The sequence below is a fragment of the Papaver somniferum genome, chromosome 9, assembly GCF_003573695.1.
Source record: "Papaver somniferum cultivar HN1 chromosome 9, ASM357369v1, whole genome shotgun sequence".
In the NCBI taxonomy this organism is placed as follows: Eukaryota; Viridiplantae; Streptophyta; class Magnoliopsida; order Ranunculales; family Papaveraceae; genus Papaver; species Papaver somniferum.
This window is the reverse complement of record NC_039366.1, coordinates 3,617,267-3,680,153: the sequence shown is the minus strand read 5'-3', so window position 1 is coordinate 3,680,153 and position 62,887 is coordinate 3,617,267. Positions and strand designations below refer to the sequence as shown.

The window sequence follows — 62,887 nt, the reverse complement described above, 5'->3', positions numbered from 1 at the left end:
CATGTATCATGGCAATTGGACTGTTTTTGCATCATATACCTCATGGGCCTCCAAATCTCATGATACTGAAAGTCTTTTACTCATCCGAAAAGTCCACTAAAGGAGGGGCAAAATAGTAAACTTGTACGAACCCTAAAGTTTCTATTGTATCGCTCTATAAAACCTTCGCTAGTCACTCTCATTCCAATCTCAGTAGTTCTATGGCTCCTCTCTACCTCCAAAATTTCAACCATCTACCCTGTTCTTCCATAAAGTTTAATCTCTTTGATTTCTTATTTTTGTGAAGATCTGATATGGGTGCTATTTTTTGAATTTCATGCCCGAATATTTCTTGGGGGATATGATCCACGAACAACTAATCTCGGAGAAGAGGCAATTGTGTGGTCGTATATCATGTCTTGCCATGAAATGTAGGCTTGATTCATTTATTTTGAAGTTAATGCACTTCGGCTAATAGTGCATTCGGTTTCAATAACTCATCATGGATTGCATCATTATTTTCTTCTTGACCTCATTTAGTAGTTTTTAGGTCTCACTGTCTAATTTCAATTGCAAGAATTTTGTTTTCAAATTGATTTTCGTTACATTTTTCTGTTTTTTTTTTTTTTAATTTTATGTATTTATTATATGCTTGTGATTCTTGGGCAGTGATTAGAAAGAGAGAGGGCTCTAGTGGGGCACCATAAAATTTAATCTCTCTGATTTCTTGATTAATAGATGAAGATAATATGAATTAGGTGCCATCTTTTGAATCATAGTAGTAAACCCCCCAAGTAATTTTGGTACTCACTTTAGCAGTGTATGTAGATCTATGATTCAAATGTATTAGGTATCTTTTGATTATCTATTCTTCTCTTTTAATTATGGATTTTAGATTGATTTGATTTTCCCACAGTGATTGAGTCAAAATTACACTTGATATGAGCCTATTTATACCTATACAGATTGTACTAAATTTTTGTTATTGCATGTGTTGGATTTATTGATTGTGAAGGCTATGTATTCCTTTGCAGTTGTGTATACCAATGATGCATAAATTGAAAACCAGTTGGTGATTAGTTTTATCAATTGGTAGCGGCCAGACAACCGTAGGGATGTGGTATCCACAGATAACGGGTTTAATTTAGTCCCGATTTGTCTACTAACTCCATCTCACATTTTTTGAATGCATTTCATTACTATTAGGTTGTTTTTTTTTTAATATGTGTTGGTTTAGTTCTTTGATAAATTTTTGGATTATTAATTTGCAAAAGGAAAACTTTAAATTGAAACTGTACTGGTATCCCAGGGCTTGTCTTTTGCAGAACAACCCGCCGAACATGTCCTCAATCAGTTTAGAATTTCTAATTGCAAAAGGCTAGACTTGCAGTCCAGCTGGTCACACGAGGTAACCTGCGGTATGTCCAGCATTGTTGTTTAGATTGTTAATTTTACCAATCTTGCTTGACGATGGGTTAGACCCCACAGTGTTCCTAGTAAGACGTGTGGGAATCAAGGTCCATATTCTTGGAGTTATGGTGTTATCCAGTTGGAGTTTTCAAGAGTATTGGGTACCTTTGATTGATTTAAGCTTGACATGGAATGCACTAAAAACCTACCCCTGCTAATCTTATGGTGGGCAGACTCCCCGCCCTACGATTAATAAGGGTGGATTTTTAAGCCCATGGATCCTATTCTTAGGTCTGGAAAATTCAATTCTGAATGCCCGAAATGTGTTTCATATTGTATGAAAAAAGAGCAGCTAGCATGAGTTCATATCTTCACTTGGAGCATTGAAAAACTGCTGCTGCTACAACAATGTAGTGGGTCATAATCATTTTCCATACACATCAATATAAATTGCACGAGAGAATTCAAAATAGATTTTCATTTGAATTGACATTTTGACATTCAATTAGTGTAGTTGTTTTTGATGTTTGATACAAGCTAGTTAAACAACAAGAAGAAACATTTCAAAAAACCAGCTCCCCTAATGTGAACAGTGGGTCTAGCATCCTATGTGAGTTGGTCTTTTTATGTTTATTTTTGTTCTGTTAGAGTTTATTGTATTTGATACGTGTGTTCTCGACAAGTGTTACTTAAAGTAATTTAAAACAAACTTTTTTAGTGTACTGAGCAAATGCCCAATGTTAAAACCGCTCATTCACGTGTTGGCTCCTAAAAATCGGCCTCTGCAAATTTGGTGGCCCACCATGTGAGTGGACGGTTTTAATGTTGTCTATTTGCTCGTTCTCGGTATGTTTAGCAGAACTGCCACTAAAATTAAAATCACTAGTTTTTACACATCTAATCTTCTTCTCAAGTGATTTTATTTTCCCACAGTAAGTAAATTCAAATTATGCTTAATATACCCCTGTAATGTTTAGTAAATGTTGTTACTACAGTGGTATTGCGTGTATTGGGTTTATTGAGTGTGAAGCCATGTATTCCTTTGCACTTGCGTATACCAATGATGCAGAAATTGAAAACCAGTTGAGATTAGTTTCAATTGGTAGCAGCCAGACAACCGTAGGGATGTGGTATCCACAGATAACGGGTTTAATTCAATCCCGATTTGTCTACTAACTCCATCTCATATTTATGTTGAATGCATTGATGAAGTTTTATAGTTTCTTTTATGTCTGTTCCAAGTTTTATAGATTTTTTATGTCTGTTCCGTTGATGGATATATACGTTTGTGGATTAGGAAAATGATAGATGACCACGGTGATGTAACCCATCCACAGTTTGTCTTGACTGAGATAGGTAAGGGTCTCAAGGGCTAATATCCTCCTTAAGCTTAGCAAGGTCTGATTTCTGATTTGTATACTGTTGATTTCTTTTCATGTTTCATGGACAAACTGAAAGGTCCCTGGATTTTAGACTAAGGATTCTTAATGCACCGGTTATTTCCCAAGACACAGTTCAGCTTCTGCTAATCTTTGTTTGTGCGGGATTAGCCCTCGTACAGTGTAGAATTCTGTTTGCAAATTTCTGTGAGCCACTCTCCTAGGTCATGTGGAATAATCCGCGGTACTGTCTAGCATGATTGTTCGCATTATTAATTTTTCCTATTATCCTGCTAGAGTCACTCACAGTTGGTTGGATTCCACAGTGTTCCGAGTGTGATGGTTGGAACCCGCAATCCAAAACACGGACCCTTGGTTATATCACGTGCGCATTGTGCGATGACTCTACACGTGTTATGTGAGATCTTGTAAGGAAAACAGTTGTGAGGGATGCCCTTCTAGCATTGAGATTGTAAAAGGCTGAAGTATGTCCCTATTCTCTAACTTGGGATAATATCCTGGATTTCTCCCCCTGTATTTTCGTATTTGAAGATGCTACATCGGCTGAGATTTTTCCACAGAAATCTGGTATTTGAGAATTGTGGAGATGACTAATGCCCTTTACTATCCCAATGTTAGAGTGGCTTCCCAAACCTTTGTTGGACCTCCCTTTGAGATTTTCACGGGATTTACTACGGTTATATTATTTGAGTAGCATGAACTGAGTTAAGGTTATATTATTTGACTAGCATGAACTGAGTTAAGTGTTACAGGAGGAGTTTAAATAGTTCTAAAACTTATATACTTACTCTGGGAAGTCTTTAGAGATGTTAGAACCACTAGTATGCAACCTTGTGCTACTGAGAATCAAGAAATGTGAAGCAGATGAGGAATCCCAGGTGACCCATATTAATCCCCTTGTTTTCTCAGAATTAGTATTTTTTTTCCAAACTGCTTTTCTAGTCGATTCATCCAGTTATACACACTTGTACTCATGCTAATTTACACTGTTGCTTCTCATATTTCACTCAACTCTAAAGTTCATATGTGATTATATGGTTGTTCGACTGACTAGTTCGCTTGGAATCCACTGTTTGACATCTTTATACATGGTGTTAGTTTATGCTTTAGGTAATAAGAGTAACATGGAAAGGTTCGCTTTACACACTTACCACTCTTGACATTTAGAAAATTGATTTTGATGACATGCTTGTTGGGTTGCTTGTAGGTATTCTTTTACTCTCTTTAATTTGGATAAACTTTTTTCCCCTCATTGTGATAAATTGCTAGACTTTCATCACATGCTTGTTGGTTAGATTGTAGGTATGCTTATACTCATAATTTACATTCGTGTTCCCATTGGTGGTAAAATGCTTGCTGATTCGCTTTTAGTACAAGCTTGTTAGTTACTGTCATTGAACTCTTTGAACTTCTGTGTTATTTTGGATTGGCTACTTACTTCATTTAGCACCATGGTTGTACTTTCTTGGAACTGTCAGGGCAGTGGTTCTAAACCAACTGAACCTCACCCGAGTAAGTTGTGCCTAGCACATAAACCTGACATTGTCTTCATCTGCAGGACTTTCAGGGGCGTTGGGATTGGCTTGGGGAGACAATTTAAAGGTGGAAATCATTCATCGTTCTAGGAGAATGATTCACACAATTATTATGGTCTCTTTGGGTACACTTGTAAACTGATATTTTATGATGAGTTAATGGAATCTTACCCAGATTACTCCACCTCACTTGGCTACTAAAACTTTTGGACCTGACAAATACTTCAAAATGGGAGCTCCACTATCCTTTTGTATAACAGTTAGTTTTATGCAGGAGATCAATATGAAGGTTCGGAATAGTTATAATGCAATTCAGCTCTTGCAAATCTCCCAAGTTTAAGTACTTGTTGGCTAATATTATGGCAATTGGAGGCACCACCTACGTCATGGGCCTCTCAATCTAATGAAACCCAGTCGTGTTACCCATCAAGTGTTACCCATCAAAGTCCACTACTGGAGCAAAGGTGAGGGGCAAAAATGTAAACTTGCACGAACCCTAAATTTCCATAGATTGTGTCACTAACGCAACAATAAAGCTTCGCGAGTCCATCCATTCCTTACTCAGTTGTTTACTGCGCCTTCTCTCTACCTTCAAAACCTCGAAGATCTAATCATGCATTTCTTTCATTCTTCGGCGATTTTAGCCAACACCTTTGCATATTTTCTAACTTGTTTTTTTGTTTCTTTGGTTTTTGGCCTACCTTTTCCCTTGCCTTTATCCGGTTCTTGCACATTCTCCGAGTATGCGGAAAAACGATTGGCAGCATGTCATCCCAAAAGATTTGCCTTTCGAGTTTGTTCATGTTCCGGTACATTTCGATAACCGCTCTTCCCATTTCATTATCACCAAACTCTTCATCGACATCGCCCTTTGGAGAAGGGACAAAACTTAATTGTTGCCAATGTGGATCAATATCGCTTAAAGGGATTATGCCATGTTCATAGTTAGCTATCATGTGGCGACAAGGGAGTCTCATAGACTTCATCATGTTGCAAACACACCTCGTTCGGCTTGGTTCCCCATATGTCAATCAAATTCATCTCAACCATTAACTTCTTGATGCAAGCATGTGAAACATTATAGTGGAGTCCCTTAAACAACCGAAGGTCCACCATTTTCTTGATGTTACCACCTTTGTCTACAATCTTTGTGTACTTCATGATGCGGCTTTTTTGGAACTTCTCTTTAATTCTCTCAATATCGCGTTTGAAATAACTCTCCATTGCGTTAAACACAACCACAAAATTATCGACACATCCAAAGAGAATTTTCTTCAACCAATGGTGAGCCGATTCTACCAAACTTGTCGCTTGATTCCCAAAGTGTTTATAGTGTTGGTAAAAGCATAAACGAAGCGCTCTTTGTGCGGTTCCAACCATTGATCCACCACATACGTTATTATATCCTCCGGATATTCGGGGCTAGACCAATGTTCTCTAAATTCGTCAAGATTTAGATAATACTCTTCTTCGCTGAGAGACCAAGTCAATGCCTCACATTCCCCGGAAAAGGCAACCCATTTAGCGTGATTTATGGTGTATTGTTTATCGAATTCCTCTTTTGCATCCGCTTGTTCATCTTCCGGTAGCTTACTAATCTCTTCCAATCCTATCCTCTTAGGTGGACAAAGTTGAGGCTTGCGCCTATTCATCACATTGCACCATATGTAAAATGTACAAAGCATATTATGTGCTAATGGGAAGACTTTCTCTATTGCGTTCATCAATGCTACGTCATTGTCCGTCACGATAACCCCGGGGATCTCATCATCTCGGTAGATCGCCTTCACTTGTTGTAGCGCCCAAGTGTAACTTGGTTCTTGCATGTCCTTTAGAAAACAAAAGCAACGGTAAACGGTGACTTCGTCGACGTACGACCAACAATGTTCAACAATGAAATCGCGTATTTGTTTGTCTTGTAAGTGCAATCCATTATAAGAACTTCATGAAATGATTGAGCCAATTGAACACTCTTCGGATGGGCAATGAAGAGATGAGTTATTTCTTCTTCCGGACCTACCTTCCTTTGAACCGCGTAGCCTTTCTCTTGAGCCAAAAAAAATAATTGTTGCATTACTTTTCTATCCTTCCATTCATTCCTTTTAATCGTCTCAATTGCATTGTAAATGGTGTACAAAGATGATACGTTACCCGGGTTATCTTGCTTTAATAAGCGAAGCATTGTGGAAGGTGGAATACAAAATTTCCTATACTCGGATATTTTTTTCCATTTCTCGAGGAGTGAGCCTTGCGGACATTGCATGCCCTTCAAGATCATCCAGACGAGGGTGGTTATGACGACCTACCACCTTATCCATAGCTAGAAACCATTTCGTCGTTAATTTGCTCTTGCTAAATACTAGCATGAACGGACATTTGATTTTCTTTGAGAACGTTGTGTTCTTCCTCGTCGTCTTTCCTTTATACTCAAAACCTTTCCTTTTGTGACTAACATCGAGATCTCCACTTCTCTCACAAACCATTTCAAAACGAGTGTTGCTTTCTTTTCCATTCAAAACCAAGACACAATTGACTCTCTTGGCATGTTCTCTAGCCCAATTCTTCGCATCAATAGGTAAGTCAAATACCAACTCATTAGCATAGTGATGAGATGTATCTTCGAACAACATACCAATCGGAGAAGGTTGATCATGCATTGGTATAGGTTGGGATTCCATCTACAAGAAATGTAACAACATCAATGCAATCACAAATAAGTTCGGTCACATAATAATTTTATCGGGAAAACCGAACTCATTGTTCGGTTGGTTAAGCAAGTTGCAAAGCAACCGAACAAATAAAAGGAACACAGTTCGGTAACATGTGAATTTTATCGCAACAATCGAACTAATAAAAGGAACATAGTTCGGTTACTTTGTATTTTATGTAAATAAACGAACTAGACACTGGAACTTCAGATTTTTTTTGTTTGTTAAGTTCTGTTGGTTATGTTGTTAGGTTCAAGTTTGCGAAACAACCGAACTTATTAAACATAGTTCGGTTAGATAGTTGGTACATGCAGTTTGCGAACCAACCGAACTGCATACACTTAGTTAAACTTTATTTTTACGTAAAGTTCGGTTAGTTGCGAACCAACCGAACATAACACTGCATCTCAGAACTTCCATTAATATGGAGTTCGGTAACCTGCGTATTTGGATAAAGTAACCGAACTACATCTTCAAATGAGTTCGGTTACTTATTCATCTCACAAGGAAACCGAACTACACCTTCAAAATAGTTCGGTTACATGTTCTTCATATAATGTAACCGAACTGTGCAAAATCCAGTTCAAAAAATTACATTTTTAGGAAAGTTTTTACCAATTCAACATACATTATCTAAGTTTGGAGCATACCTGTTCACCCAAATACTCTTCCTATGGTTGTGGTTGATAAAATCCATCATTTTCATCTTGAGTTTCAATTTGGGGAAGAATACAATTATCATCTAAGAAATAAGCCAAATCCGGATCATTTTGAAGATTAACAAATATTCTAGGAAAGGATGGAGATGAAGAATCAGATGAGTTTTCATCACTAGAATACTCAAAGGGGGTGAATTTGAATTTTTTTTTATTTTCCATGTTTTTCTCCTTCATCTTCTCTAACTCTACTCTCACAATAATTCTACTCAACTAATAATAAACCCATCTTTTAATTTTATCTCACGAATTATTTTTAACTAAATCATTTCACTAATCATAATCTAAAATTAATTAAGATGGTAGATTGGGTATTAAATAAATAACTAGATATGGGGTGACCTAGAATTACTTCTAATGTCTTTACCCAAAATAAAACCGTGGTCCTCAAAAAATCGTTCTAATTTTAAGGTGGGATTCCCATCCAATGATTAACAGGGGCAGGTTTTTGGGTCCGTGACCCATACCTGAATTACGTCTCTTCCTAAGATTAGTATCTGAATACCTGAATTAGTATTTCATTTTTGTGGTCAAAGTGCAGCTAGCATTTGGAATTCATATGTTAACCAGGGGCATTGTAAAACTTTTAACCAGAACAGTATAGTGAGTTGTAATCAATTGCATAAGAAATTGCATCATTATTTAGTAATCTTGGTTGTTGCCTGGCCGGTACTGTTGTACCTTTGATTGGGTAGCTAGGTAGTGTTGTCCACAGTCTGAAACTCTGAATGGATGCATTATATCCTGATGGTACAACTATAATGCAATTCAGCTCTTGCAAATCTCCCAAGTTTAAGTACTTGTTGGCTAATATTATGGCAATTGGAGGCACCACCTACGTCATGGGCCTCTCAATCTAATGAAACCCAGTCGTCTTACCCATCAAAGTCCACTACTGGAGCAAAGGTGAGGGGAAAAATGTAAACTTGCACGAACCCTAAATTTTCATAGATTGTGTCACTAACGCAACAATAAAGCTTCGTGAGTCCATCCATTCCTTACTCAGTTGTTACTGCGCCTTCTCTCAACCTTCAAAACCAAGAAGATCTAATCATGCATTTCTTTTATTCTTCGGCGATTTTAGCCAACACCTTTGTATATTCTCTAACTTGTTTTTTTGTTTCTTTGGTTTTTGGCCTACCTTTTCCCTTGCCTTTGGTTCTTGCACATTCTCCGAGTATGCGGAAAAACTATTGGCCGCATGTCATCCCAAAAGATTTGCCTTTTGAGTTTGTTCATGTTCCGGTACATTTCGATAACCGCTCTTCCCATTTCATTGTCACCAAACTCTTCATCGACATCGCCCTTTGGAGGAGGGACAAAACTTAATTGTTGCCAATGTGGATCAATATCGCTTAAAGGGATTATGCCATGTTCATACTTAGCTATCATGTGGCGACAAGGGAGTCCCATAGACTTCACCATGTTGCAAACGCACACCTCGTTCGGCTTGGTTCCCCATATTTCAATCAAATTCATCTCAACCATTAACCTCTTGATGCAAGCATGTGAAACATTATAGTGGAGTCCCTTAAACAACCGAAGGTCCGCCATTTTCTTGATGTTACCACCTTTGTCTACAATCTTTGTGTACTTCATGATGCGGCTTTTTTGGAACTTCTCTTTAATTCTCTCATTATCGCGTTTGAAGTAACTCTCCATTGCGTTAAACACAACCACAGAATTATCGACACATCCAAAGAGATTTTTCTTTAACCGGTGGTGAACCGATTCTACCAAACTTGTCGCTTGATTCCCAAAGTGTTTATAGTCGTTGGTAAAAGCATAAACGAATCGCTCTTTGTGCGGTTCCAACCATTGCTCCACCACATACGTTATTATATCCTCCGGATATTCGGGGCTAGACCAATGTTCTCTCAATTCGGCAAGATTTAGATAATACTCTTCTTCGGTGAGAGACCAAGTCAATGCGTGACATTCCCCGGAGAAGGCAACCCATTTAGCGTGATTTATGGCGTATTGTTTATCAAATTTCTCTTTTGAATCCGCTTGTTCATCTTCCGGTAGCTTACTAATCTCTTCCAATCCTTTTCTCTTAGGTGGACAAAGTTGAGGCTTGCTCCTATTCATCACATTGCACCATATATAAAATGTACAAAGCATATTATGTGCTAATGGGAAGACTTTATCTATTGCGTTCATCAATGCTACGTCATTGTCCGTCACGATAACCCCGGGGATCTCATCATCTCGGTAGATCGCCTTCACTTGTTGTAGCGCCCAAGTGTAACTTGGTTCTTGCATGTCCTTTAGAAAACAAAAAGCAACGGTAAACGGTGACTTCGTCGACGTACGACCAACAATGTTCAACAATGACATCTCGTATTTGTTTGTCTTGTAAGTGCAATCCATTATAAGAACTTCATGGAATGATTGAGCCAATTGAACACTCTTCGGATGGGCAATGAAGAGATGAGTTATTTCTTCTTCCGGACCTACCTTCTTTTGAACCGCGTAGCCTTTCTCTTGAGCCAAAAAAAATAATTGTTGCATTACTTTTCTATCCTTCCATTCATTCCTTTTAATCGTCTCAATTGCATTGTAAATGGTGTACAAAGATGATACGTTACCCGGGTTATCTTGCTTTAATAAGCGAAGCATTGTGGAAGGTGGAATACAAAATTTCCTATACTCGGCTATTTTTTTCCATTTCTCGAGGAGTGATCCTTGCGGACATTGCATGCCCTTCAAGATCATCCAGACGAGGGTGGTTATGACGACCTACCACCTTATCCATAGCTAGAAACCATTTCGTCGTTAATTTGCTCTTGCTAAATACTAGCATGAACGGACATTTGATTTTCTTTGAGCGCGTTGTGTTCTTCCTCGTCGTCTTTCCTTTATACTCAAAACCCTTCCTTTTGTGACTAACATCGAGTTCTCCACTTCTCTCACAAACCATTTCAAAACGAGTGTTGCTTTCTTTTCCATTCAAAACCAAGACACAATTGACTCTCTTGGCATGTTCTCTAGCCCAATTCTTCGCATCAATAGGTAAGTCAAATACCAACTCATTATCATAGTGATGAGATGTATCTTCGAACAACATACCAATCGGAGAAGGTTGATCATGCATTGGTATAGGTTGGGATTCCATCTACAAGAAATGTAACAACATCAATGCAATCACAAATAATTTCGGTCACATAATAATTTTATCGGGAAAACCGAACTCATTGTTCGGTTGGTTAAGCAAGTTGCAAAGCAACCGAACAAATAAAAGGAACACAGTTCGGTAACATGTGAATTTTATCGCAACAATCGAACTAATAAAAGGAACATAGTTCGGTTACTTTGTATTTTATGTAAATAAACGAACTAGACACTGGAACTTCAGATTTTCTTTGTTTGTTAAGTTCGGTTGGTTATGTTGTTAGGTTCAAGTTTGCGAAACAACCGAACTTATTAAACATAGTTCGGTTAGATAGTTGGTACATGCAGTTTGCGAACCAACCGAACTGTATACACTTAGTTAAACTTTATTTTTACGTAAAGTTCGGTTAGTTGCGAACCAACCGAACATAACACTGCATCTCAGAACTTCCATTAATATGGAGTTCGGTAACCTGCATGTTTGGATTAAGTAACCGAACTACATCTTCAAATGAGTTCAGTTACTTATTCATCTCACAAGGCAACCGAACTACACCTTCAAAATAGTTCGGTTACATGTTCTTCATATAATGTAACCGAACTGTGCAAAATCCAGTTCAAAAAATTACATTTTTAGGAAAGTTTTTACCAATTCAACATACATTATCTAAGTTTGGAGCATACCTGTTCACCCAAATACTCTTCCTCTGGTTGTGGTTGATAAAATCCATCATTTTCATCTTGAGTTTCATTTTGGGGAATAATACAATTACCATCTAAGAAATAATCCAAATCCGGATCATTTTGAAGATTAACAAATATTCTAGGAGAGGATGGAGATGAAGAATCAGATGAGTTTTCATCACTAGAATACTCAAAGGGGGTGAATTGATATTTTTTTTTATTTTCCATGTTTTTCTCCTTCATCTTCTCTAACTCAACTCTCACAATAATTCTACTCAACTAATAATAAACCCATCTTTTAATTTTATCTCACGAATTATTTTTAACTAAATCATTTCACTAATCATAATCTAAAATTAATTAAGAGGGTAGATTGGGTATTAAATAAATAACTAGATATGGGGTGACCTAGAATTACTTCTAATGTCTTTACCCAAAATAAAACCGTGGTCCCCAAAAAATCGTTCTAATTTTAAGGTGGGATTCCCATCCAATGATTAACAGGGGAAGGTTTTTGGGTCCGTGACCCATGCCTGAATTACGTCTCTTCCTAAGATTAGTATCTGAATACCTGAATTAGTACTTCATTTTTGTGGTCAAAGTGCAGCTAGCATTTGGAATTCATATGTTAACCAGGGGCATTGTAAAACTTTTAACCAAAACAGTATAGTGAGTTGTAATCAATTGCATAAGAAAGTGCATCATTATTTAGTAATCTTGGTTGTTGCCTGGCCGGTACTGTTGAACCTTTGATTGGGTAGCTAGGTAGTGTTGTGCACAGTCTGAAACTATGAATGGATGCATTACATCCTGATGGTACAACTATAATGCAATTCAGCTCTTGCAAATCTCCCAAGTTTAAGTACTTGTTGGCTAATATTATGGCAATTGGAGGCACCACCTACGTCATGGGCCTCTCAATCTAATGAAACCCAGTCGTCTTACCCATCAAAGTCCACTACTGGAGCAAAGGTGGGGGGAAAAAATGTAAACTTGCACGAACCCTAAATTTTCATAGATTGTGTCACTAACGCAACAATAAAGCTTTGTGAGTCCATCCATTCCTTACTCAGTTGTTACAGCGCCTTCTCTCAACCTTCAAAACCTCAAAGATCTAATCATGCATTTCTTTCATTCTTCGGCGATTTTAGCCAACACCTTTGTATATTCTCTAACTTGTTTTTTTGTTTCTTTGGTTTTTGGCCTACCTTTTCCCTTGCCTTTATCTGGTTCTTGCACATTCTCCGAGTATGCGGAAAAACGATTGGCCGCATGTCATCCCAAACTTAATTGTTGCCAATGTGGATCAATATTTCTTAAAGGAATTATGCCATGTTCATACTTAGATATCATGTGGCGACAAGGGAGTCCCATAGACTTCATCATGTTGCAAACACACACCTCGTTCGGCTTGGTTCCCCATATGTCAATCAAATTCATCTCAACCATTAACCTCTTGATGCAAGCATGTGAAACATTATAGTGGAGTCCCTAAAACAACCGAAGGTCCGCCATTTTCTTGATGTTACCACCTTTGTCTACAATCTTTGTGTACTTCATGATGCGGATTTTTTGGAACTTCTCTTTAATTCTCTCAATATCGCGTTTGAAGTAACTCTCCATTACGTTAAACACAACCACAAAATTACCGACACATCCAAAGAGATTTTTCTTCAACCGGTGGTGAGCCGATTCTACCAAACTTGTCGCTTGATTCCCAAAGTGTTTATAGTTGTTGGTAAAAGAATAAACGGAGCGCTCTTTGTGCGGTTCCAACCATTGCTCCACCACATACGTTATTATATCCTCCGGATATTCGGGGCTAGACCAATGTTCTCTAAATTCGGCAAGATTTAGATAATACTCTTCTTCGGTGAGAGACCAAGTCAATGCCTCACATTCCCCGGAGAAGGCAACCCATTTAGTGTGATTTATGGCGTATTGTTTATCGAATTCCTCTTTTGCATCCGCTTGTTCATCTTCCGGTAGCTTACTAATCTCTTCCAATCCTTTCCTCTTAGGTGGACAAAGTTGAGGCTTGCGCCTATTCATCAAATTGTACCATATATAAAATGTACAAAGCATATTATGTGCTAATGGGAAGACTTTCTCTATTGCGTTCATCAATGCTACGTCATTGTCCGTCATGATAACCCCGGGGATCTCATCATCTCGGTAGATCGCCTTCACTTGTTGTAGCGCCCAAGTGTAACTTGGTTCTTGCTCGTCCTTTAGAAAACAAAAAGCAACGGTAAACGGTGACTTCGTCGACGTACGACCAACAATGTTCAACAATGACATCTCGTATTTTTTTGTCTTGTAAGTGCAATCCATTATAAGAAATTCATGGAATGATTGAGCCAATTGAACAGATGGGCAATGAAGAGATGAGTTATTTCTTCTTCCAGACCTACCTTCTTTTGAACCGCGTAGCCTTTCTCTTGAGCCAAAAAAAATAATTGTTGCATTACTTTTCTATCCTTCCATTCATTCCTTTTAATTGTGTCAATTGCATTGTAAATGGTGTACAAAGATGATACGTTACCCGGATTATCTTGCTTTAATAAGCGAAGCATTGTGGAAGGTGGAATACACAATTTCCTATACTCGGCTATTTTTTTTCCATTTCTTGAGGAGTGAGCCTTGCGGCCATTGCATGCCCTTCAAGATCATCCGGAAGAGGGTGGTTATGACGACCTACCACCTTATCCATAGATAGAAACCATTTCTTCGTTAATTTGGTCTTGCTAAATAATACTTACTTCATTTAGGACCATGGTTGTACTTTCTTGGAAAATCTTCTTTGATGTTACTGTTAGGTTCTCAGCTTCAGTTCAGGTTACTTCACATGAATTTCTTTGGCAGTTGGCATTGATACATGAACAGTTGGTTCGTCTTAGAGCTATAGGAAACCGAGATCCTCATATTTCTAAGATGGCAGAAATGATGTTTAAAAAGTACAACGCATATTGGGGGGATTATGAAGATATGAACTCTGTGATGTATTTTGCTAAGTTGCTTGATCCTCGAGAGAAAGAATCTGGTTTGAAATTTGATCTTGAATGTTTGTATGAGCAAGATGATTTTAGGGTTACGACTGTTTTGAAAGCTGTGAAACAAGATATGGGAAAACTTTATGATGAGTACAACAACATGTATTCAAATGTCAATGCAGAGGAAGGTGACATCATTACTTACTGTTGATCATCATTAGTTCATTACTAATATTTCTTATTTATTTATTTTTATCATTATTACTTACTATTGATTGTTCTCATGTCTTAGGTACTGGCTCAACATCTGCTGCTGGTGTTGATGACATGGTTGTTTGTGTGCAAGAAGAGAACATTGAGGATATGCTTGAGTCGAGGAAGAAAAGGCGAAGAATGAATGTTCACAATACTCATCCAAAGTCAGAGCTTGAAAGGTATTTGCTTGATGACTGTGAAGCATCTACCAAGGAGTTTGATATTCTAGCATGGTGGCAGGCTAATAGTACCAATTATAAGGTATTTGCTTAATCAACTCTTTTAATAAATTTCTTAAACTAGCATGGTGGCAGGCTAATAGTACCATGATCTTGGTGATGCTTCATTTTCTTAAACTCTTTTAATAAATTTCTCCACTTGTCAGTACACATACTTGGTGATCTCAAATTTATCAATAATCTTGTTTCTTCAGAAACCCATGTTTCTGCTCTTTTCTTTGGAGGTCTCATTTCATGATCAGACACACTACTGTCAGCTAAAACCATTTGTTGTTGTGGTTGTTTAAGGTACTATCACTAATGGCAAAGGATATTTTAGCAATACCAGTGTCCTCCGTTGCTTCGGAATCTGCATTCAGTATTGGAAAACGCATTCTTACTCCATGGAGAAGCTCGCTATCTGCCAGGACAGTTGAAGCACTTCTCTGTACGCAAAGCTGGTTGCAGAAACCTATCTCTCTTGATTTCCTATGTGACTACGTACCTGATGACAATTCCAACATTGAAGATGGTAATGGAATCCCTTCTCTTTTGACTTGAAATTTGAATGAGTGTATCTTCTTTTATCTGTTAGTTTCTCACCTGCTGTAACAACAACAACAGCAATCATAATTCATATTCAGCCAAGTGTTTGTATTCTTCTTTGCATTCTTGTTGTTTTTCTTCTTATCTGTTAGTTTCTCTTATCTTATTTCTTCTTGTTTTTCTTGTTGCAGAAATTTTGGGGAAGGATGAAGATTAAGGAGATTGGCTTGAGAGATGGATGGACTGCAGTCTTTTAGCTTTGGTTAACTTGAGAAATGAAGATCAAATGGATGACTGCAGTCTTTTTATATTATTGGCAACATCGTTTTCTTTTAACTTTCGTTTCATCAGACTTTGGTTATCTTTTAGACTTAAGACTTTGGCTAACTTGTTTGTGAACTTCAACTTTGGTTATCTGTAGACTATGGTTATATTATCAAGATTTAAGTATGGCATGTAGTATCAGTTTATTAAGAATTTCAGAATATATTTATATACAGGTGTAGGGTATAGGTGAAAACCGAACCGAACCGTAACTGAACAGTATCGGTGCGGTTAAAAACCGAACCGAATACTGAACAATTCGGCTACGGTTTCAATTGTGATAACCGCACCGAACACGGTTAGTTGAACGGTTTTACCTATAACCGAACCGAACCGTGTGCAGCCCTACTTGGAACTGTCAGGGCAGTGGTTCTAAACCAACTGAACTTCACCTGAGTAAGTTGTGCCTAGCACATAAACCTGACATTGACTTCATCTGCAGGACTTTCAGGGGCGTTGGGATTGGCTTGGGGAGACAATTTAAAGGTGGAAATCATTCATCGTTCTAGGAGAATGATTCACACAATTATTATGGTCTCTTTGGGTACACTTGTAAACTGATATTTTATGATGAGTTAATGGAATCTTACCCAGATTACTCCACCTCACTTGGCTACTAAAACTTTTGGACCTGACAAATACTTCAAAATGGGATCTCCACTATCCTTTTGTATAACAGTTAGTTTTTTTGCAGGAGATCAATATGAAGGTTCGGAATAGTTATAATGCAATCCAGCTATTGCGAATCCCCCAAGTTTAAGTACTTGTTGGCTAATATTATGGCAAGGGATAATTAGGCGCAGACCCAAAAAAATAATATTCTCATTGTCAGGCCCACAATTAATTTTAGGTACCGTGACACCCAAAATTATCCAAACTTTTTAAGAATCAATACATAACTCGTTATGCATAACATTTTTTCAGGAATAACTCGTTATGCATACTATTTTTTCAGGGGTATAATTGTAAAGCAAACTTGGATATAACATATCTAAAAATCCGCGTCTTGGAATTTAACAAATTTTATATCGTTGGAAATCTTTTTAAGAAAGCTATGCAACGAGTACAAACAACAATATCAAATTTTTGTTTTTCACGAAAAAGTCGGAGGTGATCATCATTTTAGGAAAATTTTTCGAAAACTGTCTACATAACCATTATGCAACCACCAAAAAAGATGCATAACACATTCTGCAGACGCATAACGAATTATGCAACCATTTTCTCGACTGCATAACAAATTATGCATCTATAACAAGTTATGTAACCATTGTTTTGGTTGATTTTAGTGCGTACATAAAAAATGGATGAATAATGCAGTATGCATCCATATTTACGGATGCATATCAGGTTATGCATCTATTTTCTCGATGCGTAAAAGATTGTGCAACAATTTTCTCGACGCATAATGCATTATGCAGTCATATTTTCGGATACATAACAGGTTATGCATCTATTTTCACGACTGCATAACATGTTATGTAGATATTATTGTAGGTGCATGACAAGTTATGCAGCCTTATTTTTTGTTGGTTTCAATACTAAGAAAAAAGTAGTTGCATAACGTGTTATGCAACCGTTTTCTGGACTGCATAACAAGTTATGCAAAAACAAAAAAAAAAGCTGCAAAACGTGTTATGCAACCAATTTCGATAATGCATAACAAGTTAACAAGTTATGTAACAAATTTTATAGATGCATAACCTGTTATACATCAACCTACATCTTTCTCGAGTATCTTTACACACATATTTACCATCGAACATATTTTCCAAACTAACGGAAACATAGTACCTAGCTGCAGGCTTCTCGATGATCAACATCATCACTTTCCTGTCTCCCTCTTCATCACACTAACACAATCAGGTAATCCCATGCCTTCTAACCCCACTGGAATTGTTGTAACTTTATCTCTTCCATCAATTACTCGAACACCAGCAGAAATAACTGATGAGTGCCAAATAATGTATATATTTATCCCTTTTTGTTGGCATTTAACTCATCTTTTGTGCATTAATTCTACATTTTACCCCATATTCTGTATTTTCATTGTTTTCAAGAATAAATATTTTTATTAATTAATTTTGCATTTTTAGGGTAATAAATAAAGTCTGGATGACTTGCGGAGCAAAAAGAGCAGAAAAGTAGTGAAAAGCCGGGAGAAATCACGCAAGGAAGCCGCGAAGAATGGCGCGCACAACCTCATTTTCTACACACAAAAACGCCTTCGTTCTCAGCCATCAGATCAGTTCTCAGAAGCATCCGACGGTCGCTCCTTCATAGAGCATCAAAATCTGAAGTCTCTGCCAAGCACCACAGCGCTGAAATTCCAAGCCTTCAGATTAGATGGTAGTTGAATCCAACGGTTGCTCCCTTGCTGTTCATCAAAGTTTGATATCTCCGCCTTACACTATAGCACCTAACCTAATCTAGCACCGTTCGTTTCGTTGTATCCCTTCATCCGACGGTCGCCCCTCGCTTGCCTCCGCATCACCGTCTGATCTACCTACCAGCTCCACATCTCACGGCTTAGTCACAAAACATCAAAATTTGATGAAGCCGCCACACACTGGAGCACCGAACCCTATACACCCTAAACAAACGCATCCCTTCTCCCAAAATCAACTGAGCTCCTTCTTCCCCGACATTTGCAGAGCCACCTCTCTGCCACCACCTTCCCCGACCATTTCCAGCCACCACCTCACCTCTGCAACACCATCACTTCTTCACCAACATCATCAGTGCCTCCCCAGTCCGTTCCTTTATCTCTCTAGCCATCTATTTTAGTGACTTCTCACCATTCTAAACCCTAGGTTGGAAATCACTAAAATAGATGAGGCTCTAGACATCAATCGAACACAGGAGAGGGAGCAGGAAGATCAGAGGAGGAATGGGTCGAAGATAAGAGAGTCAATTCCTCGATTTTGGGTAATGAAAGTTAAACCCTAATTTTTGGGATTTGGGGGAAACCCTAATTTTAATGTTTGGGTATAAATTGAGGGTTGGGTATCACTGTTAGAGGTGTTCTTGGACTAGCCAAGTTACCAATTAGGTTTAATTTTAGTTTGTAAAATTTTAATTTCAATTTCAATTCATGCACTGTTCATGTTCTGTTAAGGTTTAATTTCAGTTGTTTTAATCTCCTGTTGATGTTCCTGTTTGTTGTGCATGTTCCTATGATGTTTGTGATGTTTGTTCCTCCATTGTTCATCTGTTGCTTCAACTCACTGTTAAGTAATGGAATGTTAGATTAAAACTTTGATGCATTGTGTTGATTGAGTAGTGGGGAGAAACTAGTGCTCACTAGTGACAATGAGCAAGCTAGTTCTCTTCCCACTCTGGATGAATGCCTTAGTTTTGCTCTGTTAGCTTCACCATCTCCCCTGCCCTTGGCTTAGGCCTTGGTTCACTTGCACTGTTCTCTGATTGTTGTTGTTTAGTTCTTTGCTGTTTAGTCATTGTTTTGTTTAATTTTCTTCATTGCCTTGTTTTGCCCTGTTTACTTCCCTTGGCTTGCTGCAATTCTGTTGCTGCTGCTGTTTTCTTGACCTTGCTGTGCACTTGCCTCTGCCCTGCAGTATTGCTGCTACTACTTGCATTGCCTTGTGCTGCTGCTGTGCAAGGCAGCAATTCTTGTTCTCCTTGTTCTTGTTACTGCATTCTAGTTGGTTGCTGTTCTTGCTGCTACTACTTGCATTGCCTTGTGCTGCTGCCACTTCTTCTCTTGCTGCCTCCCTTCCACTGCTTGTGCAGCTGCTGTGCACTTGCCTTTTTGCACTGCTGCATTGCATTCACTGCCTTGTGCTGCTGCCTGTTCCCTGTCTGCTGATGCTCCAAAGCTCATAAGTTACAAAGCCCAAGTTCAGTTCATCGAAACCAAAGGCCTAGCTAAACCAAAGCCCAGGTCTAATCAAAAGACCACAGTCCACTGTTAGCTCAATCCCATTGAGCCCAAAAGCCCAGAGCACAACTTGGGCTCACCAGAATACCAAAACAAGGTTTAAGACCTAAAGCCCATAGTCCACATTTCTGAGCCCAAGCTCAGTTCACTCCATTGAACCCATTATCACACAAGCCTAGTAAACTTCAGAGGCTCAAGGCCCAGATCACTTCACTAAGCCCATAGTCCAAAACAGAAGGGTACTCAAAGCCCATTGACCACTCTAAAGCCCAATAGCCAACTAGAACCCAAAATAGCTAAACACTACAAAACACACCCAGTCTCTGTGGATCGACCCGTACTTGCACGAGCTACAACTGACGACCGTGCACTTGCGGTATTACTGTAGGCCCGCGTTTCATTTCGCTTCATTTTATACCCATCTCCGGGACCACCAAGTTTTTGGTCAATTCCTGGTTAGCAGCTGAAACATCATCTAAAACAAGTTGTTAACCCTTAGAAGGAAGCCAGTAGCAGAATACATCTTTCACTTCCATAGCTCAACTAAATCACCATAGTTTCAGACCTCAGCTCCTATCTCTTCCATGAACATCATATCACCAACACAGACCCATAACAACACACGTTCTACAGATGAAAATTAGCTCAACAACTTGCAGTATCTCCTCCTAACCAAACCAGTTCAGTCTGCGAAAATCATCCCACCAGAAACCCTGTAAAACAGACCACCAGCACCATTGCAGCAGCAACCATTGTAGACAAACTCAACTAGCATCAGATGAGCTTGAAGGCCTTTTCTCGAACGTGTTGTGTGCCTAAACTGGTAACTGCAATTCCTCATTCATTCACAACCCATAAACACACTCTCTTCAATCCCCATTATCAACAACAACATCATTATCTTCCCTGGTTCAATTAGTCTTCAGAAATCATTCATAAACCCTTGAAATACACACACAAAAAATGGATAGGAACAGCTGCACTTCCACCTGAATTTCAGCTCAAAATCTCGCCTGAACCACACATCTGACCTTGTCATTCCTTCCATGTATTGACTGCTCTAAAGCCCCATCAACACAGTCCATCAGATACGGCAACCACAACCCAATTTCAGTTGGAATTTCAGGCCAAGATGTAACTCAAATCAACCCCAATCTCTGCCAATAACTACCTCAACAAACGTAACTCATTTCCTTCTCTTGGTTGGTTCCGAGTGAAGCTGCTGATCTCTGCTTAATACCCATCTCGATCTCTGGCAGGAAATTCCGAGTTAAATTATCATTTTTTGTTTTTCTCCAAGGAATTTCTTCAAATACCTTCACTGTGTTCATGTTCTTTTTCTGCTTCGTTTACCATCTGCTGGCATAATTGAGAACTGTAAATTTGAATCAATTCTCTCGACCTAATTCTCTGGACCCTAATTTTCTTCTTCGATTTTACCATCAATTCATCACAAAATCTGAATCAACTTGAGTGATAACCAATACCCACTCTTCCTAATCGACCACAACTCATCGGGAATTCACGGTAGAGTGGAGAGGACGAAGAAAAGGAATTGAAGAAGAAGAAAAAGAAGAAAAAAAACGAACGAAATAGAATTTTATAAAATATGGGTTTGAGAATAATTTTTTTCTAGAAAATGGGTGCGCGCTTTCAAATTTCTGGGCGTGGATTTCACAGTGGGAAAGATCCAAAGAATGGGTCTCCCTGTAATTTTCACTTAAGGCAATTGGAGGCACCACCTACGTCATGGGCCTCTCAATCTAATAAAACCCAGTCGTGTTACCCATCAAAGTCCACTACTGGAGCAAAGGTGAGGGGCAAAAATGTAAACTTGCACGAACCCTAAATTTACATAGATTGTGTCACTAACGCAACAATAAAGCTTCGCGAGTCCATCCATTCCTTACTCAGTTGTTTACTGCGCCTTCTCTCTACCTTCAAAACCTCAAAGATCTAATCATGCATTTCTTTCATTCTTCTGTATGTCTGATCTTGTTCACAGTGATCCGGTATGGGTGCTTTCTTCTGAATTTCATGTCCGGATATTTCTTGGTCGACATTATACATGATCACTTTACGGCGGGCGAAGAGGCCATTATGTGATCAGGTAGAATGTCTGATCATGAAATATAGGCCTGATATTTTGCTGCTACCTCTCACTCTATAGCTTCAATTGTAAGAATCTTGTTTTCAAATTGATTTTCTTACATTTTTCTGATTTTAATTTTTTTTTCTGGTTTATTATTTCATGAAAGGAGGCTGTTAGGGTTTCCCTTTGAGTCTCTTCTCTCATTTTTAAACATTTTATAGGTGCTTTCCCTATTGGTTTTTTTATTCTCAGATGTTCAAATCCCATTTGTTCTTTGGATTTTTACTTTTCTGAGATGCATTGCCAGTAATCAGCAATTTTTCTTCACATTAGAACTGGGAGACATTTATCAATTTTATTGGATTTTTCTTCTCCAAAAAAAAAATGTTGGTAAAAGAGTATGATGATTCAATTAGATGTGTGAATGGAGAGACAGAGAAATATCCCCTCCTTCATGAACTTGCAATATTTATTTGGCAATAATTAATCTGACTCTTTTACTACTGCAACTGAAATCTGTTTGATGAATTTGTGTTCTTTGCTGTATTGTTTCACAATAATCCGGTATTTGTCCTATTGAGGATAGGGCTATGTTTATATTTTTTGTTCTTAGAATAATTTTGCATATATTGGGTTTATTGAGTGTGAAGGCTATGTATAATTCCTTCGCAGTTGTGTATACCAATGATGCAGAAATTGAAAACCAGTTGTGATTTGTTTTTCAATTGGTAGCGGCCAGACAACCGTAGGGATGTGGTATCCACAGACAACGGGTTTAATTCAGTCCCGATTTGTCTACTAGCTCCATCTCATATTAACGATATCATACTCATTTTCGTTAACTTTTAGTCTCTTTTTATTTGGGTTCCTTTAGTTTTTTTTTCATTATTATTGTGTTTTGATAGATAAGAGTTATGTGTTATTAGCCCCCCGCTGTGTAATCTTTGTTTGCAAAATGTTAGGTTCACTCACCACATGTCCTTGGGGTGTACTCATGGGCCATAGACCCGTCCTCTTCTAATTCTAGCCAGTGGTAACCAACCCACTGTACATTGTTATATGGATTGTATGTCTAGCATTGTTATGTGGATTGTAATAGTAATTCTTCGTTGACCCGGGATTAAATTCTAGGAGAAATCCCGTGAGATACTGCCTTGGGGCTCCAAATTATTTGGGGTGTTGATTACCTTCTGTGGGGACCACCGGGGCTGTGTTTTACGGGATTTCTCCCGGGATTTAAGCCCGGTAAACGTATTAATTTTGTAGGTGACTAGAAATCCACCCCCTGTTTTTCCCTGGGTTGGGAAGAATCCCAACCAAGAGAGTAGCAGGGGCGGGTCTTTTGTGCCCATGGGTTCTATTCTTGGGTCGTGCGGGGTAACATGCAAAACCCAACTATTGTCTGGAAGATTCAATTCTGAATGCCTAAATGTATTCTATTTTGTATGGAAAAGGTGCAGCTAGCATTTTGAGTTCAAATCTTCTACTCTTGTGGCATTACAAGGATGCTACCACTATTTTAACATGCAAAACCCAACTATTGTCTGGAAGATTCAATTCCGAATGCCTAAATGTATTCTATTTTGTATGGAAAAGGTGCAGCTAGCATTTTGAGTTCAAATCTTCTACACTTGTAGCATTACAAGGCTGCTACCACTATTTTAACACACTACAACGAGTCATAATCATTTTTCATAATATGCATCAACTTGCATGAGAAAGTTCAGGTTAATCATTCTCGATCTTACGGTGTTCTGAGATACCCACCGTCGAAAACCTAGCTCCCTCCTGATCTGTATTTTCCTAATGTTGTGTGTGAGTAGTATCCTTGCTTTTGGATTTGGAATTTGGTGTTTTTCTATTTAGTTTCTGAGTGGAAAAATAAAATTGATTGGTATACTCATAATATGGAACTGACTAAAAATCCACCCCCCTGTTTTCTCCAGGGGTGGGAAGAATCCCAACCCTGGGAATAGCAGGGGGTGGTTTTTTGGGCCCATGTGTTCTATTCTTGGGTCGTGCGGGATAACCCATATGTGTATTCCATTTGTATGGTAGATTCTTATCCCGCACAGAACCCAACTATGGTCTGGAAGATTCGATTCTGAAAGCGTAGGTGTATTCCATTTGTATGGAAAAGGTGCAGCTAGCATTTTGAGTTCATATCTTCTACACTTGGAGCATTGAAAGGCTGCTACCACTACAACACTACAGTGAGTCATAATCATTTTTCATACACATTAAGAAAGTTCAGGTTAATTATTCATTTGAAGGGACATTTTGATATGCAATTATGTAGTTGTATTTGAGGTTGCATAAGATATTTGATACAACCATGCTAGCTAAAAAATCAACAAAATAATAACATTTCAAAAAACTTGATATGAACCTATAAACAATGCTTGGTGATTATTAGTGTTGTTTTCAAATATCTAATCTTCTCATTTATGATTTCAATTGATTTTATTTTCCCACTGTGATTGAGTTTTATTTGATATGAGGCAATAGTGTGGAGTAAATTTTGTAACTATAATAATATTGGGTTTATTGAGTTTATTGAGGTATCCTTCGCACTTGTGGCCGCTTTATAACCATTTGATATTAGTTTCAATTGGTAGCTGCCAGACAACCTTGTAATCTTATGTTTCTCCCATGCTTCTCTCTGTTCTTCCATAAATTTTAATCTCTGTGGTTTGATTTTGTGAAGATCTGATATGGGTGCTATCTTCTGAATTGGGTGCTATCTTCTGAATTTTTCATGCCTGAATATTTCGTGGCGGATATGATTCATAAACACCTAATGTCGGAGAAGAGGCGATTATGTGGTCATGAATCAGGTCATGAAATGTAGGCTTGATTCATTTATTTTAAAGTCAAATGCACTTCGGCTAACACTACATTCAGTTTCAATAACTCATCATAGGTTGCATCACCAATTTATTCTCCTTGAACCCATTAGTAATTTTAGGTTTCACTGTCTAATTTGAATTGAAAGAATCTTGTTATCAAATTGATTTTCTTACATTTTTCCTGATTTTAATTTATCCTGGTTTATATATTTTATTTTATGCTTGTGATTCTTGGTAGTGATTAGAAAGAGAGAGGGCTCTAGTGGGGCAACATAAAATTCAGTCTCACTGATTTCTTGATTAAGAGATGAAGATAATATGAATTAAGTGCCATCTTTTGAATCATAGTAGTAAACCCTCCAAGTAATTTTAGTACCAAAATCTATGATTCAAAAGTATCTGGTATCTTTTGAATATCTATTCTTCTATTTTATGATGGATTTCAGATTGGTTTTATTTTCCCAGTGATTGAGTCAAAATTACACTTGATATGAGCCTTATTTTTCTGCTAAACAGATTGTACTGAATTTTTGTTACTTGAATAATATTGCATGTATTGGGTTTATTGAGTGTGATGGCTATGTATAATTCCTTTGCTGTTGTGTATACCATTGATGCACCAGTTGAGATTTGTGTTTCAATTGGTAGCTGCCAGACAACCATAGGGATGTGGTATCCACGGGTAACGGGTTTAATTCAGTCCCAATTTATCTACTAACTTCATCTCACATTATCATCCAATTTTAGTTTCTTTTATTGTAGGTTTAGTTTTTCCATTATTAAGGTGTGTTTAGGTTTTGATGGATAAGCAAGTTTTTTACAGGAGGAAATCTCTAGACTAGCTAGTGGCTTGTCTCCTGACTAGCACTCGGTCAGTCTAGAATCTTTGCTTGCAAGCAGCTTCCTGCATGAGCTAGTTGTGTGTTTCATTGAACTTCTTTTCTTATTCATGGTGATGGTAAGAAAAATGAACTTCTGTACGAATCTTATTATAAAGAAACCTGATGCAGAAGTTCATTTCTTTGGCCATTACTGGAACAGAGTTTAAATAGTTTCAGTAGTTCAGTAGTTCATTTCTTCTTTTCTAATACTGCATAGTTTCTGTAGTTCTACTTCTCACACTCTGGCTTTAATTTTCAAGGAATATTTTAGGAAAAATTGTTAGACCACTGTGGGATGGCTTTTTGAATTTTAGGAAAAACTGTTAGATCATTGTGGGATGGCTCAACTGGCTGTCCTGTATGAGACAAACTAGTGGAAATTGCTAGTATTTTCAAATGCTAAATATTGTGCATTTGAACCTTGTACGTGCTCAAGTTAGTCTCTCAATTTATCATGAAAACACTGTCACTTGTTGCTACCAGCTTCCAAGTTGCAACCAGCTTCCAAATACAGTAGAGAAAGTAATTTCAGTGATTCTAGGTTGACCGAAGAATGCACTGTGAGGAACTGAATGGATATAATGCTGCGTTCTTAGCATTGGGATAGGGATGTGTAGGAGTGGGTCCCACCACCATGCTTACAAGGTAGTAGCGGTGGGCAGGAGTGGACCCCACCACCCTTTTTACAAGGTGCATTATTCCGTGGCTTTTTTCGGTGAACAAATCCTTTTCTAAGAAAAATATATTAGAAATGATTAAATGACGGAAAAAAAGAACCTAGTAGTGCACCGTGTGAGAGGAGTGGTATGATGCACTTCTGCATTCTCTATCCCAATGCTGAGAACGCAGTATTGTGTTTGTTCAATCTATCACAGTGCAATCTCAGATTCTTTTTTATTCTTTTTTTCGGCGGGTCCAGCATTTCTGAAATATAGTTGGAAGCTGGAGATTGGCATTGTAAAAAGGGATGACATGTCACGAGTCACAACAGAAAAAAGACCTGACGGAGCATTAGTCACACTATAGGTAAATCTAATGTTCGGGAAGAAAAACCAGATATCCCAACATTCGATGGCTGGAGATTGGCATTGTAAAAAGGGATGACATGTCACAACAGAAAAAAGACCTGACTAAGCATAGTCACACTGTAGGTTATCTTGGTGTCAACTTTTTGCAAATAGGTTCTATTGGTATCAACTTTTTGCGAATAGGTTATATTGGTATCAACTTTTGTCGGAAGATGACTAAATGTGTATGCCTTGCCAAGCGTCTTTGCTCATCATTCATGTTGTGTGTGGTCTTGGTGTAATTTCAACTTTGTTTCTCATGTGCACCCTATATGCCTTGTATTGGTGCCTTCCTTTCTTTCTTTTAGTAATTGGACCAGCATTTATTTCTCTATGTTAGTATATTATGTGTGCTAACTTTTTGAATTATGGTGTTATACTATCGGATTTTTGATAAAGTGCAGGATTTTTGATGAATTGCAGAGAGGGTATTTATAAGGTTATGGTTGAGTTTTAGTTTATCGTCCAGTAGAAGCCAGAATGAGCAAAGAAGAGAGAGTGATTTTTTGACTAGCTTACCTTCGCTATTCAAATATTAGTAGTTTTAGTTTATCTTCCCGTAGAAGGCAGAAGCAGCAAGGGCAGAAGCAGCAAGGAGAGAGTGATTTTTGACTAGCTTACCTTTGGTATTTAAATACTAGTTAGTCTAGTTCAATAGGGTTTTTACTAGACGGAAATGTAATCGAGTACGTAGCTGCCGAAGATATCAAGGACAAGGCCGGATATACACTTGATTACACTGCCTCCGTCTTGTGGAAAACCTATTAAACTCGCGGGACCGGCCTCGATCGGTCTAGAGTCTCTGTTTGCAGAATGCTAGACTCACATCCTGAGTCTCTGTTTGCAGAACCGACAACGCGTAGTTGGAATCCACGGTATGTCTAGCATGATTTTTATTCCTGCTGCTTTAATTTTAGTTCCAAGACGGCTGCTATATCAACCTATTAGCAATCGTGTTGGTAAATCTATGGTTCAAAGAGTATTAGGTATCTTCTGAATATATGTTCTTCTCTTTTATGATTGATTTCAGACTGATTCAATTTTCCCACACTGATATCGAAATTACACTTGGTATGAGCCTATTAATATTGCTATGAACTACAGAGTTTGTACTAAATTTTTGTTCTTAGAATAATATTGCATGTATTATGTTTATTGAGTGTGAAGGCTATCTATAGTTCCTCTGCAGTTGTGTATACCAATGATGCATAATTTGAAAATTAGTTGTGATTAGCTTTATCAATTGCTAGCGGCCAGACATCACTCGATATCATCCACAGGTAACGGGTTTAATTCAGTCCCGATCTCACATTTTATGACATCACTCGATATCATCCAAATTTAGTCTCTTTTTGGTAGGTTTAGTGTTTCCATTAATAAGAGAGTTTTGGGTTTTTAATTTGCAGAAGGAAATCTCTAGACTAGCTAGTGGCTTGTCTCTTGGCTTTACTGGTTCGGTGCACTGAACTTTTTTCATTCATACTGATGGTAGAAAAGTGAACTTCTGTATGATTCTTATTATGGAGAAATCTGATACAAAAGTTTACTCTACCATTACTGTGAAAAAAAAGTAAAATTCAGTGTTTTTATGGAGAGGGAGAGAGCAGGAATAAAATAAGAGGTTGTTTTGATAACAAAATCAAAATTTGTTTATGAAGTATTCTTTTGAATTAGTCTCGATATCAAACTCATTGTTGTCTACTTTTAGTCTTTTTGAGTATGTTTTGTTGTAGTTTTTTCATGGTTGTTGTTTTGACGGAGAAGAGAGTTTTGGGTTAAATTGCAAAAGGAAAACTCTAAACCGACCAGGGGATAGTCTTTTGGATCAGTGTTGAATCTCTGTCCCCGTGGCACAGCGTTGGACTTATAGGCCAAGAACCTGTCCTTTGGTTTGTGGCGGCATGACTCTCCTGGGTCATGCATGACAGTTTGAGGTATCCTATCCACAGTAGATCTTGATAGTTTAGATTATTAAATCATCTGCTGGGATTTAACAATCTGATATTGGTGACAATTTCAACGGTACAATCCGTTGTATCCAATCCAAGCAGCTCTTGAAAGTGTCTCGGTTGCTAGTATTTTCAAAAATGAGTGATTTGGAGATGCTGGTATTAACCGGGGATATTTTACTGTTCATGCAAGCATGAATTTCTAATGCTGACAGTCTAAATTGACATGGTTCTTTCAGTGCCGACATCCCCCAATTGCTTGTCCAATTTCAAATGCTAACTACTGCACATTTGAAGCTTCTCAGGTTTTGAAGTTAGCATTATTGTCTCAATTTAGCATGAAAATGCTGTCGCTTCTTACACTGTCATTCTCCAACATCCAAAGAAAATGTCAAAATCTCTTCAAAGTACAGTTTCTTTATTTGATCATTGTGCTAATAATCATAAATTGTTCTGTTTCTCATAGCTATGCAACATGATAGACTGTGGTCTTTCCAGATAATGTGTCAGTCTTCCATGCGACACTAATCAACAACAACAAATATTGTCTTTCACCAAGTGCAGGGTTTTTTTGAAGCGCGCAGGGTTTTTTGAAGCAATGATGCTGCGCACATCATTGACTTGGGTGTTGCACCGAAGTTTCCATCGATAGACACAAAACACGGGATTCACTCCTGCCCGTACAAATTCCAATGCTGAGAACACATCATGATGTCCATCAGGTTCTCCTTTGAATTATTTGAAGTGAAAGTTACCACCGCCGAAGTGTAAGACTTAGCTTTATCCGAAACAGAATTGAACGGATAGCATGCTGTGTTCACTGCATTGGGATTGGTAAGGGTAGAAGTGGGATCCGTTTGTTTTCTCTGATAGGAATTTTGTTGGAAAAGCCGAAGTGAATTTAAGCTTATTCTTTTTGAAGAGTCTAAACCCGCCGTTGAGATTCACCTTGGATCTGTTAATCTGTGGGGAACTAGGGTTGTCGGTTTTTCTTTTTTTGTCTTAAACTAGTCTGCTGCGAGTTCAATTATGTGCACACTCCTCTCTAAAAAGTGTGTATTTCAGGGGTCTATAATGGGCGTTGTCCTTGACATCTCTGGCAGATAGTCACTATCTCTCCTTGCTCTTTTGGCTTCCATCAAAAGGTGAACTAGAAACACAACCATAATATTGGTCTTATAGATACTCTTTTCCTACTTTCCTTGCTTCTTCAGTAGTTTTAAGTATGACAACTAAAATGGTGAAGCTTAGTTCATCTGTTCAAGCTAAACTCACTTGTAAGATTGAAAATTTATCAAAGCTTAAAGATAACCAAGTAACTTTCTCTGATGAATTTACTGTTGGTAGTTACAAATGGTATGGACTCGGAGTCTGGATCGTGTACTACTAATACTTTGTTTAGTTTGATTGTTGTTTCATTCCTACATGGCTTAGTTTTTTAGTTTAGTTATTTCCTTCATTCTCTCTGCTTTTGATTAATCCCTTAAGATGTCACCTACAGGAAATAATTCATTTCTCCCAAGGCAAAGGGGCAGATGATATCATTGGTCCTCGTCGTTTTGGACTCGGACGCGATCGAATTACCACATGTGGAGCACAGGTTTACCATTAGTAGTCAGACAGATCGCAAGAACAAAATGAGAGATGGTATATCTACATTCATATACTCTGCCACTCTGCCATTGTAGTTAACCAGATTATGTTATCTTATAATTTCTTTTTGTTGTTTGCAGAATTTGAACGTGAGTTTGTTTTGGATAATCGTGACCGGGGTTGGTGGTCATACACAGGGACGGACCCGGGATTCTCCTTTGGGTAGGGCTGGATTGTAACTATCGATAATGCGGCCAAAGGCCGCGACAAATATTTTTGGAATACATCACGTAATTACTGGCCAAATAGTGATCCACCCATATAATACTAGATAGCTAGGAAAATAAAAGTTAAAACGATCATAAATAACAGAAAAACATAGTGATTACCAAAAGAGAAGAAATTAGGAGTAGAAAGGTAGTGAGTGGAAGAAGATTATTTACTTTAAACATGACTTAAAATTTGATCACCTCATAGTATGGACTAAAAATCACATACAATTAGCTAAATACAACTAACTAGATTTGTGCCCGTGCTACGCACCGGGCCTTTTTTTCCTTTTAACTTGGTGTGTGCGGGGCTTCGTCACCCCCAATAGCATTGCGTTTTTGATTTGGTTTGTGTGCGGCTTCGTTCCACCCTGTGGTGATGCATTTTTGATTTGGTGTGCGTTGGCCTTCGACTCTCCTTGTGGCGATGCATTTTTTATTTGGTATTGCAGGTGAATATGTTTTTATTTGCTACGCACCGACATTTTTATTTTTCTTTTAATTTGGTGTGTGTGGGGCTTCGCCTCACCCTGTGACAGTGCATTACGGATTTGGTAAGCGCGAGACTTCGCCTCTCCCCGTGTTATGCATTTTCGATTTGTTGTTGCATGGCGAATACATTAAATAGGTAGATAAATTAAAGATACGAAATATGTACGGATTTTATTTATCTTTTTGCAGAAAATATATGTGAAATATGTGAGTTTTTTCCCGTATGTATAAAAAAAGAGTCTTAACATGCTAGGTATTCGACTTCCGTATTGAATTTGAACTTCCATAAAATTCCAAACACAATAAGTAAAGTTATCCTTTTTAAGTTTGTAATTTTTGAACCAGTCACATATTGTCAAATGTCCTCACCAAAACTCTCGTTTCACAAAACTCAAAAATTCTTATTTCAGCCAATAAAAGAAAAGCATCCCTATACCAATTGACGTGGGAGCTTTATTTGGGTCTTCGGATACCCATATAGTATACCTTGTATGTCTCGGTCTTTAAGTCTTTTGGATACCCATGTAGTATCATTTGTATACCAGTTTCAACCGATATTATATATTAATTCTCGTTAAATTTACTTAAACGGTCAGCATAATAGAAATTTTTGTCAACTTGTGCAACAAAAAATAAAGAAGACGGATAGGAATCAGGTCGTAAAGGAATTAATGATCAAAACATTATTTTAGCAGAGTACAAAAGACCATAAATGATGATGTAAAAAAATTTACAACATAACGATGATAAATTTGTCTAGGCCTTTAAGTCTTTAGATATGTGCGCTAAACATAAAATTTAACCTAAGTTCTTATACTAAAAAAAATTCGCCCACAAGCTATAGCCTTTTTTAGACCCTTGCTAGACCCGTCCCTGTCATAGAGATATCAATTACCCTGCTAAAGGATACATCATATCTGACACTTGTATCCTAGAGTTAAAATTTCGTGTATGATGAATGATGATTGATTAGCCTACAGACTGATGCAGGAAGCCGAAGCCGATCAAATTAAGATGAAAGCGACGGAAAGTATGAGTAGAAGAAGTGTGATGCCCAAATGAAGATGAAAAGTGGAGGATCTATCTAGTTTATCTAGCGTGCTTAATTTTAGTAGTGTATTTGCTAGTTTTGCTTGTTCTTTTGTGTGTGCACCACTGTTTATCTGGATTGTGGGTGGATGCATTTGTTCACATCCTGATCAGTAAGAACAAATATGTTTTGGTTGCAACTAGGAAGCAGTATAGCTAGATGCTCATTTCGATGTATCATACAATGTTTGTGATAATTAGATCTTTTTTCTCGTGTTTTGTAGTGTTAGAGTTCGAAAATGCTTAGTGCCTCCTCCCCCAACTTGCCCCCATGATCAAATCACATATTATAATGGCTCCCGTGTTTTCTCGGCGGATAGGGGCAAAGTGGTGTGTATTTATGCCACCTATTGGGGAAGAATGTGGGGTATGTGGCAGCTTTGGTTGGAGTTAGACCTTATTAATTGTTTACTCCCTCCGTTTATAGATAATTGGCCGGTTTGTGTTAGTTATTTACTCCCTCGAGCCTATTATTTAAAAACAAGGGGTAGTTATAGACTTGGAGCAAATTCGGTGGTGCGATCATAACTAAAGACCAAAAAAAACGACTAAATTTAAGTTCAGTCCGCGGTGTTTTAGTCCGCGGTGTTATTAGGGTGGAAGAGTAAATTTGGTCGCTAAGAAAAAGTATACATCAGGATCACATTATATGTCCGCCCTATCACCAGGATCACATTATATGCCCGCCTCATCACCAGGATCACATTATATGCCCGTCCCATCACCAGGATCACATTATATGCACGCCTCATCAACAGGATCACATTATATACCCGTCCGGTGACAAACGGACATTATACGTTCGCTCGATTATATATAATTTTAGTCTTGGTCCCAGACCAATCATAGTCTAGAATTTGGTTTTGGTCCGACTTTTAGTCTTTATTCCGTCCCGCTGTGTCTCGTCTCTGAACCATAGTTATAGGTTTGATCGTCCACTGTGGACGCTCTTAGGAATCATGTACCACAAATAATTTACAAGCAACCGAATTCATATAAGAATATAGAAGAATAGAAGCTATAATGACTAATTTATATACCTCTTTGTCGTCCCATAAATAAGTTCTATCCTTTTGACATTTTTATCCAACACAAATCAATGCAAGGGCATAAAATTAATCTTTTCCAGGACAATTTTGAAGTTTTTTTTTTTCTTTTTTGATGCATTAGAGACTAGTGATCCCTAGATTACATCCAAACTCTTTAAATTAAATTGGAGTGGATTTCAGCAATTACAGGGTTCAAACCCCTACCTTCACAGTGGGAGGGAACATGTCAACCACCAGACAACTTTGTGATTAGCACAATTTTAAAGTTTAGGAAGCTTTAAAAATTCCCTCTTCCTTTAAAACAACATGAAAAAATACTGTTAAATAGGAAAAACAATGTTGTTTAACAAGGAGGTAGTAAAATGGGATTTCCATTAAACTACCAGCGTAGGGTTGTCAACTGATAAAATTTAGATGGATTTTGACCAATCTGATTCCGATAGGTTAACTGTTATCAGAATTTTGATATCAGATAACATCCGTCGGAATTTGAAAAATGGAATCTGATTCCGATAGGTTAAGCTGTCGGATCTCAAATTTTTTTCTTTGATAAATTACGATAGGTTAAGTTGTCGGATATCACATTTTGTTCCGATAAATTCCTATAGGTTAACTGTTATCTTTAGTTCAGGCTTTTGACGAGCATGTTGAGAAACCGGTGCTTCAAGATGTTTCCCCTCTTGATATCTAATACCTTTCTATCTCCTCCCTTGCGCACATGAAATCATACACAACCCAAAAAGATCTTTAATATGCACAAACACTCAAATTTACTGCCAAAGATCAATGGGATTGATCAGTTCTAACTTTTTTCTTTTTTCTTTTATAGATAACGGCCTTCAAAAAGGCTAATGATCCCCCTCAACTGGTGGAAGTAACCAGACAGGAGGAACATACCAGTACATAGAGGCATTGTTTGTTTTTTTTCCCATTGATCTATCTCATGAGCGACAGAATTACAAATACGAGGTTGGAAACTGAAAACACAAGCTACTAGTTTAGAAGAAAAAAACTGAATATCCTTGAAAACAGCATCCGTTCGCGAATCTCCATCAAACTGGCCAGTGGAAAATTGATCAATGAGAGTCTTCGTATCACTTTCAACTATGATATGAGTTAGCTTCTGCTCCACTGCTTTCTTTAGACCTTCCCAAATTTCTCTGGCTTCAGCTTCTTCGGCAGACATTATTTCAAAAGTCAAGGAAGCACAAAAGGAGGCTTTACAGGAGAAATCTCTCATCACATATCCTGCACCATTTGGTCCAGAAATGACATCAAAGGCACCATCAGTATTACATTTAATCCATCCTAAGGAGGGGGGCATCCATTTATCACAAATACTGACAGAACAAGTAGCAGAGCGTGTAGGACAGGACTTCCTAGTAAGAAGCATTGCTTTAGCTCTAGCTAAGACTTGAACATGAGACTCTTTTAGATTTTGAAAAATGAAATTGTTCTTACTAGACCAGAAAGACCATAAGATGGTCACAAAAAGACATTGAGCTTCATCAGGAAGCTTAGATAAAGGATTAATTAACCAGAAAGAGAGCCAATCAAGAAAAAATTTGTTTTGAAAGAATTGAGAGTTTATACTAAATTTAGACAAGAACCACACTTTGCTAGCAAAAGGGAAGAGAACCAGAGCATGCATAATAGTTTCTTGAGGATCTTGACATCTAGCACAATCAACAATGTGCATTGGCATTCTAGTATGCAAAACAGTCCTAGAGGGCAAGGCATTTTTTGCTGTTCTCCAAAGAAATACCTGAATTCTGTAGGGTACTCTGACTTTCCAGATACGATTCCAAAGATTATTACAAGGGGAAGGCCTAATCCCTTTAGTCTCATGTAGGAAGATTTAGAAGAAAATTTGTCATTCTTTGGAAGATCCCAAGCCCTCCTATCAGGAGAGTAAAGCTGGCTTAAGGGAATAGTGACAATCTTCTGAACAAAAACATTATCAAAGTGAGTGTTAATTCTAGATAAATTCCAACTCCTAATATGAGTATCAATGAAATAGGAGACTTTAATGCTAGGATCAGGTGGGACTAAGGGGTTGGATGTGGCAGAACCCAAAGTGGGTATCCATTTATCACACTAGGGGTCAATAAATTGACCATCCCCCACAATCCAAGATATGAAGGGCTTAATAAGCTCGTTAATAGTATGTAAACACTTCCAAGTCCAAGAGCACTTGGCAGAACACTTAGCATTCAGAAAATCGGTTTTTGAAAAATACTTAGATTTAAGAACAGTGGCTAGGAGGCAATCAGGAAGTTCTAAAATCCTCCAGGCATTCCTGGCCAGCATAGCCAGGTTATTCAACTCAGCTTTTCTAAAGCCTAAACCTCCTTCAGCCTTAGGGGAACATAGAATGTCCCAACCCAAGATGTGTAACTTTCTATCCTTTGGATCCAAAGTTTCCACCCACCAAAACTTGCAAAGGTGGGCATCCATTAGCTTGCAGAGATGTTTAGGTATAAGAAAAGCCCCCATTTGAAAAATGGGAATGGATACCAATGTATTTAATTAGAGTAGTTCTAGCAGCTTGAGATAGGAGCTTATGCAGCCAGATAGAAATTCTGGCATCAAGAGCTTGGAGAATACCCATATGGGTTTGGATTTTAGAAGCTTGAAACACAGTTGGAGTGTCAAGATATTTTTTTCCTAAATCTCTGTTATGAATGTCAAGAATATTGGCCAGAGTAGCCTTCCTACGTTCTGGTATCTTCCTACTGAACAAGATACCTGTTGTAGTAATTCGATTGCGGTAAATAAGGATTTGATGCTCGGACTTGAAAAGATTTTTAAAGCAAAAAAATATACAAAATTGTCACATGATCAAGAGACACTAGGACTCAGGATTCCACCATAATCATTCATATAATTAATATATTTATTTCCAAAAAAATTATAGCTCACATAAAAATAGGGACTCTAATTCTTGCCAAGGTAGATTTTTAGAAGATTAACTGTAAATCGAAAGCATGGCATATCAAAAGTACTAAGACCAAGCATAAACCATCAAAAGAAATGACAATCAATTAAAAAAAAATCATAAAACATTTAATAAAAATGCAAGAAGTCATAAAAGAATTAAATATAATTTTTATATGTGTAAAATATGGCTTCCTCCATCATCCCAGTATTGGGGTTTAGCTATTCATATCAATCACACACTCAAAATATTAATTCAAAGTTCAAAGTGTGATTAAAAGAGTCAAAAGTTATAAAATAGTAGTTCTGAGACTCACAAAACACGTCCAACAGAAACGATAGAAGATAACTGCAGCTAACTGCGACACTTCGCTGATGCTGTTGACGCTGCTGAAAATAAGTATGCCCTGGAGAGTTTGTTCTTCGTGTTCTTGAAGCTTTTTAATGGCAGCAGCAGCAGCAGGTGAACATTGCTGTTTTTCCTTCTTCTTCGCTCCTCCTGGCTCTGGCTCGACCCCAAACTCTTCATCCCCCTTCTCTGACATAAAACCAACTATTTATAGGCTTTAAATCTCCTTGAAAATCGATCAAACCCCTTGGAAATCTCCATTATTCTTTACGGGTTGTTTGAAGAATAATCTTCTTCTTCTTGCGTTACAGGCTGTTTCTAGCTATTCTCTCGTCTCAAATATCTTCTAGGACTTTTACCCAACTGTTTTGATGTATATCCCACGCAAGATATCCCATAAATCTCTCAAACTAATCTCAAACCCTAAACAAAAACCGTGTGCACTGTCTTGACTTTGTGTGGATTTTCTGACTTATCCAGCCCAATTAGATGGGTCTATTCGCTTCTAACAGGTCCCTTATGTCTTGTAGAGTCCGTGGGTACCAAATTTGCCCATTGAATTGCCTCCTAGGTCGCTCAAATCCTTGATCCAAAACTATTGACGCTGCTGCCTTTTTTTTCGCCAAAATCCAGTTTTGAAACTTTGAAGATGACCTCCCCCTATCCAGTTCCGGTGTCCCTTTGTAATTAGGTTACCCCTTATCCAAAGTGAGAGTCCGTATAGTAATTTTCTCTCACGAGCGCAAAAACCACTTTTTAGCCAATTTCGCCGCAAAAGCTTATTTCTCCAAAAACACCTACAAAGACATAAAATAACCAAATAAGTACAAAATCGAGCACTAACAATATAAAAAATTGGGACAAATTAGACACATAAATGCGTCTATCAATACCAGACTTTGCAAAATTGATTTCTTGACCAGAAGCCAAAGGGTACTTTTGAAGATAGCTTTTTATAGCTTGAAAATTTTGAGTAGTGGCTTTAGAAAACAAAAGAGAATCATCAGTAAAAAGCAGGTGTGTCATTACTGGAGCGTCTTTACAAACTTTGATACCTTCAAGAATACCCTTGTTCTGAAGGATGTCAATGTAAGAAGATAGAGCTTCAGAGAAGATGATATAGAGATAGGGGGATAGAGGGTCCCCCAATCTCAGGCCTCTTTCAGGTTGGAAAAAACCAGTAGGACTACCATTTAGGAGGACAGAATAAGAAACAGTAGACACACACTGATTGATAAGTTTAATCCAGTGAAGAGAAAGACCCATTTTTTTCAAAACACTCTCAAGAAAAGATCACTCTAATTTATCATAAGCCTTGTACATGTCAAGTTTTATGGCAGCAATTCCCTCCACTTTGTCATTATGATTGACAGCATATATAGCTTCATTTGCCAGAAGAATATTATCAGAAATACTCCTCTTAGGAATGAAAGCACTTTGATTTTTGGATATAATATTATTCATAAAAGGTTTTAGTCTATTAGCCAGAGTTTTCGAAAGAATTTTGTAGATGAAATTACAAAGTCCTGTAGGCCTATATTGAGAGACAAGTTCAGCAAGCGGGACTCTGCATTTGTCCTTCGAGTATAACTCTTCTAGATTGTATATGTATTCCAACCTAGCTTTCAGTCTGGAAGTAGAACTAGTATCTGTAGGGTTATTACATTGAATATCTGCCAAGTCCTTCCTAATGGTAGGTATATTGGTTTGAATATTACCAAAGGAACTTTTTTTCCAGTTTCTAAGACCTTTCTTTGTGTTTAAAAGGTTAGCTTTTAATTTATAAGCAGGAGAACCTACCACATTAACAGACCAGGAATTAGCAATGATATCTCTTTAAGTAGGATCTTCTATCCACATGGCCATAAATTGAAAAGGTCTAGGCATACAAACATTCTCATAATTAAAAACAATATGCATGGGACAATGGTCAGAAGAGTCTATGAGTAAATTATTAACACAAAGTTTGGGGAAAATCTCTTCAGCAAGTTGGTTGATAAGACATCTATCTAATCTCTCAAGGATCAAATCTGAACCTTGTTGCATACTAGACCAAGTGAACCTAGGTACTGAAAAACCAGGATCATACAAATTAAACACAGAACAGAAGTTCCTAAGGTTTGAAAAATCAACATCATCAACCTCTAGACCACCATTTTTATCTTCAGTTCCTAAGAGAGCATTAAAATCTCCTATAAATAAAACTTGTTCATCTAAGGGAGCATTACACTGTTGACATTGTTGTTCCCAGAAGGCATGTCTTAAGCTACTATTGGGTTTACCATACATGAAGTGGATATGACAAGTTTTAGTGTGAATAATGTCAGTATATGTGACATAGATACCCCTCAAACTAAATGAAATAATGTTAAGATGAATTTCTTTCTTCCAAGCCAAAACCAAACCTCCACTCATACCAATGCTGGATACTTTAAAGGTGCAGGGGAAACCTATATTTTTTAAATTCCTAGCAGCCAAATCTTTGTTAATTTTTGTTTCAGATAGAAAAATAATGTCAGGGTTGACATTTTTACATAACAAACTAAGTTCCTTGTTGGCAGATTTTTCCCCCCTAAACCTCTAATATTCCAAGCTATAAGGTTGACATTGTTAACAATGGATTGATTTATTTGTTTAACAGAAGCAGGATCAATTAAAGGAGGTGAAGGGGTAGAATTTACCTGAGTGGTGGAGTTAGACCCACCACCAAGAGAAGCACTGGGAGAAGCACCACTTTGAGATAAATCTTGGGAAGAATCCAGATTAGGAAAGGCAGCTTTGAGATGAGAATTATTCCAAATGTTAGAGTATAGCTCGGTCGACCTCGGATGCGTTGTTATATCAAGCGTGTTTGTCAATGTTAGTGATCAAAACTATGAGTCTTGATTTCTAGTCTACATAGATAAGTCTCAGACTAGGATAGAAAAGTGTAGTTGAGCTCAAGGACTTCATGGCGATTCATCATACAACGACGAATATATACTCAAGGAACCGTGGAACTTCATCAACAAAAAGGTATGTGGAGACTTGAACTTATCTATCACTCAAAAGTCTATCTCTTTTATCTCCTACTTCTTATGGGACAAAAGCCGTATGATATATAGACTGGATCATACACATTTGATATTTCAAGCCGAGTATATCTCGCCTATCTATATCTCGAAACCATGTGTTGGTAAAACGTTTCGCTTTGATCGGGTTTATCTTTACCTAGTGACGAAAGTCATAATGTTTCAATCACTTTGAAAATCGCTTTGACGAGAAATAGTGTAACAACTATATAAAGTCCTCTAAGAATGTTCCAATGGTTGGAATGAGAGTTTAGATCAATATAACCAATGATGGATATAAGAATTTATGGTAACACATATGTGCATAAGTCCTATTCCTTAATCCGAAGTTTACGAACTTTGTTGATTGAGATAAACCGGAAGAATTGGATTTGCCAAGTCCACAAACTCAGTTTGCGAACTCAGTCCGCGAATTGACGGAAGTTCTCTTGGCGAGAATATTTGTTGGGATTTTCTAAAAACTCGTTTGCGCGTTTAGTCCGCGAACTGGCGGAAGTCTCCTTGCCGAGATTTTCTGCTGAGTTTGGAAAACTCTGCCGGTTGCCTTAAGTCCGCGAAGTTATTTGCGTACTTGAGTGGGTTATGATCTAAAGATGTGCTCTGAAAATGAAACTTAAATTACTAAGGAATGCAGTATGCAAACCGTGGCTATAAAGTTCATGAGCCGATTCAATCGAATCAAATCATCTTTGTTTCAATTGTATCTTGTGTAGTTACATAAGATCTCATAGCAATTGAACAACTCTCTAACTAGTTCATTTGAGTCAATTGAACTAGTTATGGTGAAGAAGAACAAGGTTAATATGAAATGCTCATATGGTTAACCTTTTGGGTTACTATGTTGAACCAACACACACGTACACGTTTAGGCACAGTTTTCACAAACCCAGTAAACGTATATCTCAAGTGTGTGTGACAAACTAAATTTTCGATCTAACGATTGAGAAATATTAGCTTGAATCTAAATCAGGTTTTCATCTAACGGTGAATATGGATTGCTTTGTACCTAAGGCAAAACCCTGATTTGAAGACTATATATAGGAGACATCTAGCATTGGGAAAAACTAATCCCCACACGACTGTGTGATTCTAGTGCGCTCGCTAGAGTCGATTCTCCTCTAACCTTTGGTTTTCTTCTCTAAAACCAGGTTAACGACTTAAATACTTTATTGGGATTGTGAAAAAGCCAGACCGATACTACTTTTATCGTAGTTGTGCGATCTGATCTTGCATATTCTATCGTACGAGTACAATCTATTGATTGGCTTGAGATAGTGAGAGTTCTCCGATAGGAAAGATAAAGAAGTCACAAACATCTTCGTCTCACTGTATGTGATTCCTCGACGTCCTCTTGTTTATACAAATAAGACTGTTGAGAGGTGATTGATTAATCTAGGCTGTTCTTCGGGAATATAAGACCGGATTATCAATTGGTTCTTGTTCACCTTGATTTCATATCATAAGACGGAACAAAAACCTAGGGTTTTTCTGTGGGAGACGGATTTATCCTTTGATAGACTTTTCTGTGTGAGACAGATTTGTTTATTATCAAGTCTGCGATTTTGGGTTGCAGCAACTCTTGGTTGTCGGTGAGATCAGCTAAGGGAATCAACTGCGCAGTATCCTGCTGGGATCAGAGGCGTAGGAGTACAACTGTACCTTGGATCGGTGGGAGACTGATTGGGTTCAACTATAGTTCAGTCTGAAGTTAGATTGGAATAGGCTAGTGTCTGTAGCGGCTTAATACAGTGTGTATTCAATCTGGACTAGGTCCGGGGTTTTTCTGCATTTGCTGTTTCCTCGTTAACAAAACTTCTGGTGTCTGTGTTATTTATTTTCCGCATTATACTTTTTGTATAATTGAAATAATACAGGTTGTGCATTAAAGATCATCAATTGGAAATCCAACCTTTGGTTGTTTATTGATATTGATTGATCCTTGATATTGGTCTTTGGTACCGTCCTAGTATTCCTTGTGTTTGATTAGGACTCGCTGATTTGTATTAACTTGAGTAATATCAAAAACACGAGAGAGATATTAACTCCTTGAGATACTTTTATCTAGATTGAGTCTGACTGTCTAGTTGATTCTCTAGCAAAGTATTTCGGAGTTATTCCATACAGATTGCTAAGCGAAATATTGGGTGGTGTTGTTAGACCCCCGCTTTTTCAAATGGTATCAGAGCAGGAAAACACGTTAAAGACCTTATAAGTCTTTGTTTGTGGCAATCTGAGTCTTTGGATAGAATCTCATAGGCATGCCAAAATGCCTCCTAAAGCTGTTAACTTTGTCAAGTGTCTCGGAAATACCTCAAAGGATCACTCCTTAGCTGATTCTTCCGAATCCCGAGGTAGGAAGATTGTCTCATCTTGTTTCAGCCACTCTTCCTCCAATGAGACATTGGACATAATGGCTAAAGCTGAAATGGAGCTCACCAAAATTTCAAAAAATTCTAAAGAGTTTGTTGATCTCAAGGATCAGGTACATCTCTTTGATGAATTCGAGAAGTCTATTGATCCTGAACAGGTACTCTACAACATTATAGGGTCTTTCTCTAAGGAAATTGAGAAACTTCTTCAAGAAAAAATCAACAGCGTGAAAAGATTTGTGATCTTGGAAAGCTGGTTAAAGAAGGCTCAATTAGAGAAAAATGTTTGATCAAGACGCATTCATCTGATCTAGACAAACTTCGTGTTGAGAAAGAGAAACTTGAAGCATCACTTGCTCTAGCCCATGGATGGTGTAAATCCTTGGAAAAGGAAAACTCTGTCTTAAGAAGAAATTCTTTTGCACAAACTAATTCTCACGAGTTACCGTACAGAATGAAATCTTCTCCAGATGAAGATTGTGTTAAAAAAGGTTTTTGTAACTTACAATCTTCTCTGACAGCTATGAAGTCTAAACAAGTGTCTGATGTTGCTTCTCCTCCACGAACCTGTACCTTCTATGGAAAAGGAAATCACTATGCCATCTTTTGCCAGAAAGAAACAAGTCTCTAAACTTCACAAATTTCTTCTTTCTACTGTCAATGGAGTAAATAGTCAGATGACTGCTGCAGTGAACCTCACTTCCACACGGAACCAGGCATCTTATAAGAATGATCTCTCTCCTAGAAATCATTACAGGACATTGGTAAATTCTAGTGGTATAAATCGTACTACCTATGAAAGCATGTCCTGTGCTTATAAGAATAACTCTAGTAAATTTAAGTCTACTGTATGGAGACCAATTTCGGAAAATCCCCTAGAACTCATTTATAGAGGTCCTAGACTTTGTTATCAGAAATATTCCTCACCTGTGATTCCCAAAAGGACTGTGAGACGTTCTCCCGTATCTGGAAACTGCCAAGGAGGGACAAGAAATGCTAAGTTCAGATATCCTGGAGAAAATAACTGTTATTCTCTCAGAACCTATGGTGAGACTATGTCTCCCCTTGCTACCTAGTAGCAGAAAGTCTATTCTTGTGTCTAACTTGAGAGATACAAAAATGAGGATTTGTGAGATACTCAAGTATTGTGCTGTTTTTCTCCAGTCTGTATATCTTATGATGTAATGTTGTTAGTACTTCTTTCTTTTGTCACTATGATCCTTTGGAGATAAAGTATCTTTGAAAGCAACATGGTATGCAGTTTTCCTAATTTGGGACATTTGTATTTTGGCTGGCCCACGAACGTCCGTGTCTCCTCAAGGAATGGTGGGCCCGGAGGAGTGTGAAAATTAAGCGAAATGAAAACGGGCCTACAGTAATACCGCAAGTGCACGGTCGTCGGTTGTAGCTCGTGCAAGTACGGGTCGATCCACAGAGACTGGGTGTGTTTTGGAGTGTGTAGCTGTTTTGGGCTCCTAAATTGTTGTTGGTTAACTATGAAGCCTTTTGGGCTTTGGGCTTAGGGTACCTTTGGATTATAGGCTTGTTTGATAATGAAGTGAACTGAGCTTGGGCTCAGTTGGTCTTGAAGTGCACTAGGCTTGGCCTTTGAAGTTCACTGGGCTTTGGATATGGTTTGAACCTGGGCTGTATTGAACTGGGCTTGTGATGAACTGGGTTTGGAGCAGTAGCAGCAAACAAGGCTGGGCCTGGCAGGAGCACAGCAAGGCTGGAGAAGTGAAGGCAACAGGAGCTGGGAGCAGCAACAGGATTGCTGGCAGGATTGCAGGGCAGTGGCCAAGGCAGCTGAGCAGAACTGGCAGCAAGGCCAGGGAAGGAGAGATGGCAGTGGAGAAAAACAAAAGTAACAAGGAAACAATGGAGGAAATCGAACAAACCAAGGATGTTTTTAGCCAAGGGCAGTGGAGATGGTGAAGATAAGCTGACAATGAAGTAAAAAAAGGAAAGAAAAAAAACAAAGCCAAGGCAATGGCTTTAGGCATTCATCTAGAGTGGGAAGAGAACCAGCTTGCTCACAGTCACTAGTGAGCACTAGTTTCTCCCCACTGCTCAATCAACTCAATGCTCTAAGGCTCTAACCTAGCATTGACACACAACAGTAAACTAAGCCTAACATTTGAGCAAAGAAGAGTAATATTTACACTAACATAATACTAACAGTTATACTTAAACATGATCATAACCCTAAACAGTGACTAACAGTCTATCATTATCATAGCACAAGATTGAAATTGAAACTAAAATTAAAATCTAACATAACATGAAATTGAAATTAACCCTGACATGAAATTAAAACTAACCCTAACATGAAATTAAACCATAAAAACAGGAATTTAAACATCACACATGGAATTAAAACATAACAATTGAAATTGAAATTGAAAATTAAAACAAACCTAAATTGAAACTGGAACTAAATTGAATTAAAATTAAAATATCAAAACTGAAATTTAACCCTAATTGGTTACTTGGTTAATCCAAGAACACCCTTCTCTCTACACATCAGTTGCCTTTTATAGTTTTACAAAATATCCCCAAATTTCGAAACCCTAACTTGCAAACCCTAATTTTTGAATTGAAAAGTCCACTAACCTAATCCCTGAATTGATGTCGACCCATGCCTATTCTCTCTTCTCTGCTCCTCTCTATGTCTTCAATTGCGTCTTATAGCCTCACCTAATTTATTGATTTATCACCTAGGGTTTCAGTGGTGAAAAATCAATGAGTTAGATGGCTATAGAGGTAGGGGAGGTAGCTACGGCGTGTAGGTGGTGTTTGGTGACAGTGGAGGAAGTGGCGATGGCAGGGTGGTGGTGGTGGAAGTGAGAGCAGGCGGAGAGGGAGTTGCAGACGGAGAGGTTGAGAGGGAGGAGAAGACTCGAATGTTTTGGGATGTAGGGAGTGTTTGGTTGGGTATAGGTGCTTCGTGCTAGGGTGTGAGGCAAGTGTAGCGAGTTTGATGCGCAGCGAGAGGGAAATCATCGGATGACCAGATTTGGATTTAAATGAACGGCGCGATGGGATGAAGCTTGGAGAGACCGTTGGATTGCGAGATACAACTAAGCTGACGGATCCAGATGGAGTTAGGTGCTATAGTGTTTAGCAGGATCTTCAGACTTCGATGCACGATGATTAAGCGACCGTTGGATGATGAGATGGATCCAATCTGACGGCTACAAAAGAATGGGTTTGGGTTTTGGAGTTCTGGGCTTGGAAAATGGGTTTAGTTTTGGGAAATAAGTTTGGGCTTGGGATATGTTGAGCCCACTTCTTCTTTAAGAACAAATCTCTTCCTTATTAAGCCCATTCCTAGCTTTTTTGAACGTGCGCTCCATTCTTTGCGGCTTCCTTGCGTAATTCCTCCCGGCTTTTCACTACTTTTCTGCTCCGCAAATCATCCAGACTTTATTTGGTACCTAAAAATGCAAAATTAATTAATAAAAATATTTATTCTTGAAAACAATGAAAATGCAGAATATGGGATAAAATGTAGAATTAATGCACAAAAGATGAGTTAAATGCCAACAAAAATATATAGAAATATGCACTTTTTAGCACTCATCAAATACCCCCAAACCTGAATTTTACTTGTCCTCAAGTAAAAACAAACTAAGGAAATCCTACCTATACCACTGTCGCTGGTCTCTCGAATGCATTTAGCATATGCACTAAGCCTTTTAAACCACTAAGTGTCCCTAGTGGACGAGTTAAGTCTCGTGAAGGTTTGCTTAGAACGTACCTACAAAGTTCTAGGTCAAAATATAAGCTCATATTCCATCAAATGTGACATGTGCAAGTCAGTTTAAGCTCACAGCAAAATGGAGATGTCAATCTAGCTATCAAAGGCACAATCCTAGCACTGATAACAAAAAAAGACATGTGATAAGGGTGTAAAGTGTATCTACACATGTGTAAAGAAAGATCTGAAGTTATGACTACTAATCACCAAGAGATAGTTTCTCAGGCTAAGAACCAAGGTCGAAATCTAGCTAGCTGTCCGGACTTTACGAGAATTGTGAATGAGTTGGAGGTATTTCACAATTACTCGCGTTGTACATCAATGGCATACACCCTCCTTGCTTATTACAATGAAACAACAAAATGACTCTTTACATGACTCTTATTTACATTGACTACTCTCTTTTATTTTTGGAACAAGAGAGAATGGAATTGATAAATACTTGATTTTTTTTTTATTTTTTTTTTGAATATATACATTTTTTTTTTTTTTTTTTTTTTTTTTTTTTTTTTTAACAAAGAAACACTTTTGATACATATACAAAAGGAAACAAAAGATTACATGACACTTTGCAAGAGGTATCCCTTTTTGATGCACCCAGTTAAATTCGATGGTTGTCTTTCTTAATGTAACCTCCACCTTCTATCCCAACCAACCAAAGAACAAGCTAGTCAAGTTTCGTTCAGTATTCTAAAGTGATTGGAAATCGTGACTTCCTATCAAACACCTTGAAGATCGAGGCCATACATGTATTGGTAGATCGTGCGCGTGCAAATTTCTTATCACTATGTGAATTGTGCTAGAATCAGGGTGCCTAAATATCTAGACTAAGACTCCTAATAAAAATACATATTTGCACAAGAGTCAACATTTCAAGGTAAATGAGCTCCATTTTTTATGATTTTTCATTTTTTCATTTTTTAATTTTTTTTGAATTTTTTCGATTTTTTTAAAAGAAGAAGGAGTTCGATTTCAATTATAGCATATTATCGTGGTATCTACTCTATACCCCCAAACCTAAACTAAACATTGTCCTCAATGTTTAAAAATATGGAAAGAATTAGAATGCAACATATGGAAAGGGACATGCTGAGTAGAGTAAAAGGAGAGAGAATACCCGATTTCGGCGAAAGCAGAATTAAAACTCCGTTATCCAAGGCAAAACTCCAACATATTCGGAGTCACAATGGATGAGCACAAAATATATACAAAAGGAATTTTAACTAACACATTATCTACAAGAAAATTTGGTTTTTAATGGGATTGGACTTTTTGGGAAAAAATTGGATTTGTCGGGAGACATTTGGCTTTGATGGGAAAAAGAAAAATTTTGGTTTTTTTAGGGAAACATTTGGAAAACTTTGGTTTTTATGGGAGAAATTTTTGGTTTTTGAAATTGGGAGCAAGCCTACTGTTGGTCCTCTAATGGAATGGGAGGAAGGCTTCGGCCCACGAAACACTAAGTTTTAATTTTGAAAGTTTAATTTGGCCCAGTTGGTTAAGGCCCGACGTTTGTTTTAAAACTTTGGTTTCGAGGTCCACTCTTGAGTGGAAACAAGCCCACAATCGGTTACAAGCTCAGCTGGGTTTAAACCCAGAGTCCAAAATACAAGTCCAATGAAAGAAACAAGCCCACAAATTAAACAAACAAGCCCACAAAAATTAATTACAAACCCAACAGAAAATAAAAAGCCCAAAAATTGGCTTTAATATTACAAGCCCACAATTAAAAATTGGAAGCCCACAATTCGGGTTCTCTTAAATGGGTTACCTTTTAAGCACAGCCCAGCTGCTCTGATATTGTTGTAGAAACCCAGTTGGGCTTTGGTTCTTTTCCTTGGTGGCGTCCCAGCAGAGGAAAAACTGGTTCAGAACAGCAGGTCCAACAGCAAATGAAGTGAAGCAGATGCAGATGCAAATGCTATGCAGTGAAATGCAAAAATAGCTAATAAAACAACAAGAAAAACACAGCACCAGTCCCCGGCAGCGGCGCCAAAAAACTTGGTGGGCCCGGAGGAGTGTGAAAATTAAGCGAAATGAAAACGGGCCTACAGTAATACCGCAAGTGCACGGTCGTCGGTTGTAGCTCGTGCAAGTACGGGTCGATCCACAGAGACTGGGTGTGTTTTGGAGTGTGTAGCTGTTTTGGGCTCCTAAATTGTTGTTGGTTAACTATGAAGCCTTTTGGGCTTTGGGCTTAGGGTACCTTTGGATTATAGGCTTGTTTGATAATGAAGTGAACTGAGCTTGGGCTCAGTTGGTCTTGAAGTGCACTAGGCTTGGCCTTTGAAGTTCACTGGGCTTTGGATATGGTTTGAACCTGGGCTGTATTGAACTGGGCTTGTGATGAACTGGGTTTGGAGCAGTAGCAGCAAACAAGGCTGGGCCTGGCAGGAGCACAGCAAGGCTGGAGAAGTGAAGGCAACAGGATCTGGGAGCAGCAACAGGATTGCTGGCAGGATTGCAGGGCAGTGGCCAAGGCAGCTGAGCAGAACTGGCAGCAAGGCCAGGGAAGGAGAGATGGCAGTGGAGAAAAACAAAAGTAACAAGGAAACAATGGAGGAAATGGAACAAACCAAGGATGTTTTTAGCCAAGGGCAGTGGAGATGGTGAAGATAAGCTGACAATGAAGTAAAAAAGAAGGAAAGAAAAAAAACAAAGCCAAGGCAATGGCTTTAGGCATTCATCTAGAGTGGGAAGAGAACCAGCTTGCTCACAGTCACTAGTGAGCACTAGTTTCTCCCCACTGCTCAATCAACTCAATGCTCTAAGGCTCTAACCTAGCATTGACACACAACAGTAAACTAAGCCTAACATTTGAGCAAAGAAGAGTAATATTTACACTAACATAATACTAACAGTTATACTTAAACATGATCATAACCCTAAACAGTGACTAACAGTCTATCATTATCATAGCACAAGATTGAAATTGAAACTAAAATTAAAATCTAACATAACATGAAATTGAAATTAACCCTGACATGAAATTAAAACTAACCCTAACATGAAATTAAACCATAAAAACAGGAATTTAAACATCACACATGGAATTAAAACATAACAATTGAAATTGAAATTGAAAATTAAAACAAACCTAAATTGAAACTGGAACTAAATTGAATTAAAATTAAAATATCAAAACTGAAATTTAACCCTAATTGGTTACTTGGTTAATCCAAGAACACCCTTCTCTCTACACATCAGTTGCCTTTTATAGTTTTACAAAATATCCCCAAATTTCGAAACCCTAACTTGCAAACCCTAATTTTTGAATTGAAAAGTCCACTCACCTAATCCCTGAATTGATGTCGACCCATGCCTATTCTCTCTTCTCTGCTCCTCTCCATGTCTTCAATTGCGTCTTATAGCCTCACCTAATTTATTGATTTATCACCTAGGGTTTCAGTGGTGAAAAATCAATGAGTTAGATGGCTATAGAGGTAGGGGAGGTAGCTACGGCGTGTAGGTGGTGTTTGGTGACAGTGGAGGAAGTGGCGATGGCAGGGTGGTGGTGGTGGCAGTGAGAGCAGGCGGAGAGGGAGTTGCAGACGGAGAGGTTGAGAGGGAGGAGAAGACTCGAATGTTTTGGGATGTAGGGAGTGTTTGGTTGGGTATAGGTGCTTCGTGCTAGGGTGTGAGGCAAGTGTAGAGAGTTTGATGCGCAGCGAGAGGGAAATCATCGGATGACCAGATTTGGATTTAAATGAACGGCGCGATGGGATGAAGCTTGGAGAGACCGTTGGATTGCGAGATACAACTAAGCTGACGGCTCCAGATGGAGTTAGGTGCTATAGTGTTTAGCAGGATCTTCAGACTTCGATGCACGATGATTAAGCGACCGTTGGATGATGAGATGGATCCAATCTGACGGCTACAAAAGAATGGGTTTGGGTTTTGGAGTTCTGGGCTTGGAAAATGGGTTTAGTTTTGGGAAATAAGTTTGGGCTTGGGATATGTTGAGCCCACTTCTTCTTTAAGAACAAATCTCTTCCTTATTAAGCCCATTCCTAGCTTTTTTGAACGTGCGCTCCATTCTTTGCGGCTTCCTTGCGTAATTCCTCCCGGCTTTTCACTACTTTTCTGCTCCGCAAATCATCCAGACTTTATTTGGTACCTAAAAATGCAAAATTAATTAAGAAAAATATTTATTCTTGAAAACAATGAAAATGCAGAATATGGGATAAAATGTAGAATTAATGCACAAAAGATGAGTTAAATGCCAACAAAAATATATAGAAATATGCACTTTTTAGAACTCATCAAGGAACTTTAGGGTTTCCAGCTAGGGTACTCACGAACATATATAAGTCTTATATGTGTTTCTTTATTCTTCAGAAAGGAACTCTATGGAATATGTTCCCAAAGAAGAAGTTAACCCTATGGTTGAGGATGATCTCAAATGATGTGATTCTGGTCAAGATTTTATTTTGAAGAAGATGGTTAAAAGAAAAGAGTATAACTCTTGGATTGAAGAATCTGTCAAGGATCTGATTCGTGTTCAAAATGAAGTCAAGAACGAACTTGCTAACCTTCAACTGCAGATGAACCATCTTTTTGATGGAAAGGCAAAAAATACTTGGTACTCAGAATATCTTGATCAGGAATCAGAAGAAAGTTATCCTTGATTGCGCAAAGGCTCTCCATTATGCTCGCACTATTGATAGAAAAGTCAACATTCTAACTTTTGAACATGGTGTCTCTACAGTCAACAGGATCAAGGATATCAGTGACTCCTATTTTGATGGACCATTTCAGAGGTCTGAAATCATCAAGGAAAACTGAGTTTTTTTTAGTTGCCTAGTATGTCTTCTTTGTGGTTTAGTTGGAAGAATAACTAGTGCTTTCAATAGCGATGATTGTGACTACACATAGTTATTTTGTTTTCATCTTCTTGTGTTATTTTTTTGGTTTATTGGTTTTTAAATTCTAAAAATATTTGGAGGATGATGTTATTGCAGTATTAATCTGTTTGATTTTGAAGTATTGCAATATTTTTATGGGATATGTATTGTTTGCGTCCGTGAACTTGAAGGTCCCATATGTTGTCAAAAGTAAAGTCGTTCATAAATTGGTAGTCGTATTGATGAAAGGATGAATGGACTTTTGACAAATACAAAAGTTATGCCTATGCAGTCATTTATTTGACGGAAAATAGGATAAAATCTTTTGTGTGACAAGGATAAAGTCTATTATGTCGTTATGCAAATAGTGATGGAAAAATAGAATAGATCCTTGTATGAACTCCACGGTATTTATCTTCATTGATCCATTCTTTTTGTATTACCGTGAGGCTCCCTAATGTGTCTTATGTTGAGCACGATACAACTAAAAGTTGATTATTTTGATTGACTTTGTTGGTTGTTCCATAAGATGCTATGTGTTGAGCATTTTGAACTAAATTAATCATCTTGGTTGGTTATTTAGTTATTTGCTCCGAAAGTATTCTTTTGTCGAGCAAAACAATTGACAATTAAATTGATTACTTTCGTGATTAGTTTGGTTGTTTGTATTCCAATTATATTAATCATGGGTTCTTATGTAATTAGTCTAGTTGAGTTTTCTTATATTCCACAAGTCCTTGTGTTGAGTATATGAACGGCTATACTAATCATGTTCTATTGGTTAAGGTAGTCGTATATTCCGTAAGGTTTTCCTTATGTTGAGTATGTGAACGATTAAGTTAGTCGTCTCCGTATGATTACCTTAGTCGTAGCTCCGTAAGTTTACTTATGTTGAGCACATTCAATTAAATTGATCACTTTTGTGGTTTGATTTAGTTGTGTATTCCAATTAATTAATCATGGGTTTACTTGTGATTAATTTGATTGAGTTTTGGATATAAAAAATCACTCCTATGGTTTTTGGTGTCCAATTAAAAATCCTTCTTTTCTTTCGAAATTAAGGTCGCTCTTGTTGTTCTTTCGCGAATGACATCAAATGGGGGAGAGTTCTTTTGAACTTGTGCTTAATGGTAATATCTTGCGGGGTGTGCGGCTGTGGAATTTTATAGGGGTTATCTTGTATCTTAAAACTCCTTGATGAATGCATTTAGCTTCGGCTTTATGATTGCATCTAAATTAAGTTGGTATGTATTTTTTCTTTTAGTCTATGAAACGTCTCTTCTCGGAAATTTCATTAGGATTCCGTTCTTGTACCTTTGCCAATTTTATTGACAAAAAGGGGGAGAATTAATGTGTAGTTCTACTACATAAACATATGGTTTTCGGATCATTGTGTAAGGGGGAGTGGTTTCCATGTGAGATGGAGTATTGACTAAGGGGGGGTGATACATATCACCATAGTATTATTGTTAAAGTCGTGATGCAATTGGACTTTGATGTTACATAATAATACTATGTCATTGTATAATGATGATCGAGAATCTCGATTTCTCTCATTGTTATAGCTACGGATCTTCAACAATGGTGATGCTAAACTTACAACCTTTTGGATCATTGGAGTACTTGGAAGGAGGAAGATTTCAGGGAACGCTGAAGATTAGACTATGGAATAGGAGCCACTAAAGTTTATCTTTTTTTGTATTCCATATGTGTTAATAGTTTTGTCACTGAAGATTAGACTCGGTCGACCTCGCATGCGTTGCTATATCAAGCATGTTTTTCAATGTTAGTGATCAAAACTATGAGTTTTGATTTCTAGTCTACATAGCTAAGTCTCGGACTAGGATAGAAAAGTGTATTTGAGCTGAAGGACTTCTTGGCGATTCATCATTCAACGACGAAGATCTACTCAAGGAACCGTGGAACTTCATCAACAAAAAGGTATGTGGAGACTTGAACTTATCTATCACTCAAAAGTATATCTCTTCTATCTCCTACTTCTCATGTGTAGTTGCAGGAAATCCTACACTACACCCCTCATATGATTTCATTAATACTCAACTCATTTTTAGATTTACAATCTTAATTTTATTGATGAATCTTTGAATAATCTTACAAGAAAAGATAAAGGAATCAAGAATAACCTCTTCTCTAGACTTTCTCTCTCCTATTTACTTGTTTCTTACTCAAAAAAGATCTCTCCTCTCCTTTACAATTGGGCGACTATTTATAGGGAAATACATAGTGGATGACAGCTAATATGTCCTTTATTTTGGATATGGCTTGCGACATTATCGCAACCTTACAAATGTTAATCTCGCAAACTCTCTAATTTTCGCAAGACCATCACATCTTTCTCATGATTTTAGCTGACGTCGTTTATTATATCATTTCTGAAATTGTTCTGCGACGTTGTTGTGTTGTGTTGTTGATAATTTCGCTGAGACATTATTGCTGCGAGATTCTGATCCTACATCTTGCCTCTTCTCATATCTTCTCTGCAAAGTAGAGAATTATGTGAGAAATGTCGCAGCTGTTCATCTCTTCATATTCTGCATTTATCACACGTATTCTTTCTTCCATCTGTTTCTTGACACGTCTTCTGTAACCGCTGCTTTTCAACCGCTCATGTCTTTTCGTCTTAATGGTGTTTATTTCTTCGAGTAAAAAATCTTCTTTGTATATTCTTCTTACTCTTCTTACCACTTTCTTTTTACTTTCTCTTCTCTTTTTATTCTCTCATCTCTGCAACTCTATTGTTCTTCCGTAAGTTCCGCTACTGTAATCATTCCTTCTTCAATCTTCTTAATTTTTATCCATTCCCATACTTTATATTCAAATATGCCTCCAAGTGGCCATAAACATGAGAAAAACTTAAAAGACGTCCAAAAAGATCTTGTTGAGAAAGGTTTCACACTTTCTACCATTCCTGGTGAAAGTGCCAAGTCAATTCCTTCTATCAAACTTTTCTCTGATCAATATTGTGATGATCAATCAATCATGATTTCGCGAGGTCAAATTCTCGCAGGTCTCCCCATTCCTCTTTATGATCCAGATATTCCTCTGTTCTATGAAATTCTCGCTCACTCGGGATTTTTGTGAGCTATTTTCCAATTAAGTGGGGATTGCATCAGTCTGATGTTAGAGTTCGCTAACCGTGGTGCTGGTAAAGGATCTCTGTACTCCAAAGAACTTAGGGATCCTAAATTCGCAGACTTGGAGATAATTGCTGAGAAATATACAGTAGCGAGTTTCTTTGAAAATTATGAACTGATCTCCATGAAAAAAGAGAATACTCGCTGGGGTATTCGTTTGAAAAGGAACGATAACATTGATGAATCTAAAATACTCATGCAAGACATTGATTGGCATTCTGGTAAGAACACAACTCCTCGCCAATCCAAAGATGATAAATGGTGTGTATTTCCCTTGATGCTAAAAGGACCTTATATTGTTTGGTCAAATGTTCTTCCTGAGAATCTCGTTACCTATCAACCTTGGGTATTTTATTGGCCCGAGAAGGAGAAAGAGGTATGTTTCTTCCAGTTTCGTTCACTTTATATTTGTCTATTTGTCTTTATTCTTTTGTTCGCTGACCCTTGCGACATTCTACAGATCCAAAACTGAAAGATAGTTATAACACGGACTGGGAAACTAGTACCTTGTTAGCTCTTCGCTCATACACAGATGAGGTAAGAAATTCTCTTATGATTTTAAACAGTATATGTTGCTTCCATTTCTTATTTCTATCTGTGTGTGAAGATTATTGCTGAAATAGAAGAACCTGCCAATGTTGCGAAGACTGGTGATAAAGGCAAAGGTGCTCTTCGCAGGGAAAAATCAACTGCTCCTCCTTCAAAGAAAAGAAAATCCGTTCTTCTTCTCCTTCAAATATTCCTTCTCATGAAAATTCCGAGAAGTGATGAGGATGATGAGGATAATGATGACCTTGCTGCGCAATGAAGATTCTCCTGAATCTTCTATGGCTAAGCTCTCTGGCCTCTTTTCTGATTCTTGCAAGGAATGGGAGATAGTCAATTCGCTAACACCTGCAAAGCTCTCGCTACAATTTGCGATGTCCTTTTGTGGATGGTGATAGTTCTCTCTGGAGTTTCTAGATCAGTGACTCCCGATTTCTTGCATTCTCTTAATAGTCTGGTATACTTTCATCCTTTTACTTCTTCATTGTCAACTCAAAATCTCTTTCTATATTAATACTTTTTATATTTTCTCGCAGGCTGGAAAAGCTTCTTTCGCTGTTGCCTCAGATCTAGAGAGGAGACGCGAAAATCTTGAAAAGAAGAATCTTCAATTTCGCACAAAGAATGAAGAATTGGAAGCTGAAGTCAAATGTCTTCGCGAGAAAAAACAACTAGAAATTGATTCTTCTTCATTAAGAACAAAATCTCTAGTCTTCAGCAAGCTAATAATCACTCTATGGTATGTTACTTTTCTCCTTTCCCTTCATTCATTCATCCTGTTGTTTTCTTATTTAAATGATCCTTTTTGCAGACATTTATGGTCTTTCTGATGAAGCTACCATTCTTCGTTCATTTCCTAATGCCTTGGATAATGATACCCTTCTTGAGCGTCTTAATAATTCTTAAATAGTTTCTCAAATGATAGAATTTCATCTCTTTCTCTGAATGAGCTTAGATCTAAATTTCGCCTCTTAGAAATTGACCATAGATCTAGTTTAGGCTTAGCCAACCGATTTAAGCGTCTCCTTCTTGATTCTAAAGAGAAAATCAATGAGTTAAGAACCAAAATTAGCGGTCTCATAGATGATAAGGATCGCATCTCTGATCAAGGTGCTAAGGCTTTGGCGAAATTCCAAGAGACTCTTCTTGAAGTTCAACTTGAACGAGATGAAGCTAGCAAAGAACATCGAGCTCTGCGAAAGAAAACCAAATTCGTTCTCGTCTTCTTATAAGTAATGAGGATGAATTTGTTGGGCTGCGAAAATCTTAGATGATGCCAGAAAAGATTTAGGTGTAAATGTTAGTCTCCAAGTTGAGCATACAGCCTTGATTAGAGATATGATTTCTGACAGAGAAGGTTATTAACTGTCTTCTTTACTAATCTTTTGTTCTTATGAATTTTCATCAAGTTAATAATTGATTGTCTTTTGCTCGCAGATTCTGAAAGTAGATATCGTGAAAAGATTGAGGAACTTGAAGCTGAAAAGAGGAACTCGCAAAGAATCTTTCTTCTCGCAACGACAAGTATTCTAGATTAAAGAATCAAATCAAGATCACTGTTGCGAATTTAAGAATGATGCTATGCATTTTCGCAATCAAACTATCCAAATGGTTTGTGACGACCATAGTATCCCTCATTCTGATTATCCTTGTCTCTTGGAAGAGATCCCACAGAATACTCCCAGTCTGATTATTTCTGATAGCGAAGCTGATGATGAAGAATCTGATGGTGATGAAGGTTCTGATGGTGATGAAGATTCTGACGCAGACGAAGAAGGGAACAAGTCTGATGAAGATGATGATCAACTAAAGAAGTAGTCTTTGTTTCTTTCTTTGATCTCTGTAATACTTGTACATTTATTCCTTCTTTCTGTATATTTTGTTTCTTTCATTTTGACCTGCATTCATTAAAACAATTCTTCCTTGCAATACAGTTAATCAATATAATCATCATTTTTTTGAATTTTGTAAATCTATCATATGGAGACAAATAACATTTTCTAATTTCATTCATTCCCATACTTGCCTCTGTTATTTGTATCCAAATGAGAGATTTTATATTTTCTTATTTTGTGCCTCAATTTCGCAGTTAATTATGTATAATTTCGCAATCTTATGCGAAGTGAATTTTGATTCTTTTCAAAATCTCATTCCTGTGTGTCTTATTTTCCTTCCTAATTAAAGGTCTTATTATGCCACCTCTTGTCATTGCGACAAAATCGCAGGACGTCCTTGCACTTTCATGCAAAAACCCATTGATCTTGCCTTAACTTTTTCTTTTGTATTGTGGCCTCTTCAGGAATGTTGCGACAATATGACAGGCCTAAATATTCTTGCGAAAATAAAGCCCATGACATTGCCGTCTTGCGACGAAATCGCAGGACGTCTTCGCACTTTCATGCGAAAACCCATTGATCTCGTCTTATCTTTTTCTTTTGTATTATTGCCTCTTCAGGATTGTTGCACAAATATGACAAGCCTTAATACCCTTGCGAATAAAAAGCCTCATGACATTTGCGTCTTAAGACACTTATCAGCTCCCTAATGGAGGGTGCCGCCCTTATCTCCCCCTGGTTGCCCCTTCAAGGAGGCGTACTTCTACCATACAAGGTTAGCTCCTCCCATCCAGTCTTAACAACAACCAGTTGTTTTCGCAGCCTCTTATCCCTTTTACCTATAGGGCTTATGGTTACGAGACTGCACCCTAAGTGGGGTTTTCTTCAGGCCGAGTGCAGTATAAGCCAAGACTTGTCAAGAATGGCAAGGTACGCTTCAAACGCCCTGGCACTCTTGACTCAACCGTGTACCTCGGCGCCTTGATCAGATCTGCACTCCTTGGGAGAGTCCTTATTACCTTAGTCGCCCAACCTAAGTCATATGCTTAAGCTGAGAATCCAAGGTGCCTCTCCCGGATGGGCTTTATTGACCCCAAATCTCCATGACTCAGGTTCCGGTGGCGGTGTAGCCTTTCCCTGAGCCATGCAACAGGTACCCCCTTATATGACGTACTTTAGGTCTTACATTTGCCTCTTGCGAAATTGTATTCGCGAACTAGGGTGTACGCCATAAAGGTTCGCCCCTTTCTCTTTTGTCATTTTTCTCTGATTGTCTTCTGTAAAATTCATTATCTCTGCGAGAGTCTCGCACATCATCATATTGTATTTGCATTTCGCAATCTCAATTTTGTCATTCAATAAATGTATTTTGAGAATTTTACTTATTGCGAGAGTGTCGCACAACAAATTAATCATTCATACATTTCTGTTTTTTACCTTTGCCATCCTCTGCTTCTTTATTATTTTCTGCTACTGCTTCCTTGGTAGTGGTATGTTCATCATTTTTATTCTGAGCTAGCATTAGTTTCGCAACATCTCTTCTTCTTTTCTTTCGATTGCATCCACCATCAACCTCTCACTTCTTTGTGTCTCTTTGATTTTGTGTCGCCAATTTTCCTTCTTGTTTGCTCTTCCTTCGCAAGATTCTATCTCAGTTTCGTAACACCTCTTTCCTTCAACCCAATCTCCCTTTATGATTCCTACACCCGCTGGGGTGAGGGAATTTGATGCACTGGTGGAAAGTTGAAGCTACACCTAGAATCCCATGTAGCCAAGGTCGACCAATTAACATTGTAGGGTGATTCTACATCAACGACACAGAATAGATTTCAGAAGATATTCCCTTCAATGGAATTCGCATAGTAACCTCCCCTTTAGGCTTGTTAGCAGTACCATTAAAACCATATATCTTATATGTTGATGGTATAAGATCATCATCTCTTCCTCCCATAGTTTTATAAGTATGATAAAATAAGATGTTCACAGAGCTTCCAGTATCGATTAGAATTCTATTAATTGCCCATGAATCTTCAGCTTCATCATCCTCATCTTCTTTCGGTTTTGGATTAATTTCTAATTTTACTACCAATGGATTATCATGCACCTCTTCACCTTCGGGATTTCTTCTGCGGTAAAAGAAATGATCTGTTTCTGCCATTCCTCTAGTGGCGAGATTTTCGCAATATTCATAATTCTCTTCCATCATTATCTCTTGCGAACACTCTACTCAAAACATTGTCATGAAAATCTTCAATTGTCTTGTATGAATGTACGATAGAGTGACAGAATAGATTTTTGCTTTTGCACCAACTTCTATGAAGAATGTTTCCTTCTTTTTCATCGTGTTTACTTTGTGATGCTCTGGTGGTGGTGGCAATGGTTGAGATTGTGGGTGCCCTACCAAAAGTGGTTTAGTTTTCCTTGATCTATCATTCTCAAAATAATTCTTTTTACATTTCTGCAATCATTTGTTGTATGTCCATGAAAATGATGATAAGAACAAAACTCATGGCTTCTGTGGTTTGGAGGTGGTTCCGTTCCCATGTTCCATGGTGTTGGTATATTCTCCATCAAAATTATAGCTTCCCATATTTTCTCCACACTTGCATTTAGAGGTGGCATCTTGATTTCTTCCCATACTACCTTGTGACCTCCTTGTCCTCTATTATAGTTTTGTCTTTGACCTCCATAAGTTTCTTGTGGTTGATCGAGTCTTTGAATCTTGTTATTTCCACCACGATTGTAGAAATTTTTTCTCTTTCATACTCCTCTTGATCTCGGCTTCCCATAGCCACCAGTTTCTGTTGATTGTTACCCGTCACCTTCTCTTGTTGTACTTGCGAAGTATTCGCTACTGTGTTTATTAGCTTGGGTAATAAGCTTGCATTCGCTGTTTGTGAGCTGGTGTTCGCAACTGGATATGATTCCATTTCATTTTGCCTTTCCTCTAGAGCAATATTCTTCTTGAAGTTCTCGCAATTCAGTCATTGTGATCGTATTCTTGACTCTGAAAATTTGGACATACAATAGGTTGTTGCAAACATAGCATTGATAAATGATAATATAAGATATCTCTCATCTACACGGCCAGCCATTTCGCTACACATAGTTCTCCATCTTTTAGTCAGGTGCTTCAAACTTTCGCCAATCCTTGTTTTAATCCAACACATCTTCTATACCAGGTCGCGAAGAATTATTACTTATATATGCCCCTAGGAATGTAGTCTGCAAATGATTGAAGGATGTTATTGTATTCTTTGGTAGACCTTCGAACCATTTTAACGCCTCCCTGTTAAGCTGGATGCGAAATACTTGCATAATACACATCATGATTTTCCCATTGCAACATGCACCTCACGTAGGCTTTAATGTGTTGAATTGCACAAGTTGTTCCATCAAAAATGCTGGTTAATGCGGGAAATTGCATTTCGGTGGTATTCCTCCTAATTGTACTTCCCTTGTAAATGGAGTTTTCGCAGCTTCTTCTATAGCTTCATCCAATTGTCTTCTGCCTACTTCTCCTCTATTATTTAGCATTCCTCTCATTTCTTCTAACTCTTTCAAGATTTGTTTATTTACACCTGAATTTTGATCCATTGGTCTTTTTAATTTCGCCTCTCTTCTTCTGCGTTCATGTCTTTCTTCTCTCTCGAAATTTTTTCTTCTTCATTATCCTCATCTCGTCTTCTTCTTGCGAGTTCTTCTTCATCTCTATCTTGAATTCGCATATGATTATGTCTCTCATTTTCCCCTTCATGATTTTGTTCATTTCTTATTAATTCCATTCGCTGTCTTTCAGCCATCCTCTGTATTCTATCGTACTCTTCATTGATATTACCGTTATTCCGGTTTTGTGTACGCCTTCTTTCTCGATTGTCGTGATTGTTCTGGCGAATTGTCTCCTGAAGCTCTTGTTCTTCCATTTCCGCTCTCAATCTTTCACGTTCGCAATTAAACGTGCTTGTTCAGCATAATGTCTTTCAATTTCTTCTTCAATCGTTGTTGATTTCTTTTAGTTTCTCTCTCATGTAAAATTCTCCTTCCTTCCTCTCGATTTCCTTCGTCATCTTGATCATTTCGTCCCTGATGTTGTCCATTCTCTTGATTTCTACCATTTTGCCTATCATCAAAAGTTTCGTTTTGTGGAACATGACGATAATCAGCTCTTTCTCTATTTTCGCAATATTCTTCATTAGGATTTGATATTTCTTCTTGAACATTGTTTCCAGAATTAATTGTGGGTGAGTTTCGCCTCATCTCTCTTCTAGTCGATCTTGAATATGATTTTTTAATACTTCTCGATCTTCTACTTTGTAGTCTCATATTTTCCATCCTCAATTCGTGATTTTGCCTTGTTAGATTTGCACGTTCTTCTGCCTCAGCTCTTCTTTCTTCATGTAGTCTTCGTCTCAATGTTTCTAACGCTCCAATTTTCTCATCTCCATGAATTATTCCTTCATATGCTTCTTGATTTCTCTCTACCTGTCTATGGTTTCTGGTTTGCTGCTCTTCTTCTACTTCTTCTGCGGAATTTGATTGCCAAGTGTGTATGCTCACCCTATCATAATCTATATTCCTTCCTTGTACTAATGTTTGTTGAACTGGTGTTTGAATTTGATTTTCTCCATTATTTCTCATTCTAGTAGATTCTCCCATCTCACTTCTTTCTCTTCCAGCAATTCTCTTGCTTCTTCTAACAGTAGTTGGTTGTTCTGATGTATTTATTCTTCTAGCCATTTCTTCAATGTTAACGAATTGCAAGAAATTATGTAAAATTCTTAATCAATTACTCCAAATCTTCACAAATCTCGATATTAATCTTCAATTTTTTCTATAATAATCTTCAATGTTCCCTGTTTCTAGCGCCATTATGTAGTTGCAGGAAATCATACACTACACCCCTCATATGATTTCATTAATACTCAACTCATATTTAGATTTACGATCTTAATTTTATTGATGAATCTTTAAATAATCTTACAAGAAAAGATAAAGGAATCAAGAATAACCTCTGCTCTAGACTTTCTCTCTCATATTTACTTGTTTCTTACTCAAAAAAGATATCTCCTCTCCTTTACAACTGGACGACTATTTATAGGGAAATACATAGTGGATGACAGCTAATATGTCCTGTATTTTCGGATATGGCTTGCGATATTATCGCAACCTTACAAATGTTAATCTCGCAAACTCTATAATTTTCGCAAGACCATCATATTTTTCTCATGATTTTAGCTGACGTCGTTTATTATATCATTTCTGAAATTGTTCTGCGACGTTGTTGTGTTGTGTTGTTGATAATTTCGCTGAGACATTATTGCTGCGAGATTCTGATCCCTACATTATGAGACAAAACTCGTATGCTATATAGACTGGATCATACATATTTGATATTTCGAGCCGGTATATCTCGCCTATCTATATATCGAAATCATGTGTTAGTAAAGCGTTTCGCTTTCATCGGGTTTATCTTCACCTAGTGACGAAAGTCATAATGTTTCAATCACTTTGAAAATCCCTTTGACGAGAAATAGTGTAACAACTATGTAACGTCCTCTAAGAAAGTTTCAACGGTTGGAATGAGAGTTTAGGTCAATATAACCAATGATGAATATAAGCATTGTGTGGTAAAACATATGTGCATAAGTCTTATTCCTTAATCCGAAGTTTAGAACTTTGTTGATTGAGAGAAACCGGAGGAATTGGCTTTGCCAAGTCCGCGAACTCAGTTTGCGAACTGACGGAAATTCTCTTGCTGAGAATTTCTGCTGGGATTTTCCAAAAACTCGTTTGCGCGTTTAGTCCCCGAACCTAGTCCGCGAACTGGCGGAAATCTCCTTGCCGAGATTTTCTGCTGAGTTTGGAAAACTCTCCCGGTTGCCTTAAGTCCGCGAACTTGTTTGCGTACTTGAGTGGGTTATGATCTAAAGATGTGCTATGAACATGAAACTTAAATTACTAAGGAATGCAGTATGCAAACCGTGGTTATAAAGTTCATGAGCCGATTCAATCGAATCAAATCATATTTTTTTCACTCTTGTGTAGTTACATAAAATCTCATAGCAATTGAACAACTCTATAACTAGTTCATTTGAGTCAATTGAACTAGTTATGGTGAAGAAGAACAAGGATAATATGAAATGCTCATATGGTTAACCTTTTGGGTTACTATGTTGAACCAACACACACGTACACGTTTGGGCACGGTTTTCACAAACCCAGTAAACATATATCTCAAGTGTGTGTGACAAGCTAAGTTTTCGATCTAACGGTTGAGAAATATTAGCTTGAATCTAAATCAGGTTTTCATCTAACAGTGAATATGGATTGCTTGGTACCTAAGGCAAAACCCTGATTTGAAGACTATATATAGGAGACATCTAGCACTAGGCAAAACTAATCCCCACACGTCTATGAGATACTAGTGCGCTCTCTAGAGTCGATTCTCCTCTAACCTTTGGTTTTCTTCTTTAAAACCAGGTTAACGACTTAAAGACTTCATTGGGATTGTGAAGCCACACCGATACTACTTTTATCGTAGTTGTGTGATTTGATCTTGCATCTTTGATTGGCTTGAGATCGTGAGAGTTATCCGATAGGCAAGATAAAGAAGTCACAAACATCTTCGTCTCACTTTTTGTGATTCCTCGACGTCCTCTTGTTTATACAAGTAAGACTGTTGAGAGGTGATTCATTAATCTAGGCTGTTCTTCGGGAGTATAAGACCGGATTATCAATTGGTTCATGTTCTCCTCGATTTCATATCATAAGACGGAACAAAAACCTAGGGTTTTTCTATGGGAGACAGATTTATCCTTTGATAGAGTTTTCTGTGTGAGACAGATTTGTTTAAGTCTGTGATTTTGGGTTGCAGCAACTCTTGGTTGTGGGTGAGATCAGCTAAGGGA

General features: G+C 37.8%; 1 protein-coding gene and 1 non-coding gene across 2 annotated transcripts; one reads left to right on the top strand and one right to left on the bottom strand.

Moving 5' to 3' along the window:
• The first annotated feature begins 22,264 nt into the window (after positions 1–22,264).
• On the top strand, positions 22,265–22,377 carry LOC113314631. The gene has a single exon (XR_003342511.1). It is a non-coding gene; the product is annotated as a small nucleolar RNA Z266 (small nucleolar RNA).
• Positions 22,378–37,692: 15,315 nt separating this feature from the next.
• LOC113311183 lies at positions 37,693–38,814 on the bottom strand. The gene is made up of 2 exons (XM_026560031.1): positions 38,289–38,814; positions 37,693–38,195 (listed from the first exon to the last, which is right to left on the bottom strand). Exons 1-2 carry the CDS (start codon positions 38,812–38,814, stop codon positions 37,693–37,695), a joined length of 1,029 nt encoding a protein of 342 aa, XP_026415816.1.
• Between the last annotated feature and the right edge of the window lie 24,073 nt (positions 38,815–62,887).

What these genes read in the sequence shown, in the direction of transcription:
- LOC113311183 (XM_026560031.1), bottom strand. Translation starts at nt 38,814, where the DNA reads ATGAGTGGAGGTTTGGTTTTGGCTTGGAAGAAAGAAATTCATCTTAAC. An exon ending in TTTTAATTATGAGAATGTTT is followed by an intron (nt 38,196 to 38,288) that starts GTATGCCTAGAC and finishes TTAATGTGGTAG; the next exon opens with GTTCTCCTGCTTATAAATTA.